The sequence below is a fragment of the Passer montanus genome, unplaced genomic scaffold (assembly GCF_014805655.1).
Source record: "Passer montanus isolate IOZ18808 unplaced genomic scaffold, ASM1480565v1 scaffold64, whole genome shotgun sequence".
NCBI lineage: Eukaryota > Metazoa > Chordata > Aves > Passeriformes > Passeridae > Passer > Passer montanus.
The window spans coordinates 1,158,127-1,230,215 of NW_024371482.1; positions in this window are offsets into that span (position 1 = coordinate 1,158,127).

Consider the following 72,089-nt stretch of genomic DNA (forward strand, 5'->3'; position numbering starts at 1 on the left):
TAAGAAAATAAAAGAATAATATCAGGAGCTGATGGAGCAGCTTACAGTACATTACTTGGCTCAGCTTTAGGGGATGTCCTGTTGTTGAACCTTTTGGCTTCAGATGAGTTGAAAACCTCCCTGCAGAGATGTTTTGCTGGACAGCACTACTGCCTGCAAGGCATGTGCAGAGGAACATTCTCCAAGCCACCTCTCAAGAGAAGCCTGCAACATTTCCAAGCTCTTTATCAGACACATCACCATATTGCTGGCAACGGTCAAAACTAACAGGACAATAAAACATTTGCAAGGCACACTTGAGCAGTGCATTTCAGAGGTTGTTCAATTTGGCGGCTGAGGGTGCTCTGGTTGTACACCATTTCTGCTGACTCTGCTCTTGGCATTACCAGGCGTTCTGAGAAGTTGTACCAGTTGTCATGTGACAGCTGCACCATTTAAAGTGTCTTGACTTCCCCAGGAGAGTTCATTCTTTGCTCTACAGAAAAAATGTTTCCAATAACACAGTATAAAGCTATTCCTCAGAATGGTATGACTTATTATATTTGCCTTACTTACATTGCAAAGTCATTGAGATAAAGAGTTAATTTTTGCAGGGTTATTTTTCCCTTTTTATTTTCTCCCCAGAGCACCCAGAAAAAAAGGCATCCACATTTTACATTTCACTCCACATTGTATGAGATCAACACAAACTGTGGGCAGGATTCAAAGACAGATGTCAGACCAGTTTTAGCTGCTTTTGAAGAAAACTCCACCTCGACTTGATATGTGGAAGGATTGACTAGACAGGGCTTACAAGAACTGCAGAGTCACTATTCCCCTTGTGATGCCGAGTCATCACAGGGTAACGAGAGAGCAAGGATGAGGCAACATGAGCCACTCATTCAGTGTTTAACTGTCCCCCTTTTTTCCCCTTTTTTCCAAGTTTCACATCTCTGTTCACTTGCTTCAGTTTTTCAGAAGTCACATGGAGGAACAGGCACGTTTCAGCTCTCACGTGTGTTTTTGCTTCCCAGACAACAGAGTCTCCAAAAACGTGGTACATTTGAAGTGTCTTGCCTGGAGGAGAAATAGATGGAAGTAATCATTGCTTTTATTAAACTAAGTATGTGGGCTTTTGGGAAGTGGGATAAGAGGAGTTAAAAGAATGGAGAATGTGGAGAAAACAAAATAAGTTTGATAAATCCCAGTGAACAGAACAAAGAATTCAAGGGCTATAGTGTTTAAGATTTTTGAAATCTTAGCAGTTTCCAGTGCATATTTCTGAGACCTGCAGGGGAACTTTGTTTTCAAAAAAGAGGTTTTAGTTTTCCAACTTTTCATTTAACAGAATGACAAATTGTTAAGTCTGTTCTGAAGGACTGGGTTATTTTTTTGTGCTTTACTTACTCCTAACAATATGGTTCAGTCTCTCCTGCCTGAAACTCACTTGAAAAATAGCAAATTTTATGTTTGTCTGCTGCTGTAGTGTACCATGAGTGTTCAAGGCAGATATTCTTCAGCATTCCTTAAGAAGAAAATAATTATGTAAATTATTAGATCACAAAGGCAGCAAAAGGTGAAAAAAGCCTAATACATCTTTACAAATAAATTGCTGAAGGGAATCACAATACAGACAATTAACAGAGGATGGAAAATGTGAGCATTTAACAATTTAAAGATCTGTCCCAGACTTTCCTTGGAAGGTTCCTGGATCTCTTTAGAAACCTGCAGAGAGTTTCATCTCACCTGACTCCAGAGAGCTCCAGTGTGGGCAATAGTGTGATCCAGTCATCCGTGATTCATTTATGGCTGAGTCAATGGAGAGAAGTAGGGATTTGTAAATCATGATTAATGACCAATTTTTGTCAAGCACATCAAGACAAATGTATTGTTCCTCAGAACTGTTAACTGCTCACCATAGTCTGTAGGAAAACTTACACAGCTGACTCATATGGAGGTGTTTAGACATTTCTACTTTATGTATATCTGCAGTGAAAGTTTGGAAAAAGTGAATCTCAACTTTTCCTAAATAACACAAAAATTAGAAAAGTCTGGGTATTTGTATCAGCACAGGTGACAGGAACATTTTTTTTTTCTTATCAAAAAAACACCTGAATGTTTAAGATTATAACAAGTTAGTAGCTAATTAGCATATCTTTCTTCTCTTCAGCAAAAAATAAGGAAGCAGAATCTGCTAGAGGCTTGTTCAACCACAGGTTAATCTGAAATCACATCTTACAAGGTGGGAAACATAAAGAAATGCTTTATTCACCAGCTTATTTTCTGCAGATTTTCTGAGTAGCCTGTAATTCAGCCTAACACTTTACCTTGTAAATGTAGAAGCACATGGCATGACCTTCTACTCCTAATGGCCTTCAAGAAGCTGAAGTTGGATTATTTGGGGTCATGGGTAGCAACTAAGAAGTCATAGGTCAAATTCAAAACCATATTACATCTCTAGAAAAAATAACCTTTCCAATAACTTTTGGCATGACCTCTAGCTCTGGAAAGTCTGTGAGGGGCTCTTGTCCTCCAGTCACACATTCATGTATTCAAAATCTCCTCCTGAAATACCAAGAAAAAGTTCTTTCACCTTGACTAGTATGGTAGAATGCTTCTTTTTTTCCTTTCCTTAAGGATAATTGTGGTTTTAGAAACATTATTTATATTAAATACTCTGCCAGGAAATCTGATTTTAATCATATGCATGAGTTCCACCAGTGCTGCTCTACAGAGTCCAATGGAAATATCATACGAGATCAAATAAGTAGATTTTCCCCTTTTGGGGACAGATACACTTTTAAGAGAGGCATTGATATCCAATAGGTGCCTTAATTTATGACATGTTTAATTTTGTGCATGACTACTACAGATGCCTTTGTAGAGGAGTGAAAATCCATGTTTTAATATTCTGTATTCACAGGCTTTGTTCATTGTTAGATTCTGGCATGTGCAGGCACAAAAATGTTCATGACTGCTCAGAGCAGCATCACCACAGTGAAAATTAATATTCAGTTATCATTGAGGGAGGCAGAAGGGCCAAAAGGTCTGGAGATACACTGGAACCCAATTTGTGTCTATCCATTTACTTACCCTGAAGCAAATTTCTCAGCAAACTAGAATTGTCTTCCCTGGGACAACATCCTCAAACAAACAATGGTGCAGTTTATCTCTGCCCAGTGGATCAGTCCTTTCAGGAAATAACATGACTTTGTTGTTCTGTACAGCACCACAAGCAGAGCTTGGCCAATGCCAACTGCATTTATATTTACAAACGCAACAAAAAGGATGGGCAAAATGAAAGTAGAAGAAGCTGGAACAAAAGTACTTAAAAATAAGTCTTAATATTGTCTAACCCTGTTACAGTGGCAAATATAGTTTGTCATGTCTCTGAAACACCAATATGTTTCCAGAGCAGTAATATAATCAGATATTAATATTTTAACAGGAGTTCAAAGGACAACTAAAAGATCTACCAGTGTTCGTGGATGTTACCTGTCAGAAAATAACTCATTTTACAACTTGAGATTCTCCTAGCTGAAGCTGGGAAGCTGATGGGAGAATTGTAATTATCAGTTGTGTGCAATACTTTGCATGTCTTCAGGAGACCACCAAGCAAAACTTGTGAATCTGTGTCTTGTGAAAGTTGAATTATTTTCAAAAGGAGTGTAAACACAGCATGTTTGAGGAAGTGATCCTCTATTTGCATCAAAGGCAAAGAATTTTTTATTTGAGAGGGAGAAATATGTAATTGTCTAATTTTTGGGTTTTTTGAGGTACATCTAAAAATGGTGCTAGGAGCTGCATCTGCTGAGGAAGCTTGACATCCAAGGGAATTTGTCTTCTGCACTCCTGGCTGGAGCTGAATTTCATCTTTCAGACTCATTGCTAAAGCATGTTGAAACATTTGTCTCTCCCATGAGTTAACAGAAGTCTATAAATTTGAGAACTTGGTGTATACCACACTGGATTCATTACTGAACCCTGTTAACTAGAATGCCTTGTGTAGGGACATCCATAAGATATATATTTCTGTATATATAGATGAAATATATCTACATTTCTCTTTTTAAGGTATTTTAACTTTCCATTTTATAGTCTTCAGCCTTCAAATGACATGCTAGAAGGAAAACTTACTGTTTGGAAAGCTGCAGCTTGTTTGTAAGGAGGTGTGTGCTGCAGCACGCGCTGCTAACATGGCTCACAGCTCTGCTCTTCCTCCTTTGCACTGATACCCCCTGCCCCCTGGTCTGGGCACTCAAAGCCTCAGTGTCAGCTGTTTTTGTGTTATGCTGATAAAACAAATCCACAGCTTTCTTGTATCCACAATAAGAAAAAAGGCAGGTTCCTTTTCTGGGCACGTTTTTCCACCAAGCTCTGCTAGTTTCCCTCTCAGTGGAAGAGCACAATCAGGAACTCCCTGGTGTTGTCCTGACTGAAGGGGACCTGCCTCTGCCTGTGCCTCAGAGCTGGGAAAGGATGTGGAAAGCACAGGTGGACAAGTCTGTGGTTCTGCTACAGTATTTAGGGGTAAGTGCAGACAGTTTTGGGAGGTGCATGATTTGGAAAAGTCATTCTGGACAGTGTTTTGCAGGAAATCCCAAGGCTACACCAAGATGAAGATGACTATGGCTTTTTACTGCCATTTTTGCATTCCAAGAATGAGGAACAGAGCCCTACTGGGAAAGAGGATGAAAAGTTCAAGTAAGAGACTTCACATGAGGCTGAAACTTTCATCATCACTGGTTAGCATTACGAAAAAGCAACCCTTGTGCTGGGTAATACCTTGTAACTGGAAGGGCTTATATGTCACGCCACATTGAAATACACAAACACTTTTCACCTCAGCTCAGTAAATTCTTGGCATCAATCACAACCGCCTCCTTCTTCACCTGAAGTGGTTTACACAAAACTGCCCATAATTCACTCTTTCTGAGGTTCACTGGCTCAATGAACCAAATCAAACCATCCCTGCAGGTTGCAGCAGGCTTGCTGCTCCTCTCCTCCCCCTCACGACGGGCAGCAGGAGGGGAGAAGAACAGCACTTGCAGTGCACCCCATCTGTGTGAACTGGCCTCACTCTTCATTTTGAATCTGAAATTCCAGATTTACCCTCTTCGCTTTGCCCATCAGCATCCCCCCTGGCTGGGTCGAAGCCATGCCAGATGTTGCTTTGTTTCTTTATAGCAATATTGCTGCTGCTTTCCGTGTGCAGATGTTGGGGTCAGAACTGCCAGCATCAAACTTCTTTCAACATTTTATTTTCTCCCCATACAGTGCCTCCTATCTCCCCCATCCAGTATGCAGTTACCCAAACCCATGCTGAGTCCTCAGGGTTGATGGATCAAAGAGAGTGTCATGAGTACAGATTGCTGTGCTAGCACAGGCTTCTGCAGAGTTCAGCTTCTTGCTGAAGTGGCCAGGCCCTCTTACTCTGGAAACTTCATCTTCCAGTTGCAAAAGACAGGATTTGGAAAGCTCCAGACCTTCCTTATCCATCATGTGGATGTGAAGGATAATGAGTGCTGTGAATATCTTTTGGTACCTTCTAGTGCTAGGCCAAGGATTTCTTAGAGCAAAGCATCAGAGCAGAGTGCTGAGCTGTAATGTGAGGGGGTATTGAGGAGCAAAAGATATTCTTCCTTCCTTCCTTCCTTCCTTCCTTCCTTCCTTCCTGGGGATTCCTGGCAGTTAAGCTGAGTTTAAAAACACAGAAAGATGAGGAAGCTATTTGAGTGGATGAGGCCTCTGGCACGTACACCTCAGTCTGGTGAGCATCTTGGTGAGTGCTTTGCAGTGTGGGAGGGAGGTTCCATGCTGAGATCAACAAGTCTTCCAGCCCTTAGTGCTATTCTGGCTCAAATGGAAGCCCCCATCTGTTATTATCCTCAGGAATCTCCCTTCATAGCAGGGTTATCCTTGGATGTGATACTACAGCTGATCAGATGTTACTGGCTCTTCTTCAGTAGGTGGAAAACAAGAGGCTTACAGAGTGTGGAAAACTCCTTCCTGAAAACTGCACCACTGTCTCAAGGGTGAGAAGCCAAAAATAAAAAAAAAGGCAAGGCAAAGAGCAAATAGATCAGTCTGTACTGCACCTAAAGACCAGCCTTGGTTTATAAGTGAAAATGAGATTTATGTTATCAGCCTGCTTCTTTAATGATCATTTGCTGACAGTGCAAACCCATCACTTAATGGAGTGTGACTGGCAATCCCCCCTGAAGAAAGAGCTCTGATTGGAAAAGCAGAGTTTGATTCAGGTCAGGCTTGAGGTATGCACCCAAAATACTGAAGGCTTTGAGAAGGGGATCAGCACAGAGAGAGGAACTTGCTGCAAGTAATTTAATCAATTAATTTAGCCTGTTTCTTTTTCTCCTTGCTTGCAAAATGTTCACAGGCTGATTACAATTTCTCCAAATTTATTTCTCATTCAAATTTACTCAATGGTATCTTTTGCACTTTTAAAAATAAATAATATTGACTGATTACAAACAATTCTCTGTGAGGACATGCTGTTCAGTATGCAAAATATGGTCTGATTTAGCTAATGACTTGGTCACATGGACCACACAGCATCATTTCTCCTCTGCAAGTGACAGCTATAGATCTTGCAAGTCAGGAAGAAAATCAGAATTTGTCAGTGGTACAGACACTAAGAGAATAGGATCTGATAAACAGGTTAAGGGAGTTAGAAATTTGGAGCATCCTAGAGGAAAATTTAGCCTTCCTGGGATTTGCTTGCTGTGTTTGGAGTTTATATTTAACTTTCTTTCCTTCCCTATCTCAGACAGTGGTCTACAGCAGGGAGAAATGCCCTTTAATCTTTTTATGTCCTAACTAGTTCCAAATCTTTCAAAATTGCAGAATGGAAACTCAGGGCAAGAGAAGAAATATACAGGATACAGCCAAATCTTAGATTTACCTTTTTGGTGTCCAACCAGCATGTTCTCAGCCACAGTGGAAAAGATTCTGCTTTGCTGTTGTTACAAGCCAACAGCAAAATTTCTACAGCCTGGTGGAAACAAAAACACACTCAAGAATTGTGGCTAAAGGAGACACTAAGTGTCATTCAGTGCTTGTTCTGAGCTGCGGGATTTTACACCAAAACCTTTCCCCCAGGTCCTTGAAGTTTGTCTCTAGTTCAAAAAGCTTGGACAAGTGGAGGTCACAGCAGGGACAGAGTTCCTTCTCTGCAGTGCGTGGGGAGGTGCAGCTGCAGGTTCCCCAGTGCCAGGACTGCTGTGGATGGGTTAAACCACCACTTTTCAGGAATGATATCCGCTCAATTAATGCCACTTTGTGGTAACCCATGGCCCAGACAATCTCCCAAGCTTTCTTCCTTTGTGACTGGTCACTACATAAGAAAAGAGATCCCCAAATCCTCCTTGCCCAGGTCCTGGCCAAAACCCAATTTATTCCAGTCTTCCTGAGACTCTTCCAAGAAGAGGATAACCCATGTGAATTTTGAATGCAGCCACTTGTAGTTCTATGTTTACCTGGCTTTGTGCAAGTGGAAGTCAATTACCTGAAATATTTGCATGGCACAGCACCAGGAAAAGGTGTGAGTGCTGATCATGCAAATCAAACTGATACCTGAGACAAGGCTGCAGTGTCATTTCATCTCAGGCAGCATCACCAGGGCTGGTCTGGCCTTATCTGAAATGCAGACTGGAATTAGATTGAGAAGTGGGCAAAGTGTGGAAGAGCAGCCCTGGGGAGCCCTGCAGAGCTGTGTGGGACAGGCAGCACAGCCCTGCCTGCACGGGGCAGCCTCTGGGGCTTTCTGCTCACTGCAGAGCTCCTCTCTAACTCCACGTGAAAGCCAAATTCAGCTACACAAACCTATGATGGTGTCATATGGCAAAAAGCTCAGAGCCTTTTGAATCCATAGTGTTATTGCCAGGACAGGGTATTTGGAAGCAGCTGTTAAGGTGTAGGAGTGTGTACACACACACAAAAATCCAAATGGAATTCTGAATGGTAAGAAACGTGCTTTTTCTTTTAAAAATGCACCTCCCAACCCCATTTTTTTTTTGCAGTTTCACCCTAATGTCACATTCCACTTCTTCGACTACTTTCACCTTCCAAAGAAAGCAAGCATGTCCCATTTCCAGCACAATGCTTATTCAGTGCCTGCTTCCCAGTGCTGATGGCTTTCTCAGATGGGAGATGTTGTGCTAGGCAGGAACCAAATGAAAAGAAAAAAACCAAAACAATTAATGGGCAGGATTCATTGTTTCATACATGCCTTAATATTTGACTTTCCAGATTGGCAGCAGGATGGGAAAATCAACACTTGGATAAAGAGCAGTGCATATAGTGAATATGGGGGACAAATTTTGAAGCTGTAATTCAGGTAAGTGAGAGCTGAGAGGGTTTTTTAATTCTTTTCTTCGTATCATATGGGGGACAAATTTTGAAGCTGTAATTCAGGTAAGTGAGAGCTGAGAGGGTTTTTTCATTCTTTTCTTCATATCTTTTTTCCTTTTATCTTCTTTTTTTTTTTCTTTTTTTTTTTTCTTTTTTTTTTCTTTTTTTTTCAGGCAGTGATTTTAGAGCACAGATCATCAATTGCATATGAAAGAGAATTTCTGGGCTAATGCTTTCCAGCCTCGACTCTCAGATTAGTAGCTGTTTTTTAAATAGTATTTTAAAATATCTTAGCTCTATAAGTACACAAGACCTCAACATTTCCCTTGTGGATTAAACTGAAACCTAGTGTGATTAAAAATATTTATTTTTATTTCAGTATTTCCAACTATATATTGGGAAAAGGAAAAAAATAACCAAAGTAAGCATCAATTCACCTTTTTGTCATTTACAATGACTCTTTTGCTATCTGATTAAATTTTCTTAATCTCTCTACATATTAGCTGTTCTTTATTAAAGGTAAGTTTGTAGAGGACTAAACCATACAATAGAACCATGTTAAATTGAATATCACAGTAAAATCTCAATAAGCACAAGTGTTTTCCTTTGTTTTAGAAATCAATGGATATTTAATTAACGTGGGGTAAGAACTCTTGCAGTTAGAAGAATCCCTTCAGATTAAATGAAATCATTATTACAGGTTAAATGAGAACCCAGACACTTATGAATAATTTCAAAGTTTTCTATCAACATGGATGAATTGAAATACTCTCTTCTCTTCCAACATGGTGCAAAAATTGTTGCTTTATCCCCAACATCCTCCCAGCCTGGGCACTCAGACATGCACTCAGTGAAAAGGCAGAGGACTGCTCAGAGGTTGAAGGAATGCACATTCATGCCATTTCCTGAAGAATTAGGCAATTCTTCCTGGCAGAGGCTGGTAGTTACCAGAGAATGTGTTTGCTGAAGGTGGGAACACCCATGTGAGTAAAAAGCACTCTTCCCATGAGCACCGAGTGAACTCTGACACACTAAAAATCCTTAAGAATTTTCCAAATTCTTACTCCTTCTGGGTTCTTAATTTGATTTTAGGTTGCCCAGCCTGTCTGTCCATCCAGCCCTTGATCCTGGGATGCCTGCTGGTGAAGACATGACCCTCCAGCATCCCCCTGCAAGAGGGACTGCTGGAGTCACCTAAAGGATGTCACACAAACAGATGTTCCATGGGAGCTTGGTGCCTACCACTGACACTTCGTTGATAAGCCTTGTTTTTAATTTCTCTGGTTTTCACCCCAAGGAAATCTAAGAATATTTTCACACATGTAGTGTTTCCAAGAAAATGTTAAGGCAGCATCAAATATTTGGGAGAGGAATTAAGGAAGGTTTGTACAAGACAAGCCAGTAGAAAGAATTACATAAAAAACAGTGCTAAAAAAGGGAATATTTCTGGGAATTCTGGAGATTCCCATTGTTGCTATCAGTGCATAGCCTACATTGTTAGACTTGTGTGTAAAATAAAGGCTGTGTGTTATATAAAGGCACTTTTCAGGTAAAAGTCACACATGCCCTTTGTTTTGGTACTCTGAATTCTTCAGCATAGCAGGGGTAGGTTTGCCCAGAGGAGTTGTGAGTACATCCTTCCTGAAAGTGCTCTAGCACAGGTTGGACAGGCCTTGGAGCAATCTAATTTAGTAGAAGATGTCCCTGCCCATGGCAGGGGTTTGGAAGGGTTTGGAATTACACGATCTTTAAGGTCCCTTTCAACCCAAACCATTCAATAATTCTATGATTTTTTGGAGGAAAGAAGATAATTCTTGCTCTAATAGGCTACAAAGAGAATTTATACCATATAAATAAATAAATAAATAAATAAACATAATACATATATTAAATATTGTTTTTATATATAATATAAATATAAATAAATATAATACTAAATAAATTTATTATTTAAAATTATTTTGATTTATTAATTATAAATGGTAAATATAGGGTGATGATGGTTTTGGGGAGGAAAAACACTCAAGTTCCTCTTTCTCCCCTGCTCCAAGCTGCTTGTGACAGCAGCATCTCCTCTCCCCATTGCTGTCAGGGAGGGGCTGGAGATCCAGCACCCTTAATCACTGCTGCGGAGGGGGATGGGGAGGAGGGGAACAGCAGAGGGACAGAGCAGAGCTGCCGGGGATGGATGGCATCGTTTGTGCCAGGACTGAGGGCTGCGCACGTCAATCCTGCCCTGACACTGCCACAGCAAACCCCCGGTTATGGATAGGCTGAGGAGCACAGTGCCTGGCTGTGGACTTTATCAGGGAGCCAGCTGCAGATTAACCCCCTGGCCCCTCAGCAGGACTCTGCTCCTGCACCATCTATCACCAGGGTGGGGTGGGGAGGAGGGGAGCTGGGTCAGTCTCACCCCACGCCGCTCCGTGTCCTGCTGGAAGTTTTGTTTTGCTTTCTTCACCGGCTTCTAGGGTAAGAATTCTTGGAGTCTTTATTTACTGCCAAGAGGAACCACTGTGTGACTGTGGAAATACCTGTCGCCTAATTAAATTGTCTACAGAGGAATTTTGGAAAGCGCTTCTAATTCAAGAGCTTAATTTAGGCTAGGCCTGTGCACTGCAGCTTTCTGTCTTATTATTAGATGGAATTTTAATCACTGCAGATCTCCCCCCACCCCCAGCATTTTTTTCCTCTCTCCCCATCTCCTAACAACCTGATTCTGGCACAATTCCCTTCCCCTTTAACCCTCCTGAGCTAAAAATAATATCCTCTTGGAACTAGCCAAAAAGAAAAAAAGGGGAAGTGGGGAAATAAAGGACCAAGCAAGCGCTGAACCAGAGGTGTTTAATTAGCAGGAGTGAACTGGAGATGGGTTCAGCAATCATTTTTCAGCAGCCTCTCCAGAGACAGACCAAACACTGTGAGACAAACCCAGCCCACAGGTCCCAGAGGAAGGAAGGTGCTGCTCACAGGGCACCTTAAGCCTGTATTAACTGGAAGATGCAGCACCCATGTGCCTGGATTAAAACAAGAAAAGGATCTAGTGGTGAGAGCAAGGATGCTTTAAACAAATGGCCTTAGGTAAATGTTTCAGTCTGGCCAATTTCAATCTATGCAGTCTTCCTGCAATTTCCTTAAATTGCAGCTTTCCATGTAAGTGCTCAAAGAAAGGAGACACTGGGCACAGGAGGGATGGGAAGAGCATGGTGTGGGAAGAGATGGTGCCCACACAGTCACAGATCTGTCAGATGTCTGAAACTGAGACCTCAAGTGTTTGCCTCAGAGCGGATCAAGCAGCATGAACACACCTTTAAAGTACATTTAAACACTGAGATGGGAAGCATTAAATAAGGTTAAAACGAGAAGTCAGGCTCTGCCAGGTAATGGCTGTATGAGTGTCCAGGCCCAAAGGTACCAGCCTCTGATCCTGACATCCATGCAATCCTCACAGGGAAAAACCCTGGAGTGGCTCCATGGCCAACAGAGCCTGGCACGGGCTGTGTGGGGAGGGAGAGTTTTACCAATTCCAGTGACCCTGCACCTACAGTGCTGCCACTGCCACCACGCACTGACCCTTCCCAGAATGCTCATTCTCCTTACTGTGGCCAGGTTTCAGGAGGATTACAGGAAAAGTCAGGAAATTTGTCTTGCTTAATCAAGCCTCTATGACATAACTGTAACACACAAATAGCTCTGCTCTAGCAGTAAGTTTTGGACCAGGCCTGTGTGTGGACGTGGTGTGGTGTAACTACACACCTGTGCATGGTGAAACTACTTTAAAGAAATTTTGCTCAAGTAGTTTGTGCTGCAGCATTTTCCCTGATTCTTGCATCAGCTTTGGGCACTGCCCCTGCTCCTGCAGGGACACAGCTCTGTGCTGCTGGGCCACAGGGCAGGAAAAGCTGTTCTATCCAAGGACCGAAATCTGAGATTCTCTGGACAAAGCTCAGAAACCTCTCTCTATCTCAGCAGTCGGATTTAGTCTGAATCATCTCCTAGGATTCTCTTCCTGCTACAGAGAGAATTTCTAATCCCACCTGGGATTAAATTTGTAGGCCAAGGCATCACAACATCAATATTGATTTTAAACCCAGTGAGAGCAATAGAAGCCACAGGAAACAGAACAGGATAATGCATTGATCTATCACCTTTTCAAGGCAGGAGCATCTGGAAATATATATATTTTTATATATATAAATATAAATATAAATATATATATTTCTATATATATCTATATGTGTCTATACTTATAGAGAAATATATCTATATTTAATACGCATAATACATAATATATATTGTGTTATATATAATATATAACTGGATTTATGCCTTCTTCACCTCTGCTTCTGCCCAAGGCACACTGGACAAGAGGTGAAATGACCAGCTGACACCTGACCCAGGCAGTGAAATCCTCCCAGTCCAGCCTGGCATCTGGAAACACATTTGCCAGCTTCAGCATATTATAGGTTACACCAGAATAACTGGGAGTATGAACTCTATCTGGTTGAAGAGGTTAATTTGCACCCCTAAACTGAAGAACTTTGAACTTGTAAAGTTGCAGTCTCATATACATATACACACACACACATACACAACCCACCTAGACTTTTGATGTAACTTTGAATTACCTTTTCCTGGTCAGCTGTATTTACCAGGCTGTACTTCCTGCCAGAACCATTAAGCATCAATCATTCATTGTTTCATTAGTGCTGAAATGACTTTCTAATTGACTTTGTAATTGTAGTTAAAAGCAACTTTTGCACAAGCTCCAAGAAGTCCTGTCTGTGTCCTGCCTTTCATCTGCTGTCACTGGAACTTCAGCAGAATGGTATCAGACAAATCACTTATTCACAGGATATTGCTTTATCTTGTATTTAGTTTGATTTTACTTTTTTATTCCAGGGTCTGATAATGACTTGATGTTTCTGCATTATGGGATATCTGTCTGATTATTATCTAGCCAGGAGCTGAAACATTACACAGCGACTCAAGAAATACACCGTGGGCAGCAGAGCTTCCAAAATGTTCTTGACACTTTCAAAGCCTGGGCAACGCTTTTTAAATGGCCTCTGGTTTGCAATAATTTTGCAAAGGCAGATTTTTTCCTAATTAAATCTCATGCACTTCCCCTGGGCCGATGCTTTGGTGTGCCCTTGGTGCCAAGGCCCTTGGGCTCAGCAGGGCAGGGCAGGCACTCAGGAGGAGAGGCACCGAGTGTGCTCCAGCTGAGCAACAGCACCAGCTCCTCCCATCATCCAGATGGAGCATCCGGGGAGCCCTGGCTGCACGGAGGGGCAGGAAAGGGAAGCACGAGGGAATGCTGCTTCCCCCAGCCAAAGATAGCAGGCAGAGTCCTCCCCTGCTTTTGGCTCAGGAACAGGAGGGGCATTTCCCCACCTACTTCCCCTTATGTTGGCTCTACCAGCATGGAAGGCAACAGGCTACAAAACCACAGAGGAAACAAATCTGCAATGAGAACAGCCAGGCTGCTAAAAATGCCAGAGGGAAGCAGTTCTGGCTGGGAGGCAACGCCTGGGGTGATGGGGGCCAGAGCTGATTTATTAAAAACCATGCTGAGGCCTTGTGGGGCTGTTTCATGGAGACTTCAGCAGCCAGTAATGAATCCTTTTAAAAGGATCCACGTCCCCATCACTGCCTTGGAGAGATCAGCATTCAGGGGACTGCTAACCCCAGTTAATCTCTAGTACTCAGAAGGGTCCCCTCACTGAGGTCATTGATGGTTTTATGAGATTACTGTAAAATAAATACACTTCATTGGTTTAAATGTGCCACATTCTCAGCTAGTCTTGACAAAAATTTCATTGCACTATGCTAAGGCCAGCTCCAATTCCCAAGTCATTAACTTGCCTTTACAAAAACTCTTGTTGAATACTGGAGCAGAAATTAGTCTGGGTGGTAGCACTAAAGATACCATTTTCTAACAGTATTATTTCTTATTTGTGGTGGATAGTTAGATCTCAAGAGCTGTTCCACGCAGGAGCAGCATTTCTAGAGCCAAGTTCTCCATGGACCTCACAGAGCTTCTCCTGATTTGCTCCAGGATGGGAGGAAGCAGATCCTGGCACACACAGTCCTGCTCCACAGCTCTGGAAGCTGAGCTGCTCAGCACAGGGTGTGCTCTGGAGCCCATCCCAGCTGCAGGTAATCCCAGCTGCAGGTAACAGCTTCTGTGCCCAGCCCAGGGGATGATTTTGCTTCTGTTTGTCCCACCAGCACCATCACAGTCCTGTACCTGTGGAAATCCTTCCATTAAGCCAAGCTCTGAGCAGCTCCACTCAGAGAACCCAGAGAGCAGTGGGTGCTCAAGGGGAGGCACAAAGGAGGGGCAGCCCAGGCACGAGGGACAGCTTCCTACCTGCCCCTGCCACTGAGCCTGAGGGGACACCAAAAATGTCTGGCTGATGACTCTAAAAGCCGAGGCAATAAAAAGAAAACAAGGCCTTTCTCCTCAGTAAAAAAATTGCTGATTTTTAGGCAATTCCACTTATCATTATGTGGTGTCTCCTGATTCTGATTAGCTGCCCTGGGGATCCTGCCTTGCACTCTTAATTAGCTATAACCACTGCAATAATGAATGGTGTGCTGGGGTTAGTGTGGGGCTCAGCTGGACTCCTTTTTGTGTCCTATTTTAGTGCCCAGGCTTGGTGACCTTTGCTGTCTGAGCTGTTGACCTGGCTGCTGCATGTTTTGCTTTTGAGCATGAACCCAAAAGTGCAGATCAGAGCAGAGGGGTTGGATAAACAATCTGATTTCTACTCAGAGCAGCAGAGCTGACTGGTCAGCATTCAGGTAAATCAAACCCTTTACACTGCTGGCCATGCCCTCTGCCAACCCCTGTGCTGGAGACAGGCTCAGGCACTACCTCAGTTCTCTGAGTAGTTTTAAAAAGGTGTTTTCTGCAAAGGGCTAACTCTCCCTGCCTGACTTACACAGCCCAGGTGTGATGTTTGAAAGCAATTTTTGGTTCTGATACGAAATTGTTCCTCTCCAAATCAAAAAAAAAAAAAAAATCCCTTGCAAAAGTCTGGTTTTGAGACCCATCCTTGTGCAGATCTGCTTAGGTGGATTTAAGGGCAAAAGGAAAAGGAATGACATAAATTATCTGATAGGTCAGTCTGGAGCTGCTCAGGTGGCTTCTTTGCCAGAGGTCAGGCCCCTTGACTTTCCAGGACAGGACTTGGTGCCAGTGTGGACTCAGAGCTGCAGCAGAAGCTCTCCTGTCACGTCATCACTTTGGCACTTCTGAGTTGCTTCTGAATATATTGGCAATTTGAACAGTGCCAGCTACAGTGGTTTTATTAGATATTTCCTGGAATTTGAAATTAATGTGAAGTCTTAAGTTCCTAAAAGTCAGGAGAGTCTAGATTTTCTCTGCCACTTCCATCAAATCAGACAAAAAATTGGACCCAAATATATCATGATCTTGAATAAACTCAAATGAACTAAAACTTATTGTATAAAAATCTTGGGTATATCAATTTATTGATGATCTTGGCAAAGCCTAATTTTGAATAGTTAAATCTGAATTTTCAGCCTACATGGACCTCTGATACCTACAGGTTTGATTCCATGACTTCAGGAAAGCAGAACAGATAAAAAATAGGGGAAAAATAGTCTCTCAAGCTCTGGTGAGCTGAGGAGAAGGAGAACTGACTGTCTGCTGGGGTCTTACTGACATCTGTGAGCATTCACGTGGGCTTGGGGATTGATCTCTGCTCACTCTGTGCAGGGCTGAGCCCAAGACAGACACTCTCATAACTGGCTGTTGCTGCCTCTCATCTCCTGTCACCACAAAAAACACAATGTGCATTCCAGATCAATGTAATATATAAAGCTGCAGCTTGATTTATGCAAATGCATTCGATTTTATGCAAATGTACAGCTGACCTTTCTTTGGTTGAAGTAGGTTGGCAGGTACAGGCATTCTGGAGTGCAGAAAAAATGAAAAGGTGTCTGCATTATGCAATGGAGTGTTCTTCAGAGAACAAATATCTCTGGTTACCTACAGCAAAGGCTACATGATGGAATATTTTGTGAACATTTCTTGAAGCGAAATCTCCAAATCCTTGCAGAGAAAAGCTGTTTGGACTTTTCAATAGAAGTTTATTTTCAGCCGAAATAAGATGTCGCAGCTGAAGGAAAATGTATTTGAAAAGAATCAGGTTTTAGACAGAAAAAGGCAGCAGGGGAAAGACAAATCTGAAAAATGTTCAGTGATGTGTTTTTGGTTTGAATTTCAGGAAAAGGCTTTTTTTGGTAAGCTGGTTATTTATTGAAAGTCAACTTCAAAAACACATTTACTTCCAGTGTCACTTATAGTTTTCTTTAAAACACTTGCAATCCTCTCTCTCCTCCTCTAAATTTTCTGTGAAATATACCAACAGTATATATTTTGATTAGGAGGAAACACGATTGAACTCAACAGCTGTTGGGAGTTCATATGAATGTTCAGAAACATTATTTTAGAAGAATCTGATGAAATCTGCTTTCTCAGCACCAATGATTTTTTCTGAGCTGATATATCCTTCTCTGATGTTGATAGTAACTGATTCTGAATTTTACTACACATTTTCAAAGTATTACTTGTGTAATAACAGCACAGCTTCCCTGTTAGCCATCACAGAATTCAGGCAGCTAAAACCCCTACACAGCTTTAAAAATACACCCTTGCTAAGCACACAGTCAGGAAACAAAAAAAAAAAAAAAAAAAAAAAAAAAAAAAAAAAAAAAAAAAACCAGCATGAAAAAAGAGGAAGGGAAAAAGGCAGCCTTGTGCCTGGGGCTCTGGAGTACAATCTAGGGTGGGCTGAACCCTGGGAAGGACAAATATACATCATGGGCAGAAGAAAACCAGCATGGAAATAGGAGGCAAAGGAAAAAGGCAGCCTTGTGCCTGGGGCTCTGGAGTACAATCTAGGGTGGGCTGAACCCTGGGAAGGACAAATATACATCATGGGGCAGAAGAAAACCAGCATTTCAGTCATCTTTTCTGTGTAAACAAAAAGCTGAAAGTGGATTTAATCAGTTTGTTTTCTTCTTTATTTTTTATATTTGGTGAAGAACTGAGCCAGGCTTAAACTCTAAATTGTAATTGGCCTAGGAAGGGATAGGTGCCATCAGAGCTGGACCCAGAGTCCTGCCAGGGTGGGATCAGCCCTTCATCAAGGTCAGTCTGGACCATGGCAGAGCCAGCCCCTTCATCAAAGGGTTCTGGAGCTGGCTGCTCCTCAGACTACACTGCCCAGGACTTGGTCAATGATACAGAACTTGTATGGAAGCTGGACTCAAATTTGAATCACAACCCACAGATAAAATATCACTTATTGTAGTGACCTGAAATGACAATAACACCATGGAAATAAATTCAGTCCTACAAATCAGAGGCAATCAAAGATTTGGTCATGTTTGGCACAGCTGAACTGGTTGTTCTGAGGGGAGCTAGACTCCTTTTAGGATTAAGCTGGGCATCAAAGAAAAGAGGGGCAATGGATTCCTTTTAGGATTAAGTTGGGCATCAAAGAAAAGAAAAACTCGAAGTCTGATGTGTGACATGAGCTGGAAACCAGGCCTAGTGAGATATTTGGTAATTTAACTCCTATTTGGCAGCCTAAGAGTTGATTTTAGAGCCCAAATTATTCCCTAGATCAGAATCTTGGTAGCCAGTGACAAAGAGATACCCCTAATAAAAACAGAGCTGACTTGGTTGTGTGTCTCTCTCTCGTGTTGACCAGGTTTCAGCTGCTCCCTTTCTCTTGCATGCTGGGTGTGCCACGAGGAGCTCTGGGGTTGCCTCACTGCTCTGGGCTGTGATGGGCGCTGTGCTGATGGCCTGGGCAGGAGCTGACCTTCCCACTCTGTGTTCAAACCCAGCGCAGTGTGTTTTGCAAAGCTTCAAAGTGCCACTTAACGGGACTTTCATTTTCCTTCCAGCTGAAGGGAAAGTGTTGTTAAACTCCCAGGCTGGCAAGCCGGAGTTTACACAGATGGAACAGTTAGTGCAGACCACAGAACAAATACCAGCGACCAACCAGTTTCACACTTCTAAAGAAAGAAAGAAAGGAATGGCAGAGGCAGGCCAAAGCAAACAGGCCTTGGAAAACTCGAGCCTGCTGGTTGGAATTTTCAGCTGTTACTTTTTTTTCACATTCAGGCTCTTTTGGAGATCTCTCGATTCAGCAAAGCAGTGAGTGCTTTTGCATTCATATGAAATGATTTAAAGCTCCGTGAGGAGTGCTGTGCTCAGTCCCAACAACCACAAAACATACATTGTTTGAAATTTTATAAATGTGGTTTTCACTGAGAGCCACATTTTAAATAAAAAAACTACACTTTCTTTCCAGCAAATAATACGTTGTTGAATATCCCACGTCTTGCCTAGCTGTGGCAGTGGGGTGTGTCCCTCTCTGCTTTTTTTTTTTTTTTTTTTTACATTTTTAAACCTGAGGGCAAGTCCTTTGCCCCCAGAAGGGCCCTGGGTCCCCTTTCCTTAACCTGGGCTGTCATCTGTCCCACTCCCCTCGGCGTTCCTGCCCAGCTGAGGAGGGCTGGGTGCCCCAGGGGCTCATCCACACTGCCCTGCAATCAGTCAGAAAGGTCACTGCTGAGTATTGCTGGCCAAAACCTCTGCAACACCCTGCACTGCTGCTGCTGAGCCTCGGAGCAAAGGACCAGGGCAGGAATTAAGCCAGGTCTCTCCCGTGGCAATGGAAGCATAACCTCTGGGACAACCCCAGAGGATTTTATTTTATTAAGACACCGGGGTCATGCCTCCTTTCATTCAGCCAGCCTTTAATTCCCATCCTCCAGTAACAAAGGAATTGCTAAAGAATTAAAAAACCTGTCTCCTGTGAACACACAGGCAGAGCCACTGAAGTGGCTCCACTTGGCACCTGAGGCCTGCTGGGTAAAATTGTTAGGAATGGGAAAATCGGTTTGGATAAAATTATTCTCTTCAATTCCCAGAGACCAGCATTCAAATGCAAACCTCACCGTGAAATGGAAACACTTCCTGCTGTGTAAACTGTGACTTGTGCTAACAACACCGAGGCAAGTTCTGCTCCTGCTGAAGCAGATGTTGGTTGGAGTGACTTCAGATCGCTCCATCAGCTGGCTGGGTGTCTGCAGGGCCCTTCTCTCCCTTGGGATTTATGGCTATGGAGCTCAAGCAGCATCTTGCTCTGAACTGTTTCATTCAGTACCTGTTTCTGCCTGGTTTTATTTCCATGTGCCAGAGGTCTGTGTTTTTGTCCTTGCTGTGTTAGCAATCGCTTCCTACCCCACCATGTACACTAAGACTACATAGTTCCTCACGTTGCTGACATCAGATTCTGCTAAATCAGCCCTGATACAAAACTACAAAAACCCAGCTTCATTTAGTGGAGAGAATTCCCTGTTTATCCTAGCTAAGCCAAGAGTGGATAAAGCCCTCAGTAACATGGTCTGATTGAAAAGGCCCTCCCAAGGTCCTCTCAAACCTGAATTATTCTGTCATTCTAAGGCAGGGACCTGCCTTGTAAAACTGAGGTAGATTTTCCTGGGACAAGGAGCTGAAGGGACTTGCAGGCAAGCAAGAGTTTTCACAGACAGCTACCTCCATGTCCCACCCCTCTCCTTCCTGGCAAGATGTTACCTGTTCAGAAATGGGATCATGAATCAAATGCAATGCAAAACCCTTCCCTGGTGAAACCACGGGAACACTGGCACACCATCAGGGACATTGCAGTAACTCAGTAGTATTTATAATATCATTTTTTCAGCTAATATTCATGTTTATACAATTATACTAAACTGGACCCATTGACTATCCCTGCTTATTGAGGGAGGTTGGACGAGACGACCTTTAAAGGTCCCTTCCAGCCCAAACTATTCTATAGTTTATTCTATATACCATCCCTGATTTGGCAGTACTTTTCCCTTATTTCAGTGCCAAGTGCGTGCAAGGAAGATAGTGTCTATAAAAGGGGGGGATAGATTGCAATCTTCCTTGTTGTTCTGCAGCTCCTGCTCACAGGAGCCCATCCCTCCCTTTCAAACAACCTTTGCTGACAGGATCCCAGGATGATCCATGGCAGGATGCACCAGAGGACCATGGCAGCCAGTGCAACGTGACGCATTTACTGCACTACAACGTCCTGTAGCTCAGTGCTAATGACGTCTGGGTATTGAAATAACCTCCACAGGGAGCAGCACTGCAACACCTGCTTCTTCTGCTGGATAACTCAGCCTTCAGCTCCTTGCTGCAATGGGAAAAAAGAAAAAAAAAAAAGAACAAAAAAAGACCTTCTCAGAGAGGCTGCTGAAGTGGAATGTCACGTTAGGGCATACTTGTTAATGACAAACCATTACAAGGTTGCCAAGTGTTCAAAAAGATGCTCCCAGGATTGCTAGTATTGGAATATTTTATGTAACATTTAATTATCTGAGGTTCAGATTACGTGCGGTAATATAAATAGAAAAAGCAAGAAACCCTTTCATTAAGTGGTGCTCAGTTATCATTAATCACATATTTATTATATGATAACATACCATAATAAGGTTTGGAGCACAGATCTGGTGGTTGAAGTGTCTCTGACATGGAGTGGAGCTAACGAGGACTGAGGGTCAAGTTCTGCCCTCAGTTAAATCAGCAAAGTGGTCGATTCTGTTGGTGCAGTCACAAACTGGACCTAGAGACTTCTCAGCATTCCCATTCCAACAGTGGGCAAAAGCCTTGCCCACAGGAGGATCATCTACTTTATGATTTTATGGTTTGAGATGGGATTACTGTGTCCAGCAAAGCACACCACCACTCCAGCAGGGACGCTCGGGTATCCTATTCCATGGAATTTGCATTCCTCTGGGGTTTTTTGCTGCTGGGAGCTCTCTACGAGGCTAAATGTATCCAGGGAAGCTGCGGGGAACTTCAAAGTGTGATATCTCTGAGGGATAATTTTCCTTCTGAATGTTTCCAGTGGGAATTTCTAACAAGTTGGCAGAGCAAATTGTGAGATCACCTTCTGACGTGTGTTGCTAAGAAGAAAAATGAGTTAATACTTGACTGAGATTAATACAAGATTTAGGTATTTACACCTTTCTTTGGGCTGTCTTCAAATCAGGCAGGCATAGATTATTTCATTCACAGTCACATAGTTTTCCAAAATGTTCCTCCTATAAAAGACATACTTAATATTTTACTTGTTTATTTATTTATTTCCTTATTTTTTATGAATATTTATATTCTGGGGGATGAAAGAGCATTTGGAGGCAGCACTGATAAACAAATTTACTATATTTATCCTAATTCAAGTCCTGCTCATAATCAATATGAGGTACTGCCAGGAGGATTTGCAGTTGAAAATAAAGATGACTATATGTAGCAGTATATACATCTCCTTTGTATTTCAGTAAATATTATGATTTGTGGACAAATGGTCAATGGTCAAAAGGACAGTGTTTACCCAGTTAGAAACTAATACCTGAGAGCAATTTATCTCTGCAATGACACTGCCAGCATCCAGAAAGATTCTATGATTTATTTTGAAAAAAATCTAGGCAAAATATAGTATTAATATAGTGGGTACATTCTTGAAAAAATAGAAATATCTCCTCAGTCCAGAATTTTTCGTTGATCTCTCTTTTATTTATTGACTTTATTGTTTTCATAAATAAAGTATTTAATTTTTCCTGTACATTTAACAACATCTACTGAAATATAACCATTCCTTTAGTTTTCTTAAGTATGTGAAGTACTACTTCCAGGTCTAATTTTTCCTCAATGAATGTAATAAATGCCCTGAGAAATGTCCCCATGGTTGTCAGAATGGATGTGAAAAGTTAAAAGTGCCTTTTTTTTCTGTATAGATTAAAGCCATTGGCAAATTTAATAATTTGTAGAGGAGAGGATCCCTGTTTGCAGAACAAAAATTTGCTCTTTGGTGCTTATACATAATTCCGGTTGACTTTACCAAAGGAGTGGAAATTCTCTTGCTGCTTGTGTGTGTCCTTTGCAATTTCAACAGCTCTTTGGGATTCTGTTCCACTGGTATGGAAAGCACATTGAATTTTCAGGGTGAACAATTGTTGTTGTGTTCGTTGGGTCCCAGGACAATGGAAGAGATGAATCTGACTCCATATTTCTTAGAAGGCTGACATTATATTATATTATATTATATTATATTATATTATATTATATTATATTATATTATATTATATTATATTAATTATGCTATACTAAAGCTGTACTAAACTATAGAGAGAAGAGAATGCATCAGAAGGCTAGGAAAGGAATGAATAATAAAAACTCATGACAGGCTCAGAGAGTCTGACACAGCTGGCTGTGATTGGTCAGTAAGTAAAAACAACTCACATGAGACACTCAAAGATGCACCTGTTGGTAAACAATCTCCAGACCACATTCCAAAGCAATCAGGTAGTTATGGTTTACATTTCTTTTCTGAGGCTTCTCAGCTTCTCAGGAGAAAAATCCTAGCGAAAGAATTTTTCATAAAAATATCATGGTGACAAACATCCTCAGAGACAGATTCCCACAGGACACCCCTGTGGAGAGCTGGCTGTGGCAAATGATGGTGTGTGGTTTGGCAGGCTGTTCCCTGTAGCCAGGGGGAGTTTTAGGGGTCTGGATATACCTGCAATGAGTGTCCTGCACCTTGAGGCCAGCTGGGACCTGGCAATGACCTCCCAGGCACTTCAGAACCAGCCCAGAGGAGGCTTAGACCCAAATAAATACCCCCTTTTGAACCCCTGCACAGTGATCACACACTCCAGCAGCCACTGCAGGCACCAGACTGGGCCCAGAGGTCACCTTGGACACCTCAAGGACTTTAAGCCAAAAGCAGAGCTGGTTGCTCTGATCACCTGCCTGGCATTCCTGGCTCAGTGTTCAGATTTGCCTCAGGCTGCACCCTCAGGAACAGCGCATTTGGTGGAGCACTGTGCAAGGGATCCCAGGCTACATCCAAATGGGCAAACCCTGACACAGATAATCCCTGTGCTGGACCTTCATTAGGAAGTTCTTTGCTTAGAGGGTGGTGAGGCCCTGGCACAGGGTGCCCAGAGATGTGTGGCTGCTCCATGCCTGGAACTGTTCCAGGCCGGGTTGGATTTGGCTTGGAGCAACCTGGATTAGTGGAAGGTGTCCCTGCCTGTGGCAGGGGTGCAATGAGGTGATGTTTATGATCCCTTCCAGCTCAAACCATTCTATGATTTTGTGACCTCTGGTGTCTCTCCACCACCCTTCAGAGTGCTGGAATGGCTGAGCCCTCCCTGCCCTCCCAGTGACACCGTTGCCAGTTTCTCCATGTTCCAGGGGAGCATTTGCTGCTGGTCCCATCTGAGGGCTCATGGGGAGCTGCCTGCTGTCAAACAGCCCCACATTTCATCCCAGCAGTGTCTGCATTTGCTGAAAGTGCTTCCCCTCCCGACATCGGAAAGCTCATTGGGATAACTTTGGAGGACAGATATTATTACTATATTTAATTTTTGAAACTCCACTGGAAAAGTTAAGCACTTAAAGAAATCCCTACACTTATTACATTCAACTTTTCCCCTTGTAAGAAATGACTGGAGAGTTTGTGCTTTTAATTATTATCATTCTCCCCTGAAATTATAGGCAGAGCACTCAGTGACATTCGAAACATAAATTACTGGCCTGCAGCCTTGTGCTACTGTTTCTCTATCTCTCTGCCAGGGCTTCCAATCAATTTCCTGCATTTCTTTCAGATTTTCTGAAGAAAATTGTGGAAAATAGCTGTTGGCACATGGCATTTTTCCACAATGGTTAGAACTGTTGAATGGAGCTGTAATGGGCTGCCTTGGAGAAACCAGCCCCATTAAAATGCCAGCCTCAGATGGATCAGAACATTCTCTCAATTGGAATTTCATAACTTTTCCACAGGAAGAGCAACATAATTTTCCTTGGTTTTTCCTGTAGTCCTGTAGCTTTGCTTAAAAATAAAATTAGCTGCCTCCTAATTTTAATCTCTCTTCTCTTCTCTTCTCTTCTCTTCTCTTCTCTTCTCTTCTCTTCTCTTCTCTTCTCTTCTCTTCTCTTCTCTTCTCTTCTCCTGTTCCCCCTGTTTGCTTTATTTTGCTGAAGTTCCAACCACATTGTCCACTAACTTTAGGCGATTTCTGAAGGATTTGAGTTGTTTCATTTTCTTTTACTCTGGTTTTGTCCAGGTTAATTCTTTATAAACTAACCTGGAAATTATTTTTTTTAAATTATTTTAGCAATCATTCTTTCAGTCAGTAAAATGCTTTTCCTCAAAAGCCTCTCTGGTATGTTTTCAGGTGTCACTGGCCATACAGAGCCATCGCTTTCAGGCTGGGAGCACCTTCAACTCTATCCTGGCTGCCCTGGGATTTAAATTTACAGCACTCACCAGCACTGAAGAGCTTTTCACCTTCAAGTTTGGCGGATTTTTTGGGTTTAGAGTAAAATCCCACAAAACCTATTAAGAGACAAAAACCAAAACAAAACAAACAAACCCAACCAAACAAAAAAACAAACCAAACAACAACAACAATAGCAACAAAACAAAAACAAAAACAAAAAACAAAACAGAAAAAACCCAAAAAAACCCCCAAAAAAACCCAACAAAAAAAACCCAACCAAAAATGAAGGTGCCTTTCAGTGTGTAAAGCAGTCCTTGAGCATTTGCAGTGGATTGTGTGGGATGAGTTGCTGGGAGGGAAGAAGAGCAAGGCTCCATGCAAGACAGCAGATTGCACAAGAGCTATGGCCCAGAAGAACCAGGGAAGCAAATTCTAGGATTTTCAAGGAAGAATTTTTTGTGGATCCCATTGTTCTGGTCAAATTGTAAATCTGGTTGAAGGGAAAAAAGGACAGTATTATGAAGCTATTTACAGACAAGTTAATTCAATATGGCAAAAGCTTAAAGAAATATGGTCATATCTCTGCTTCTCCCTGAAAACTGGTTCTTCCCACTGCCCTAGAGAGAGTCAGCTTTTGGCTTCTTGATTACATTTCATTGCAAGGAGGCGATGTAATGCCATACATGATAAAGGCAAGACCTGAGCTTGAGACAAGAGTGGTGAAAGTTTGCTGGATTACCCAGCTCTGGGTACTTTAGATACATCCAGCCATGATTTCAGATCATGTATTTGAGGTCAGAATATCCAGCTGCACCTGCTTTGCCAGGGCAGGAGGAACTGCTGCAATGTCCTTGTAAAAGAATCGTTTCAGAAGGGAAAATCGAGTCAACCTATGGGTGTTCCAGCTTGTGTGGAGTAATGAGTTGCTATCTTCGTTAACAGAATGAATGCCAAAGAGGCTAAATGAGTCAGAGCAGGCAGAGACACAATCCTTTAATGAGTTGAACAGGAGCTGGTTTGTAATGTGAGGTTATTGATAATCCCAGGGTTTATGTAACAGCATGATTCTGGGTCAGGGAGCAGCAAACACACGCTCCTGTGTACACACACTCGCTTGCTGTAAGGCGACACACTCCTCAGAACAGATGGCTCCAGCCCGGGCTAAGCACATGCACTCAGGGAAAATGACTTTTTTTCAGCAGGGTAAGTCCTCCTTCCTGCTTTTGCACCTCAGTGTGTAGGGCAGATATTGATTTTTTTAAGTGACCAGTTTTGCAAATGTTCACCTGGGCTACTATGACACCGGATCAGTTTAATTCACCCCAGAAACTCCATATCTAGAGTTTTAGGGGGTTTTTTTTTAGAAACCCTACAAATACCTTTTCTGCAGCTGGAGAAACAGTCTCTTCCTTTTCTTTATCCTCCATGTCTGCTGGGGAAGTTTGACACCTGGTCTGGTATCATGATGCTGGACCTGGAAGTGGGGGAACCACACTGAATGAAATAACTGTCACCTCTCACCTTTTATTTTTGCTCATTCTTGCTACTGTTGGGTTTGTATTCTTCAGGAAGGTGGTTTACTTTTCCAGAAAGGTAATACTAAGGTAAAGAATGGATCTAGCATCAAAAAAACCTTTTTAATAGTGAAGCAAATTTCCCTTTTACCTTAATAACCTGTTTAGTAACAGTATAACAGCAATGAAGGATAATTAATTTCCTTTAGCCATGCCAGCATGCCAGTGCAAAGGTGATGCTGGTTGTGAGTCTGGATCCTCACCTGGTTATGCTATCCCAATGTCAGTCGTTTTGCTGGATGCACTTTCTAGAAGCTCTCACACCTGGCAGGGTGTCAGCACTGCCACTGGCACACCTGCCAGCACTGTCTGACCTGATGTTTATGGTTCTATAAAAGTCAGTTTATGATATCAGGGGAAATTTGAAGCATTCTGGGTTCAATTGTGGCTTGAACAGCCTACCTTAAATTCCCTCCCAGAGCATTCCCTGAGAATCCTTAAAATCCCAGGCCTAATCTTCTTGTGGTCTCCATATGGACTAACCTATTACTGAATAAAATACATGAAACTAAAAAAACATCCAGAAAAATGCCCAGAGTGACACTTTTAATGATGTCTGTAAAAAGCTGAGTGTATATTTATCCTCTAAATTACCAGGCATTCTTTTTTAATATATACTTATTCAGGATGAGTTGGTTTTTATTCCCCAGATAACAAAAGTACTTCCAGATAAAGAGGACAGACATCAGCCTAAGCCCAGCTCTCAGACCTGTTGCTATCTCATTGCAGGTAGTGTTCATTGACTGCCAGGGAAGGAGCTACTGCTGGTGAAAAATTCCCACATTTCCACAGAGTTGGGAAGCCTGGTAGCAGCTCAGCAGAGCTGCAGTTTGGGTTGTTACCAGCCACATTCAAGAAAGCCACAACTGAAAAGCAGAACATCAAAGGCTCAAACTCCATTCTGCCCTCTGTCATTGCCACTCACAGCGGAGGGGCACAAAGTGGAAGGGAGGAAAGAAAACCTTTAGCAAGTGGAGCAGCCCTGCCGAGGGGTTTGGGAGGGCGGGTGGTGATGTCTGAGCACGCTGCAGGTGCTGAGCTGCTCCCAGGGGCAGCACAAGTGTTGGCACGCACAGGTGTCAGGAGCTGGAGCCCTGGGTGCCAACTGCAGCGTGCAGGAGCAGAGGCAGGAGCTGCAGGGCAGCCCAGATTGGATCTCTGCAGCACCCCCCGCATGAAGGAGGGCTGTGCTTCCTCGCTGGGAGCTGGCAGTGCGCTCCCTCAAGTCGTGAGTGTTGTTTCACTGCTTTGTCAAAAGTCTGCTCGGTGCAGGTGTAAAAAGCCAGCATGGGGTGTTGCAACAGGAGGATTCTGCCCCTTCCCTCGTGCTCCTCATCCGTGGTGGTGGTGCTGTGAAATGGTTCCTAGAAAGCTCAGGACTGAGCCAAAAGTGCAGCTGAGCTGGTGTCCTGTTGCATTGGCAAGCACAGTGACTGCATGTCATCGAACTCCCAGCATTCACAGCACTGAAAATAGCAGGAATTTTCCCTTCTTGCACAAAATGATATATTCCTCCCTAAGCTACGGAAAAGAAACAATGAGGAAAGGAGATCAAATTTGCCAAGAGCAGCGCATCCCTTTCATTTCAGTGTTCTCTCTGACATGTAAAAAATGCATAATAATTACAGAAAGGAAGTAGCAAGCACTTCACAGTTTGGAAATAAAGTCAAAATATTTCTGACAAAATATTTTTCCACCAGAGAGAACCCAACCTGTGTTTTGCTGAAAACAGAAATGAATCAGTGGCAGTTATTTTGGACAGATTATTCAGGCTAAAGAAACAAGAAAAATACTAGGAAAGGTCTCTATCAAGCTCCAGAGGTCAGGAGTTCTTCTGATGCCTTTCCAGTAATTTTAACAGAGTATCTAGGTTCATTTCTAAGTGCCATGAGGAGTTCTGTAATGATGAGAGTTAGAAACAGGCTTCAGAACAGAGGGATAAAAACTACAGTGGGAAAAGAAACTATGTAAAGTCCCTAAAGCCCTTTCCATGGAGTCCTACAAGGCTGGAGACAGCCCTGCTGCCCCAATTTGAATTTTCCTCTTCCCTCTGCTGCATGAATGCACCACTCACATGTTTGCTGTGTCTCATTTAGTTGCACAAAAGTGAGTGGGTGAAATAGTTTAGATGAAAGAGAGTGTGTGGCAAGAGATCAAGAAAATAATTACTGCTGTGATCCACTGTCAGAGCTAAAAAATCTCAATTAAGGGAGAGGATGAGCAGGAAAATCTGTTGGAAGGAAAGGAAAGAGATGTATATGTATGTGTACACACACACACACTCACACACACACTCTCTCTCTCGGTCTTGTGTTTTCAAAGAATACTCTTGAAAACAGTCCAGCAACTCCTTTGGCTACAATCCCCTCCCCACCCTGGAGTTAGTTTGGTTTCTCAGAAACTTTAGAAGTTGGCTCAGGTCTTGCTTTGCACCGAGGTTGGACAGCATCCTCCAGGATGGTCATTCATGTTGCAGCAGGCAGTTGAGTGAGTTGATCTAATGCAAACCTGTGGAGACTTCACAATGAGCAGCATTCCTTCTTTTTCAAGCATCATATTGAGCAGCAAGAAGCCTTTCTCACTGAGGGGGATTCAGGGAGCTGTGTGGCTGAGGATGAAATTCCCTTTGCTGAGACGGCTTCCTGCCTCATTCCTGGGGCAGCTGGTGACCACAGCTCTGCCTAAGACAGAACAGGCCTTTGGGGCAATATCTGATGGCAGTTGTTGTTATCTCAGAAGTCCTAATGCTACAATGATGGGGGCTTTGGGGGTGGGTTGTGCCCGGGGCATGTCATGTGGGGTTTGGTAGGGATGGGGACTACAGGCAGTGGGAGTTTCATGTCCCACCTCAGTAAAAATGAGGCTGATGTGCTGCAGATGAGGCTGTGAATGTGAGCACTCTGGGGACATCAGTGAGCCAGGTGTGGATGGGTGTGAGCCAGGGCACAGAGCTGCTCCACACAGAGTTTGTGAGCTGTATTTACACAGGGTTTATCTCTCAGAGCAATGGCACACAAATCTGTCACCTGCATGGTATCAGAGCCTGCCTGGCTGAGAACAGCCATATATTCTGCAGCAGAGATCACACCTGCTCTCCAACTGTGCTTTTGGAACACTAGCACAGATACGTGTGCGTGTGTGAGCTGGGGAATTACATCTCTTCCCCTCTGCTTCTGCTTGGCAAATGAATCCCATTTCACTTGTTGTGCAGTGACACCTCCTGTGCATTCTCAGCAGCCCCAGAGGTCAGGCACAGGGTGACAGTGGCAGGGAGCACAGGGGGTGCCAGGGACCCACCTTCCACTGGGCAGGTGTGGCAGCACCTGTGCTCACACCCACTTCATGCAGACTCAATGATGGCTCACAAAGTGAATATTTTTGAAGGCAGACAATGAGGAGCAGTTGGTTTGCCCCATCATTTGCCCACACAAAATGCATGGAGAGGATTTTACATACAAATAAATACCTGCAAATTTTCCCCCTGAGCAGAAAATCCAACCTTCCTGGGTATTGAAATTGTGCTTTGATGTTACAGGGCAATGTGGTCACCAGCACCTGCTGGCGTGTGCAAGCTGTGAGTGCCAGGCCTTCTGCTAAGGAGCCTCAAGGAAGCATACTGATGGAAAATAAATAAATAAAAAATAAATAAATGAACCCAAGCTGCAATTAAATATGTATTGCGAGTGTCTCCCATTTCTGAGCATGAAAATCTCTGAACTCAAAACTCTAGAAGACAAAAGCCTAAAAGTCTCTCTGTGGGTGTGTGTACCCTGGTGCTGGTGCCAGCATGAAAACAGCAAGAAGGCTGCACTAATGCAGCCTTAAATGCATCTATGTAAAAAATACAGGTTTAGGGTAAGCGTGGAGAATTGGTCCTTGGAAAAATGGGACATTACAGAAGCTGTAACTTGTGTCCTTTCTTCTTCTTGCAGGTAGAAGTTTGTCACAGTCCCTGCCTAGGTATTAAAAATCCCTGCCTTTAAAGTCTTCATTTAATGTCCACAGCAGTAATGGCAGAAAATGTCAAAACTACAACAGAAAACACAGTGTTGCAAGCTCTCTAACTAGGTTCAGTCAGATTTTTTGTCTTAATTTTTTTTCTCAATTTTTTTTTTCTCCTGGGAAACTCCTGTCTCTACAGGGATCTCACATCTGCTGAGGCTGTTTTGATATACCTGTGGGTGGTTCAAGGTGTGGAGCCATGTCACCATTCCAGTTAGAACATGCTGGTCACGATGTCGTATCAAAGAGAGCCGCTTGCAAAATGACTGTCAGATGAACTCTGTGCAAGGGAGCAAAATGGGTTGTGTGTGCCTGTATCCACTGAATATCCCCATGGCAGTCTGCATTCCCCTACCTGTCTGCTGAAAGGGAGGGACCCTCACTGGATGACACTGCCTCATTCCAGCCCATGTGGAGGGAAAAATGTATTTTAGCTTCTACACTGATGTAGAACTATCCCCTGTAGAATTGCCAGGGAGGATCCCCAGTGCTCCCTGTGTTTATCCTGCACGCAGTGCCCCACAGCTCTCTCATGAGCACAGCCAGAGAGGAGCAACTCCTGCCAGCCAGGCTCCAACCCACAGTGGCACATCTTTTTGTTAATACCAAAAGAAGTAGGATGACTCTAAGTTTTACCACGGAGTGTTGCCACCTGAAAAGAACCTTCTCCACTCCTGTAGTCACCTATGCTGCTGGCAGGAGTGGCAGTGTGGGATAGCTTCCCTGGGCAGTAAACGTGAGCGGAAATGTTTGCCTGCTCAACATGCCCTGTGCCATAAATCTCCACACGGGCTCTTAAGGAAGCACATGGCATGAGATCTCTGACATTTCCCTCTTGTCTTCCTGTGCGGGAGAGGAGCCCTGATGTTAATTCTAAGTTCACAGATCCCCTGTGTGGCTGCAAAGGCTCTGCCTGTGCTGCAGCTGGAGAAGGGCAGCGTTGCCTGGCCACCAGCAGCCAGCCCTGGGGCAATTGCTGTGAGAGGAGCAGGGCTGTGTCACCCCAGGAGCCCTCAGCACTCTGTCTGGCATTCCACAGCTCACTCCCATGGGCCAGTTCAAGTGCCATCACAGTTCCTACACCTTTTGGTACCCCTCCTAGAGCAGTGGCTGTTGCCTTTTCCGATCCTCAGGCTCTCCCAGGTGTTTTCCAAAGAAGCTCCTGCCTCTGAACTGCTTTTCTTGGTTATTTGAGCAGGTGTTTCAGGTCTAGGCCAAGGATCTAGAGAGGTTTACAAATCCTGCATGGTTTTAGAGATACTGTAGGAAGTCTCATCCTTAGTTTCCCATGGACCTAGTTCATCAAACTCCAGCTGGGGATCAGCACTATTAACTTCTATTCAAACAATAACCATGCAATGCTATATGGAGAGAGGCAACAATTGATAAACTATCACATGACTCCAATATTCTTAATAAATCTAAATTCTTAATAAACCTGTGAGATGCTGACCAAATTTATCTAGCATTCACATCCACGGGAATCAGAAATTCCTTGCACCTCTCAGCACTTTGCAGTGTCAGGACCTTCTAACATCTGAACAATGGGCTATGGCTTTCTGCCTTTAAACTTTCCTGAAACAGATATTCTGTGCCACATATTTTCAATTACTACAGAGGATTAAAAATCTAGGTCTGGGATGTGAGTCATGGAGTTCAAAGTAGGTCCAGGGCTAAAATTTCTTTAGCACTTAGGAGCATTTTGGCTCGATCTCATCAGGCCTGAAATTCCATTACTTTAGTCTCATGTGCAAATAATCACTGCAATAGTTTCAGTCACTGCTAACACAGATATTACTTGAATAAAATGGTTCATTTGTTTTAAAGACCTAAATCAACACTCAATCCATATATTTTAAAAACTATAAAAAATATTGAAAGACATGTTACATGGCGTGAAATCTATTTCAGGGAGGTCTTTGCTCCAGAGGCTTTTTGAAGTCACCAGAACCCTTTGGCTGAGTTACCCCTGTGTGAATCATGCAGGCACCTCTCCCTCCTCTCTCCCCCCTCACCTGTGCAGACAGCTCTGCCCTCTGCAGCAGGTGACAGAGCAATCCTGTGCACCAAACACTGACAGCATGGCTGGGAGGGCACTTTCACTAGGGTGAAACAACCACAGGGATATAAACGGTGCTTTACATCCCCAATCCCTAAATCATGTTTCCATCATGTGAGTATATACACCAATCATTCTCATGGTGTGTGTGGGGGGTTTAGTATGAAATCAGAACTCTGGGAGCAGTTTTAATGAAGGTTCATGTGAGGTAAAGCAGTAAGCTAAAGGCCACATGTTGGTTTTATTGCAATTTTCCCCCTTGCTTGGAGCCCAGCAGCTCCCTGGGAGCCCTTCATGCCTGCACACAGACACACCAGGCAGGAGAGGCTTCCCTGCCTATTCCCTTTAATTTCTGTCTGTGCTGGCATGCTCTTGTCTTGCTTCATAAAACCTGTTGAAAGCCAGTCAATTCATTAATCTTTTGCCAAGAGGCATTAAATGCCAAGCAGGGAAAGACGATAATGACTTGACAGTTCATAAGAAAGGGCCTGATCCTGCAAGGTGCTGGCAGTGGGAGCCAGTGGGGAGGGGAGGGGGCTTGGCCTTCTGCAGGATGGGTCCCTTGCACATTTCCTGCTCTCCCTCTGCCCTGGTTTGCTGCATGGTTTTTGAAGGGAAGCCAGGAAGGTGCAAGGGTGTGATGAAGCCACGACCACGGTGCTGTCCTGTGAGCTGTCTGCATCATGAGCAGTCTGGCACGTCCCCCAGCAGTCTCCATGGGGTGGGTTAGCAGGGATGATGTTTCAAAGTGCACAGGGGACATCTCAGCATGCTGCTAATGGGAAGCTGGCTGTACTCTGCTCCTGAGGCTCACCAAGAGAGTCCTGGCAGTGGGGAAAGCAAACCATCTGCAGTCAGCACCTGCACTGCCTGCTCCAGCTTTAAGCTGCCTGATCCAGGGCTGCAGGCAGTGCTGGGAGCAGGGCAACTCAGCCTCTGCACCCATCTCCCCTTCCACACGTCTCCCCTCAGCATCCAAGAGCCCACAGGAGCACTGGGAAGGGAGCAGGAAGGAGAACTGCCAGCTCCAGGCAATTGGGCAGCCTGAGTCAGGCTACAAAAAGGCAATGGGCTTCGCTGCAAGCACGTGGGTAGAGAGAATCATAATTTTCAAAGCTGTTTTTAATTTGATTTTTAGGTCCTGAGATTTTAGAGCTCAGGCTTTTGTGCCTTTTTCAGTGTCATGATGGAGGTTATAAATGTTTAAAGAAACAAGGAGAAAAAGAGCTCTTCACAGGGTTTAATGATTCAATGAGCTGGAGCTTTACTAATGAAACTGCAATTATCACTGGACTTGCATTAAGCTAATCTTGAGTGGGGATTGCTGAGGTCAACCAGAGTTTCCAAAAGGTCCCACAGGTTCCAGGGCAGTTAGTGATGCTGAAGTGATACAGTGAAAATCAAGCACACTTGGCCTCCTTGGTGTACAGTAGAGGTGGATCAATACTGAATTAGAGGTGGATAAACTGCATTTAACTATATTTAACAATACCACTGATAGCACTTAAACTTATTAGGTACCAATTATACCTCAGTTTCACGGCAGCTTGCCTCCCTCTCATATCTGCAGCATGTGACTGCTCCAGCCAGAGTCTGCAGCAGAGCTGACAGGATTTTGTCCCTCAGCTGATGAAATCAGAGTCCAGGTTTGCAGAAACTTTTTTCCTGAGTCATTCATCAGTTTTAAAGTCCTAAAAATGAAGTCAAGCTGTGGTGTACCATTCTTTCTGATTTAAAGTACCCTTCTCAACTTAGGCACACTTCCCATTTTGAAGACAGAAGAAAAATCTTAATAGAAAAACTGGTTTGGTGTTTTTATTAACTGGTACTGGCAAGAGGCTTCAGGAGGAAAATACAGTCCTTTGTAGTGGGGTCTATGAACAGAGCTCCTTCACACTTCTGCCAGATGATTCCTAGAACATATGATGTACAAAGCACCCCATGGCCTATATTTTTCAGTTTAGCCAGTCTCCACTGCAAAAAAAGATGGGTCTTTGCTGGTTTTGTCATATGCCTCTAAACTGATTGAATATTTTCAATTGGATGTCCTTTCTCTCCTCACTGAAGGCAACCCAGTTTAGTTAACAAACACCTCTTCTTGTGCATCCCTCAGTCAGAGGTTATCTACACTGAGCCTTGCAAGCTCCCTAATGCTCATGGCTTTCCATAAAGCAGGTGAGTTCTGATGGCAGGACAGGATAACCCCAATTTCAAAAAGTGCCTTGATATCAATGGGACCACCCCCAGGGCCTCTACTGCTTCCCACAGCTGGTGTGCTAGGTGGCAGAGGGTGGCTGATGGCATTGCTGAAGCTCCTGGCATGTCCTGGCTGCCTGCAGCTCCCTTTAGCAGGAGAGGGTGCCTAGAGCAGCCTGTCCTTGTTGGCCTCTAATCCATGCAAACCCTAATGAGATCTGAGCCACAGTGGACAGCTGCAGCCACATCTGGGCTGTGTGCAAGGTGCCAGCAGCTCTGGCAGGGGCTGTTCAGGTGCAAGGTGGGATTAGGTGCAGCCCTGCCCAGCCTCCCCTCCCTGAAGGAGCTGAACCAGCCCTGAGGGGTGGCTGCTGCCCAGGGAGGACTGGGGTGGAGAGTGGCACTGCTGGGGTCTTCTCATCTTCATTGCTTGGGCACATGAGCTGTGCAAGTCTTTCCATGGAAAAGCAGGAGACCAACTTGAACATGCCAGAGAAGAAGGAGAAGAAGATGGGTGACATCTTTTTCTGGCTCTACCTGCTCTCACTGGTAGAAGCAGGCAGGGGTCCAGTGCTCAGACATCTAGAGATCATGATTCTTCTCAAAAATTACTTGATTTACAGTGTGTATCTCAGGAGCCAGGGACTCAGGGAGTTCCCAATGACCCAGAGACAGGACATCTCCTTGACTTGTATGCAAAGAGCCCACTGCTTCTCTGGCGGGTGCTCTGCCAGCCCAGGTCTCTTCCACTGTCTCCCCTTGCAGGAAGGGCTTTCCTTCCTGGTTCCAGTCCCCAGGAGTGGAAGAGAGGCTTTGTGGCAGAAGGCAGGTGGTGCTTCTGGAACCCAGTGCTGAGAAAGGCAGAAATAATCTCAGGTTGTACCGAAGAGAACAGGGTTTTTGCTGTTCTTTCAATCTTTCTCCTGAATTTTGAGCACAGCTGGGGTCTGTCCCCACCATCCCCAGGGTTCAACCAGCGAAGGGTTCACCTTCAGCCAGGGTTTTGGTCAAGGCAGTGATTCCCCTCTCCCCTACTGATCATGTTCTCATGCTCAAATGCATTGAAGCCACAAAGCAGAAGGATTCCCCTGCCCAGCTCTGCACGGTGTCTTTTGCCCTGCATTATTGGCAGGCGTGGTGTGGGGAGGGCTGGCTGTGGGGGATGCACTGGGCTGCTGCCAGGAGGGATGTACCAGCACGGAGCAGCCCGGGTTTCCTGGATACACCCTGTCTTGCAGCTATCTGCAGCTCTGGAGTGTTTGGTTCAGCCTCTCCCGAGCGCTGCAGCCTCAGCCCGGCCTCTTTCTGGCAGACTTGTTTATCTGGGTGTTACATTGCTGCAGGCCAAGGCTTAGTTTCTGTTGTACTTGTGCCAGGGTACACAGCCCTGGCAGCCCTCGGCACATGGGAGGAGTGTCGTCTTATCCCAGGTCTCCCTCAGGAATTGATAACTGTTTAACAGAGCATCAGGGGGAGAGGATGGAGTGACTGGAAGAGTCCCAGCACAGGGAGGGGAAATGTACCCTGGGAGCAAGAAGAAAAGGCTGGACTTAAAGTACATGAATAAAAAACTTGGGTGCTTCAAATCTTTATTTTTATGATTCGGTGGTGGTGGTAGTGGTGGTTGCCTCCAAACTAGGATTAATGAATCCCCTGTAGCTATTCTGCTTTGACTAGATCTGGCAAAGATTATGTTAGAGAGAAAGGGAGTGGGGAGATGGAGGAAGAGAAAGCACCACTTATCAGCATGCTTATACAGATAGGAGCTAAAAGGTGTAACCTGATAAGACATCTTTCATTTCAGGCAATGCAAGCCCTGTACAGTCCCTCTGGGTCTCTTAAAGAGAGGCTCTTTGGAGCCTCCCAAAAGCACACTGAGCTATGGGAAGTGTCAGGAGCTAATTATGCAGCAGGCTGAAGGAGCCAGGGCACCCAGCTGAAACCAAGGATAAGTTCTGTCCCCAGAGCAGCTCTGGAAGCTTTGCACAGCAGGATGCAAACTCCCCAGGTGTCCTCTGGCCCAGCCCTGAGCCTGCACATCCACGGTGCCACACAGGTAATTCTGGGCTTGGGCAGCCTCAGGGGGACACAGGTCTCAGGACATTTTTGAGTGCTCCTCAGTGCAGCAGAGTCACACCATCTGTGCAAGTGGCAGATCAGCTGTGACAGGATCATTTGCAAAACTTTATGTGGAAAATTATGGCCGTTTCAAATCCCCCAGTACTGAAACCCTGCCTTTGCTGATTGGGATCCAGGCTTTTTGCAGAGCACTTTTGGTTGCAACGTGCAATTTTCAAATATGACCAAAGCAGCAAGACACAGGGTGAAAACAAGGAAACAAATATTTTTAGTGTTCAGTGTTGGTGGTGGCAGTAAAAGGTGGAAGAAATTCAGGGAAACCTACAGATTCCTCTGCACCCAGTTCACATCTGTTCACAATTCACTGCAACCTGCCAAACAATTAAAAACAACAACCTGTTTTATTAGCTGTCACATCCCATAAAATATTTCAGGGCCCTTCATCTGCAGCTGACACCCTGTCAATAATAGCTCTCTGGGTTAAAAAAATGTTCACAATGTTATTTCAATGTCTGGCTCTCAGAGGTTTATCTCCAGTGCCCATCACAAGAGTACTCAAGCACTAAATGCAAGGTTAACAACTTTACAATTAAGGATGTGAAAGATATATAGATGCTATTTTCATCCCACCCTGAATTTGAGAAATGCAGGTCTTGGAGGCTGAATTGCTCCATGGCTGGTCCTTCAAGGAGAGGTGCATGGGCTGAGCTGTGGGCAGGCAGATGGTTGGCCTTGACTAGGTACAGCTGCAAGAGAATTCCTGCATTATGAGTATGAGCCCTGGCTTTGCTTAGCCTGGTACCAGTCTGAAGATCTAACCGCTCATTTAAAGAAGGTTTGATGGGAAAAATATGCTCATGATACTCAGATGCTGCCCCTGCCCTTTCTTGTGGCACTTCTGGCACAAGAAGTAATGAACTTACTGGACATTGCCCTGTCCTTGTTGAGCCCTGGCAGTCCCTATCCTGCTGCCAGCAACTGCAAAATGTGTAAGGCATCCAATCTGAAACAGATTAATCCCTTCAGCACAATCCTAAGTCTGCCAAGGCTGCCAAATTCTCCCTTTTTCACTTCCCACAGGAATAGGAGACTTCCCACAAAGTTTCCTTTATAAAATGTGATTTTCAGAGTTTTAAAAAACTGAATGTACCTACATTTGAGAATATGTTGTCCAAGGCTGAAATAAAGGCAGTCAATATGGAAATAAACATTTTGAAAACATCAAGATTTACCAGATCTGGATTTTATATCTGAAGATGTGACTGTGTTCTGAAAATTATTTTGTACTTTTTCATGCAAAATGAATAGGTTACACTCCTATTTTTAAATTCAAAGCCAGATGCAATTTAAAACCAAATACTTTCTGTGCTCTGCATACTATACAGCCAGAGTAACACACCCTGTCCCCTGAAGTTCACAGTTTAAGGAAACCAAAGAGAGATGAAAGATCATGTCCAAGGTCAAACATGAACTTGGTGGCCCAGCCTGTGACTGCAGCCCAGGCCCTTTGATTCAGAACTGCTGGTCCAATCCTTCCATCCTCTCCTGTCTTGTTCTCTGATTTTCCATCGAGGTTGTATTTTTAGGGAGGTAACTTCAGACTCAGTGCTGTTGTTTCATGTGCAGGTACTTCCTATCTGGCAAAAGATAATCTATGATTATATCAGCTGGGATCAAACAAAGCAAAATGAGGAGGAAATCAGATACTAAAATCCTGTTAAACACCTCCTCATCACCAGGAGGGGATGGCTGCAGCCCTCATCTCACAGGGCTTGCAGTGAGTCCGTGAGCCACTGCAACTGCCCATGAGCCATGAGTGACCTGTGGCATCATACACACTTCAGGATGAAAACTGGCTGATTTGCTTGAGATGATCTCAGTTTCATAAACCTGTTTTCAGAGATATTTTCAGCATTGGTACAGCATGGTTGCCTGGTGTGGGGAAATCTGTGTGTCCCATTCTGCCCAGTGCTGCCAGCACAGTCAGCACTGCCATCAGGTGCACCAGCATGGCCATAACCAAAGGCAGATTTTAGACCTGAATGGCTTGTATTAGCTTTGTTCTACATGGATTTTTGTCCAGGTTTTAGATTATATTATTCCTGGCATTACCCCAAGTGAAATATGGTGTTGTGAACCCATTTTCTCCTCCCAGGGATCATGACTTGCTCTCAGTGAATGGCAGTGTCTTGGTCATTTCCCAACATGAGTCTGTTTTCTTCCAGAGAAGCTTCTGGACTTCAGAAAGCAATTTCCATGCCAGGAATGCCAGAGCCTGTTTGACACAGCAGTGAGTGGCTCAATGCTCAGATCTCTGTGACTTCATCCTGTTCCAAACCTCCCCATACACCTGCAGATGCAGCTTATGAATCTGTGCCCATAGTCACCCTCAGGGTGGCCCAGCATGTGGGACACAGTGCTTTAATAGCAGAATGGAGGTGGAATGACACTGTTTTCCCCTCTGTAGCATGAGTACATAATTTAAAAAGAGTACAATTTTCTGCTGGTGCACATTCATGGGCTTGCAGTTGCATGCACTTACTCACGGGCCTGGAAAGAGCCACAGTAACAGGCTGTGGTGGGAAAAAGACAGATGTAAACAAAAGAAATTCATGGTATTGGTGTGGTTCTTCAGGGAAAAAAATAATAAAAAAGAGCAATAAAAGACAAAAACCAGACCTACAGCTTTGGCTGTAGGTGTTTGCAAAATCCTTCATCAAATGATCACGAAGACTTGGCATACCCTCAGTGATCCTAGAGGAGCTCATGTGGTATTGACCCTCCAGTCCTGCAGGCAAATTCAAAAGAGCCTCAAGGAATCTTCAATGGGATGTGAAAATTTTTCCTTTGGAAATCACAGCATGGATGGTAAATTCTCTGTTGCACGGGGCTCAGCCTCAGCATTTCTATTTAAAAAACATTCAACTGTGGGAATAGCATGGGTAAACCTTGGGCAACTCTTTGAAACTCTAGGCCCTTGGTGATCTTAGCAGGTGAGCTGGGATAAATAGAGCAGGTCTGAGGGGCTCGGGGTGCTCACTCTTTAGGCAGCACTCGGGGCTGCTGGGGCAGAGGTGGGAGGCAGGGAATGAGCTTTGATATAATGATATAACGTCCCCTCTCAAACCTCAGGGAGCCCCCTCTCCTAATATTATTCTTTCTTCATTCTCAATTCAAACCAAAAGTGAAAACAGAAAGAAAATAACTCTCTTTTCTCTCCTCGCTTGCCTCTCCCCCCCTCTCCCCTCCTGCTGCTGCTCCAGCAATGGGAGGGAAGGGAAAAGGGACGAGAGCCACTTAGATCAGTTTCATGCACAGGAGAAGCAAGACAGGAATTATTTTTCTTGTTAGCCTTTTTGTAAGAAGACAGACAACCCTTTCAGACCAAATACAATATTGTAATTGCTCATATTCAACTGACAGAGGTTCCCAGATGAGCTCCACTGAGGCGTCATTTACTAATCTGTCATGTTCTATAGCAGCCGGCACAGAGCGCTGTAAAAGTGTCTTCTTCTCTTTAAGTTATTTATATAGTTGGCTGAAAGCGCTTTGCTTGTACAAACTAGAAACTATTAGATTAGACCAGCGGAGACAGCCAGAGGCAATCTTTTTAACAAAGTGAGTGGGATTCAAAGTAGGGTTGGAAAGCAAATATTATTTCACTGGAAGTCTATTAGAGGTAGTTCCCTGGATAACAAATAAGTGCTTTGTTAGCTTAGCTTGAAGAAATGCACCGGTCAGGTTGGCAGCAGCTGGGTCTAATGGTAAGCTGTGTGATAGCAGATGATAATTCTGTGATCAGAGCAACACGTACGCCAGTTTTGCTCTCCCTTCCTTCACAGCCTGCCACATCCCTGGGTTTACTTGTTTAAAGTGCATGTCAGAACTTAGCAGCTGGGGATAACTCCGTTTGTTTTAAAACTTCTCATCATGACACGCGTGCACACACTGAAAGAAAAAGTATGGAAATCCAGCCTATCAGAAAGCAAATATTGGTCTCACCAGGGAATGCTGAAAGGTTGTGCCTGTTAGAGTGCTTTAATAAAAGTGGAATCTGGGCTCAAACCAAGTTTTAGACACGAAGCTCATCACGACAAACAGAAAACCAGACTCCAAGTATTAGATGAGATTGAAGCATATTCATAAAAATATGTAAAACTAGTCATAATCACTATTAGCTGCTAATTCTGGAAAATATCAGTTTCATTCAGCCCCTGAGACAGCTGCTTTCAGTGATGGATAATGTGATTTTTCTTTGGTAGAGCATAAAATGTCCCTATGCTGTAAATCTGTATGAGAGTGATTCTTAAAAGCAGAAACATGTCTGTATAACACCTTGGGATCTATTTCTTTCTTTGAGAGGTGCTCCATACATGTAAGAGGTTGTTTTTATTTATTATTAATAACCACTTGCAATTCCTATTTGTAGCTTCCAGTCTGAGGGTTCAAAACTCCAAAATTATACAGTTTCCTATGTAGAAGGTGGATAAAAGTCAGACCATCCAAGGGATAGCTAAAATGCAAATGGGCAGATTTTTCACAAAGCAAAAGCCTGGTTGTTCCTGACTGTGGTCTGGATTGCTAGAGACACCAGAGGGCTTCCCAAAAGGTCATTACTCAGCTCCACTCCTTGTATTCACATGCAAGACTGTCTCCAGGCTGGAAGCAGCAGGAATGCTGGGCTACCCAAAAGAGCAGCAGAGAAACCATGACCCAGTGTCCTGCTCAGCTGCACCTGGAAAAACTGGACCTCCTCCTGGGCTCCATCCTGGACATAGTTAGAGGGGTAGCAGGGTCTGCTCCTGGATCAACTGGCCATGGCAGAGGGCACTGCACTGTGTCCCTTTTCTAGAGAACAGGGCTACCCAGGATTTTCTACCCAGCATGGTCTTCAGCCAACAATTTTATTTTCAAAATCCGACCAGCATCAATGGGTCTGTCCCAGGGGCAGGTTCATCCCTGGGATGAAGGTGAACCCCCTGCCTGGCCCCTCTCCAACCCCACCCAGCCTTCCCCATCCCAGTGGGCTGTAGCAGCACTAAACAACCCTTGTTTGCTCCGCAGCTTCCCTTTGGCTTCTTCTGGGCTCCCTGTGTCTGATTCTTGGGACTGACTACACAAATCTGTGCTGGAAATGTGTAAGTTGCCAACTCTACAGTAGAAGAGCAGGTAATATGAATGTGTTGAAGTTTAGGCTTCAAGTTCGTGCAGGCAAGCTCTTTAACAGATAAATCTCCATTCAGCTTGCCTTAAAAAGCCAGATGAAAAATGGGCTTTTACCAACACCCTCCAGTGCCTCACTAAAGCTGTTTGCTCACCCTCCAAAACTCCTGCAAGTTGATAAGTAGCTGGACCCTGTCCCAAGGCAGCCACACTTACTCAGAGGAGAAAGTGCAGAACTTGCCCAGTCTGCTCCCACTCCAGCCTCTTTTTTTTGAGAATCATTTTACTTTCCTAGCTCTGCTTTAAAACTTCGAGGAAACTTGCCCTTTTGCCCTCCTGCCTCTGTTCACTTCTAAAGCCAGAGGGGAAAAAGAATATGACAGAACTCTTGAAGAGGACATTTGTTTTTTGTGTTCTGGGGAAGGGGACATAAGGAGCAGGAGTGAGGGGTTTTGTAGAGGTGAAATGCAGTGGGAAGTCCAAGAGTTACCTATGAGCTGTGCAGGTGAAAACCACCATCCACTCATTATTCCTCCTAAGTGGGTTAAAAACCTAGGGATTCCCAGGGACACACCTGGGTTCTACCTTGCCAAAGGAGTGGGAAGAAACAAGGTCCCCTCCCAAGGCCAAAGCACTCCTACGCGGTGGCGGAGCCCCAGTTCCCGTGTGTGCCAGAGATGCCGATGTGCTTCCCTTCCATTGACATTCACCTCTAACAGCGCTGCTCCCCGCTAATGACGGGTTGGCCTTTCTGTTGCTGGCAGCAGGCAGCCAAACTACACTTGCCTTTGATCATCCCTCCCCACTCTGCCCTCAGGGCCATATTTTCCTAAGGGAGAAGGGGGCGAGGGTGCAGCCATGTCACCAACTCCCTCTGGAACAAGTCAGGCAAGTCTTTTATCTGCAGGGAGGTTTCGCTCTACTTAGGGGAATTAAGGCTCCCCAAGTTTGACTCGCAGCCCTGCTGATAAAAACACCTTTCAATGGCTCAGCACACCTGGCTCAATGCACTGCAGGGAGATGTTTAAGTGTATCCCTGTTAAAAGGATCCAGTGGGTGCTGGCAACCCATAGCAAATGGAAGTGACTTGGGAGAGCATGGGGACACATGGCTGAAAGTTCCTCTTTCTTTTTCTCCTCTATTTACGGAGATTTTTTTCCTTCACAAAGTGTCAAATTCCGTCTTTTACTTCCATAGGAAGGGGACAATGTCAGCAAATTTCTTAACAGACAATGAAAGATCAGGGGCCAGAAAAGGCTTGTTCTTAAACTGTCTGCAGTGATAAGGAGTCACTGTGTGTGACTGGGTTTTTGCAATCACTTTTGCTCCTGCTTTGGCTCCTTTACAGGTTATCGGTGGATCTGCTATACAGGAAAAGCTCCAGACAATGCAGGTGATCTGCAGGGACCTGGAAAGAAGAAAATGCCCAGGGGACAAACATGTGTCCTGGAAAACTAAATACCTGCTGAGCCAATGCTCAGCTGTACTTCCACAGCAGTAAATGTAGGCAGATTCAGACTGGTGGGATTTACTCCTCTACCTACTTTTTTGCAGTTCAGAATGCAGTAAAAATTTCTTTTTTCTGGCTATGCATTGGGGATCAATCCCAGACTCCCTGATCAGTGACAGAATGAGAATTCGGAGGCATTTGTCTGGGCTGGCAAAAGAAATTTTGTCATGCTGAACTTTTTTAAAAAAATTCATTAGTTAGTTTGGTTTTGTTCCTATATCAGCTGCTCTTTGCCTTCCTAGAGCTGTCTTTCTCTCTTTAGATCAGTCACAGGCAGTCTGTAATGGTCTTAATGCAGCTCTGATCTATACAAGCCAGCAGCTGAGTCTGTGATATATTGCAATCTTTATTGCCCTGTTACTACCATTGTCTCAAGTGCTTCTCCAGATCGATGGTGAAATTCCTCTGCTTTAGTGGCCATAAGCTGGGAGGTCACTCACTCACCAGATGTGTCATGAGCTGAACTGCCACAGGTTGGGCTTAGGGATGCTCAGCCTACAAAACACCACACAAAACCACCCTGCAAAACTCCCAGCAAGAGAAGAGTGAAATGAATTCTTGCTAATATCACAATTCCCACATTCATGGACTACATCAGGAATTATTTCATCTAAGTGGATCAGGACCCACTCCCCACATTCAGGTTGTTGCAGTTACAATCTGATAAAATTATGGAACAAAAGTAATTCAGATGTACAGCCAGAGCTAAGCCTGTTTGGGGGAATGAAGACTTCAGCGAGAAGCAGCAAGGATATTCACAGAAAAATGAGTTTGGATGTTAGACTTCAGGATATTTGTGTAAAGACTCTGAGATCAAGGAGTCTAAACAATCCCACTGTGCCATTTAGTGTGAGACTTCATGCCTGGAATCCTGTTAAGTGCTCTTGCATCTAATTTGTCCTCCATACAAATACATCTCTCTCTAGCTCTTCCTCTCCAAACTCCAAATCTGAGTTCTCTCATTTCCTTTCTTACCCTCTCACCTATGCAGGGAATTCTAATGCAAATCCGGTCCAGCCATTGCTTGGCTTTGTTACACCATATCCTTAGTTCAGTCTCATTCCCTGCTGTCTCCTGAACTGCCTTACACCTCTTCCCAAACTTGAAACATTTGCAATAGGAGCTGCTTTATCATCCTAAATTCAGGGACGAGAACAATTAGGGACATTATCTCCTCACCCCTAACGAGCATTGCCAGTGCAAGGCTGCAAGGGGAGTGAGGAGAGAAGACATTGATCCAATATCCCTAGAAGAGAAAGGACACAGAGCATCAGCTGCTCTTCCTTCCCTTCAGCCTGCAGGAAAAATATCATCTAGGCACTTGAGGGGATCCTTCTCCTGAAAAATATAGTGAAACAGAATCTCAATTTTCATTGAGAAATATTCAACAGTAAAAAAAAAAAAACCAAACAAAAAAAAAACCCCAACAACAACAACAACAACAACAACAAAACCAAGACAACCAAAACAAAAAACACCAACAAAACAAAACAAAAAAAAATCCCAAAATAACCCAACAAAAAACCAACCAAACAAACAAACAAAAAAACCCAAAAAACCCTGTAATGCCAGCATCTACAGCCATACCTATTCAAGAGTGCATGTATTGAGGATCTATCAAGTTTTAGCATGGCCTGTGTATTGCTCATCCTTTAAAAATGTATTTCTGCTCTGGAACCAATTCTGGCTCAGATTCCCAGCATAGAAAACAGCATTCCAGAATCCAGCTAAGGCAGCAACTGCTCAGCAAAGGGATGCCAAAGAGAGTTTGGACAGCCTAAAGTGTAAAAAGCAGGAAATTAGTAAATAATAATGTAAAATTATTAATTAAAAATATAATTTTTTTTCCAAAGGAATGAATTCTAATTTCAAAGGAAGAAACTGAGGGCACAAACCTCAAACAAATGCAAGGCATTTCTCTGTTCAACAGAAATATGAGGATGCCAGGCCTGTCAAGATAGGTCCCACGCAAGACCTGGAATAGACACCCTTAGGAATGATTAAAAAAAAGTGCTGATTTTATGTTATTTCCTTCTTTAAAGCTGTGGTCCCTGTGCACCAGGGGGTACCAGGAGGAGCAGGCCTGAGAGGTTATTAGAAAGATGCAGAAGAGACTGATGGACTGGAAAAAGAGTCTCCTGTAGGACCAGTGTAAGTGCCAGGGTATATGAGAGACCACAGTGGATTGAATGACGTTGTGTGTGTTGGGAGAGCTTCAATTACTTAATTAAGGAAACGATGATACCGAGAGCAGTTTGAAGAGAAAAGCTCTCTCATTTGGATTCATTTCACTTTATGTCTTTTTGGTGAAAGATGGAAATAAAAACGGAAGCAGACATGAAATTTAATAATGTTATTGCTAGAAACTCAAATGGAAAAAATACTGGGGATGAATTGAAGCTGAGGCATAAAATGCTAAAGAAGGAAAGAGAGAAATGGTCAGGCAGAATGTAAATAATTCATTTATTTCCAGCAGTAGAAGTGTATTAAAAAACAAGGTACAGTGATTACAGCAGGCAACTGGGAGCTGGGACTCCTGAATTTTATTTCTTTTCCTTAACATACGTCACTCCATAAATCAGTCCTTCCATGCTCCAGTGTCCCCAGTACTTCTTCAATGCCAGTGATGTAGTTGGACTTAATTTGCTGATGCCCTGCAGGTGTAAATTGTTATGAATTGGCAGAAATCACTTGAGATTTAAGGATGAAGTTATCTTTCCATTAGGAGCTTGGCTACCAAAACAAACTCTCCTTTGAACTCCCCCAAAGAAAACGCAGCTCCCACTGAAATTTCCCATTTCTTGTCTCACTCCAGGTATAATTTTCCCCTGTGAAGTGATACTTCTAATTGAATATCTCCTTCCAACTCCCCAGCGTGAGTGTAGCTGCTGGGTAAGGAGTGTGAATTGCCTCTCTCATGCTCATAAAGTTGAATCAAAGCTTCAGTTAAGTCAATTATTGTTATACTTTCCCTTGCAGGCCTCAATATCATCTCACATCCAAGGACTGGGGGCAATCTCGGAGGTGCTGATGAGATGTGCTCTCTACTCAGCCCTTCCATACACACCTGCTACTGATTCCTGACTCTTGGACAAAGGGGATTTGCTGCTTTGCTGCTTTGCTGGGCAACTCTGGCACCTGCCAGAAGGTGCTGATGGTTGTCTACACCCAATCCCTCCTCTAGTGAGTGTCTTGTCTTGGAGAAGCAAGTGCTGCATCTAGGTGAGCCTAGAGAGCTACAATTCTTTAAAACATTGCATTTGCCATTGCTCTATGAATTGCTATCCTATGGGCATTTTTGGAAGATGCTCATTGACCCTCTGGCAGGTTTAATTTTTAGGAGAGTTGTCCTTTTCCAGCAGAGAATTTGTGTCAATAAAACCTATAAAAGCCCACTCAGCTACATGTTGAAGTCAGTCTTGCTAGATATGCAAGTAAAATACTCCAGAGCAAAGGCTTCCAGATTATTTATATCCCCTGTAGACTGTCATGGCAGTGATGTTGTTCCTGCAGATCAGAGAAACCAGATGAGTGTTTGGTTGTCCATGCTTGTGTAGATAATCAGTTACCAAAAACAACAGCGCATTCACATAGAGAGAAGTGGTCTGTGGCTCCTCTGTTTTGACAAGCTCAGTTGCTGCATCTGGATTTGAATTGCTAAAATCAGCACAAATGTTATTGTTGAAAGCCACAGACCATGGTTCATGTCAATGACAGAGAAACCTCAGAAAGTTTGGAGGTTTCCCGTCAGCACCCAAAAGTTTGGGTATTTCTCCAGCTTTAGCCAAACAATTGAAATACTGCTCTTTGAAAAAGTTCAAGTAGTAAATTCTGAGGCACAAGTTGTTTCCCAAGATTTCTGAAATGTGTGGTTTCAGTCTGAGGCTGCAAGATCACCCCTTTGCTTGCTATCTCTTTGTTACCTCCATTAATTACTTTCATGACTATTATTGCATCATCTAATTCCGTGATGTTAATGAGGGTTCACTCTGGCAGGTTCCATCCAATCCTACAAAGCTCTCAAGAAGGGGTTCCAATCTAGATGAATACATCTTAAAAGGCAGGAAATGAAGTAACATCACTCCAGTCCCATGGGGAGATGACAGAACTTGTCTAAGATCGTGACTGAGATTTGTGACAGAGCCAGGAACTGCAGCAGTTCTTCTGAGATGCCAGCCAGCACGTTATTGATAAAACTCCTAATTTCCTCTTTCTGCTAATGAAGAAGCATCAGTATGGATGCTGAGCGTCAGTTACCAGAAGAAATAATTGTTTGAGAGGTTCTAAAACTACAAAACAAATCCCTTTTTAGTTTTGAACAATAGGTTAAGGTAATTTCCAGATCGGTATCGGGTTTGATTCAGAATAGCAAACATCAGCAAACATCAGCAATTAACCAAATTGTTAACAACTGCTCTGCTGGGGAGAGTCTGGGGCAACTGTGCAGGCAGGGGAAGAAGGTGGTTCACTGTAAATTTTACTGAACATTTCAGTGCTGAGCCTGATAAATGGTTTCTGAAGGGTTTTTGTGAAGTATCTGGGACTCTGAGGAGAGAAAACATTTCTCAGGCCAGATGCTGTGAGCCAGAATATCCTACCTGCAACAACAGATGTTGAAGCAGAAAGACAGAGGGGAGTTGTGGTTCTAAGGGAGAAATACAAAATCCAGCCTTGCTGGAATGGTCTCTGAAAGGATTATTTTTCAAATATTAAGATGGGAATAAAGTACTTCAATTTCTGACTGTGTGAGGAGGAAAGAAGAGTCTCAGGCACCCATTTTTAAACACTAAGGGTGGAAATCAAAAGGTCTGTGGCTGCAGATCATTATCCAAATCAGCACTGAAGTCTTAGCTCCTGTATACAGAACATGGGTACTCTGAATGTTCAACTGAGCACCTGCCTGAAAATACATCTTAAATATCTATGTGGACTGTTGGATGAATTTTGGGGAATTTGAAATAAACAAATAAACTTCTTTAATTAAAAAAAAGTTAAAATATGCATCCTTTCAGTCCATATAGACTCCAATGCTGTCGCATACAATTTTCTTTTTGTGCCCTTCTCTAAGCCCTTTCTTTTTAGTCAGTCTGCTCTCAAACTGATGAAACTTAGCAATAGCAGGAATCTGAATCTGTGGATTTAAAACACTCTTATTCCTTGTATTTTCTTATGAATCTTTTACTTTTGCATGAACTCTTTTTTTCTGGTTTAAATAAGTCAAATTAATTAAAAAAAATTCTGAAATAAAGATGGCACTTGAATAGCCATATGGAGAGCTCACAGGTATAGCAGGAGTTTAATTTTACAATTATAGATTATAATTTTTCATTAGTAAGGATATAAACCACACACTGACATCTCTCCATAGTGATCAGAGAAAACCCCAGCTACTTATACATTAAAAAAATCAACAAAACCCCCACCTCTTTCTAATATTTCAGTAGAAAGTGGACTACAAAGTGGTGCTTTTTTCCTACGTAAAGTGAGGCTTTTTGTCAAGCCCCAGTTTAACTGCAAATGTTGGAATCAAATTCTGCAGATAATTGCTGACAATTTATCTTACTTCTTACACTCATTTTCTGTGGCCCCAAATACACAGAAAAAGTCTCAGGACCTTGCATTTGTTTTTCACTTGACTTGATTAAATTTGCTAATCTGGATTTAGAACAGTTTAGGCACACTTTGCTCTACTTCAGTAATAATTATTAAAAGAATAAATTGCCTTGCCTGATGGCTACGTGTGTGTGTGTACATAAATATATGAGTGTAATTATGAAGAATTATTCATGTTTCTTTGCATTTGCTATATACTTTAACTTCAGGTAAGTGTTTATGGCCCATTAAAATGGAGCAATTCCAAAATTTCCTAAGCATGATGAGCGGTACCATAAATATGTGTATGCCGTTGCCAATTACTACATGAATAACAATATCCTGAATGCCATATGCCTTCATTAAAAGGTGAGCTTGGGAATATTCTCAGTTTCTGCTTTCTCTGCGTTTCTTGAGCAGACTCCAGCCTCATGGTAGTCAGCAGCAGCAAGCAGTGGGGAGCTGCAGTTTTAATAACAAATTGTGACTGGTTGCTCCTGGCTGCAAAGCAGCTCCCAGTGCAGCACAGTGCCCTGGAGGTTGTGAGAGAACACAAGGATTCCATTTAATAACTGGCCTTTGGAGGGAAATGCATCAAAGCCTAAGCAGACCCTTTGCTGTGGGAGATACTACCCTCAGCTGAAACTGGGGATAGGATTCTCTCATTCTCTCATTTGCTCAGACCTATCCATTTACAGCAGACAATATCTTCATTAGCAGCTGAGAGTGGGAGGAGGGCAAGGAGGCAAAAAAAAAAAATCACTGTTAAGATTTTAAAGTGCATTAGAACTATTTGTTTCTCAGAGTTGAACTTGCTATAGAATAACAAAATAGTTTGGGTTGGTAGGTACCTTAAAGACCATCCAGTCCCACCCCCTGCCATGGGCAGAGACACCTTCCACTGTCCCAGGTTGCTCCAAGCCCTGTCCAGCCTGGCCTTGGACCCTTCCAGAGATGGAGCAGCCACAGCTTCTCTGGGCACCCTATGCCAGGCCCTCAGCACCCTCACAGGGAAGGATTTCTTCCTCAAATTTAATCTCATCCTATTCCCTTTCAGCCTGAAGACATTCCCCCTTGTCCTGGCACTGCAATTCCTGGTGTAGACACAGCTCAGGTTCAATGACAGAGGTTTTACAGCCTTTACTGATAATCACATACACTTGGTTATTATGTCAATGTAAATCAGCATCATATATTATTTATACAAGAAGAGATTTTCCAAAGTGCCAAGGACACCCAAGCACCCAGCTCCCTTCAAAAGCCAGTGTGGGAATGAGGTTCATGGATCTCTCTATACCTGCAGTACCCCACAAACACCTTGGTGCATCTCATGGGCTTTGTGTGCTTATTGAATTATCTGTAAGATTTATCTGTAAGATGCTTTGATTTTCAGAATCTGAGTCCCAAACAAATTCTCTATTCAGTTCAACCAGGCACTCCAACATATTTTGTTTGCATTAGCTCCACTCTGTTGCATTAGTAATGTCCCATCATATCATATTAGCAGTCTGCTTTGCTAATACAGGAGAAGTCGTTCACACAGCACAAAGTCTACTTGTGTTAGCCCTTGTTTTCCCTGTGTTTCATTATAGACACAGCTCTGGGGGCAGGAGGGGAGGGGTAATTTCTTCAATATCTCGTGTTAGCTCTAATGGGAAAATAGGAGGATGTTTTGTTTCACTTAAATATGGACAGGAAAGATATCAGCGCTTTGTTTCTTCCTTTTGTGTTTCCAAACACAAAGATATTGTCAAATTGATTTTATTTAACGGAAAGGATTTCAGCTGGCTGAGGTTTTTGAATGTGGGCATTTCAACTACTTTTGCTTTTGGGAAAAAAAAAAAGAAAAGGAGAAACAATGATTGTAGGACACCAAAAGGCTTTTTTTCTTCTCCTTATCCCAACATCATTCCCACCCTGTTCACTGCTGAGTGCACATAAGTGCGACTGACTGCAGTGAGAGGAAGACTCCCTGCTCCTTTGGAAATAAAGCCACCATTTTTTGTATGTTTACAGAAAATTGAATCCAGCGTAAATCAACATAGAGACTGAGCTTCAAACTGCTTTTTTTGCACCAGTTCTCATGTGGGGTCTAAGGATTCTCTTTTGTTGTGTATGCCCAACAAGGTCCAGAACAAAACTGAGTTTATTTTGTTCTTTACTCTCTGAACCACTGGGACAATTGGACAGGCCTGTGAAGCAAGACTTAAAGCATTTTAGTGCTATTGACTTATTCTGCTACAGAACACCAAGTGAGAAAATAGTTATTTACCTATTACACATATTATATTAAGTTAATCATTTTAATTAAGGCCAATTCAGCATCACTGAGCTCTTACATACACTAAAACCCAAGGTAGGAGGAAGAGAAAATTGGTTTATATGCTGTGACAAAAGGGAGAATAGTCTCATCTGGGGAACTATGTCTCACATGTTACTCAAAGAGCAGGATCAGGACCCTTCCTCCTTGTCCATGACTACAAACAATATTCCTGCTAGCCCCAGGGAATGTTAAAAAGCCTGGTACTTGATGAAGTTTAATATCTTATGGTTTAGACACTTGTGTCTTCCAGAGCAAATCTTCTTGGCAGGTAAAGACTCCTTCGGTACACAATGCAGGTTTTTTATTTGTTGTTTTTTTGTTTTTGGTTTTTTTTTTTGGTTTTTTTTTTTTTTTTTTTTTTTTTTTTGTTTTTTTTTTTTTTGTTTTTTTAATATTTTAACAGACTGGTGGGGGTGAGAGGAGCTGCAGGCCCGCTGCTGTGGCACATGTGACGTGTGCTGTGTGCCAGCCTGTGCTCACAGAGAGGCTTCTCCCTCTTTGCAGGGCAAAGACATCCCAAATGGTGGGATTTCACAACTCCAAACCTGTCGTAGGTGTGTCGTGATAAGAAGTGTTTGAGTAAATGTTTCAGGAGTTATTAGAGCTCTCAGAACCCACTCTGTATCTCTCCTGCCCCGTTTTAGTGCCTCAGGAGATACGTACAGCTGCTAATGATCAGTGTTATTTACTGCATGATACTGCCTGAAATAAAGCTGTGAATCAGTGCTTGACAGAGTAACACAGAGCAGAAATGTGGCACCTGTCCAAGGGTGTCCACAGCCATGAGCAGCTCAAGAGAGTCAAACACTGTGCACTGAGCTCTCCTGAAAATCTGGCCATTAAAATTGACCAGGCTTGGAAAAAATGAACACTTTAAATCCTGGCCCTACTACCAAATATGCACTAACCAGAGGGGAAAACGGTAACAAAAACATTTTACAAATCTTTGTTTTCTGGAAAGGTTTTTAGGGAATTCACCAATTTGATGACTCATAAATTGCCAAGACTAGAAATGTATTAAAATGTTTAGAGGGAGTGATTTACCAGCTCTCTAATGGAACAAAACATTTAGGATGTGAGACTTTTCAAATCCAGCTCAGATCTGGCACAGAAGTGAACATTACCCAGCTCACACCAAGACAGAAAACTTCAGAGCATCCATCTCACAAGAAAAATATTGAGGACATTAGTAAAAGGATTTTTAAAGGAAGCTTTATGATATCTACTGCTGTCTATCCTAAAGCCAGACTAGAAAATCTTAGCTGAAAACATAGCTGTTCTGAAAAGTACAATTTTTCCCCATAACAGTTTTGTAAGAACTATATCTTACAGTATTATCTCTCTTTCACCCAGATATTCAGTATAAGGGTTTTCTTTTTTTTTTTTTTTTGAATGCACACTAGAGAAGATGTTTCACTTGCTATAAATTATCCCTCAAATATTTGACTTTACATTCCCACACATGGCCTCAATTAACAGTGACAGCTACAGCAGACCCCTTCCTTGAGACCCCCTGTTGGAAAATCCATGGTGGTGGAGTCTCATTTGGATCTCAGCACCCAGATAAGACATTGCACAGAGGGGTGGGAGGCAAAAGCTGCAATCTGTCCCTCACCTGTTTGGTTCTGCCTCCTGCTATTCTCCTCAAAGCTGCTGCCTATTCTCATTTTCATCCAATTTCTGACTTGTAAAGTCAATCAAGACAAAGTAAAAATGATTCAAAAATAAATCCCTATACCAAAATGTGGTTTATGAACTCGATAATTCTCTAACTCTGAAGCCAATAAGAAGGAAACCGATGGAATTATTAATGTTAAAATTAAAATTAGTGAAAGCAAATCTCCATTGACTTCTAGGATTGAAATGTTACCTTTCAGAATATTATACAACCATCTAACCAAGCCATTTAGTGCCAGGCATGCAACAGCTCTCTGGATCTTGATGTGTGATGAACACTAAGACATGAAGAATTCTGATAAAGTGATTCTAAAATGTTTCAATATGTCAGCCTAATATCACTGACCTTGTGAAGGAGGCACAAGGATAAAAAGGGGGCTCTGTGTGGTGCTGGAGAGGCTCTGGTTTGCCTGGTGCCTCTATTTGCTGATGTCAGAGAGCCTTCAGTGTGATATAGCATTAATATTGTCTCATGTCAGGCAATGCAAATACAGAAAATTACAAGTAGTGTGAGCATGTACTGAAGATGAGCTCTGTGACATTCATTATGTAGAAGCAGAATTGTCTTACCTCATGAAAGATGGCAGCTTGGAAGGCTAAATTTAATGACTGGGATTCTGATCTCGTACTGGGTTAAACCAAAAGAGACTCCTTGTCAGGTAATGGAAATGCAGGACTGCTGAGCAAAAGAGGGTCAGGTTTACTGCTGCATCCAGCCTCGCTTCTCTAAGAGTTGTCAGCCACTAAATGTGGCTGTTCTTTCATGTCTCAGTTTTGCAGTCATCATGGTTGTTATTAGAAATCCTCCAGCAACAGCAAGTTGAGCTATAAATTAAAAATAAGCCAGCGGTACCTTTAAATGTGCCACGAGCTTTGTTTTTGGCACAGGAGCCTCTGAGGGAGGCTTGCAGCTCAATTCAGACAGTTAGCAGGGTGCTGACAGCAACATGTTGGTACAAGACTCTACTTCTCTCTTTGGTTTTGTTTTAATTAAAGCCGCATTTATTTTTTAAAGCAGGTCATAAAGCTAACCTACTCTGACAACACTGAATTACATTATAAAATCATTCCTTATAATAATTATAAATCTCTGCTAAAGCAAATTGAAATGAAATTAAAGTACCAGCATACGTTGCCTTTCTTCCTGATAGGAGGAATTCATCTGATCAAAATCACCACTGACTGCTCAGGGTTTGCAGCGAGGACAGATCCAGAAATTAATCTCAGTCTGCAGCTTCCTGCTGCTCGGAGCCAGTTAAAAAGTGTCAGTTTATCTCCAAAAGATGCCATCAGAGCACCTCACAATCACTTGGCTGTACCACACCACATGCCACAACTACAACAGCTTTCAGTGGCACTTTTTTCACCAGCTTCACATGAATCCTGTCCCTTCACACTTCCAGAAGAAATGGGAAATGTTGGTGCCACAAGTGTCACAATTTAATTTTAAGCCAGGCAGTTTAAAGCAGAAGGGGAAATAAGATTATATATCTGTATATATATTTTTTAAAAAAAAGCCAGAAGTATTGAATGCAGCAGGCTGATTTCAGGTTTATAGTCTGGGGTGACATTACTTATATAACACGTATGGAAACTATGGGGTGGAATTTCCCTGAAAACAGTCCTTCCCACAAGATTTCTGGCACCTTGGATTCTCTACACAGCTCGAAATCCTGCGAGGACAATCTGTCTCATTGTACTTGAGTCCTCCTTGGTTGAGTTGGAAACCAGGGGCCAGATCCTGAATTATGTAAACAGGAAGAATTCTGTTGAAAGAAATAGAGAAGAATCAAGGGATATTCTCAGTCCAAAATATAATAGTGAGAAAAGCTTCTAAATCCTTCAGGACCTCAAAAAGTACAGACCAAATTCCTTCACAGAAGTGAGTGGGATGAGAAGAAGAAGTGTTTTTACTTTGCCTCTCCTGATGGCCTGCCCAGAAAAACAGACATTTTTCTATTAAGAAATTTGCAGTCAGGGGAACCCTCTGTGTTTGCTGCAGTGAGGTACCTCTGCCCTTCATTTCTCAGCACCCCTCAGCACTGGGAACCTGGTTCAGCTGCCAGCTTCAGCATGCACTGAGTGCAGAGCTCCAGGATGAGAGGGAACACAGTGTCCTGGAGTCTGTCTGTAAGATGCATATTTGTGAGTCACGGGTTATAGGGAATGTTAAGGGATGTCATGGCATGAAAAGCCTGGAGAATGTGTCGAGGTGTGCAGACACTGAGGTGGTTCCAGAAATGCACTGACCATTCAAGGGACAAAATATTTTATAAGGTGGAGTTTAACCTCAAGTACTTGAAGTGAAATAATCACTACACTGATTAGCTGCCAGCAGTTTAGTCAGTAGGAAGCTGAGAATCCTACTTGCTCTGGGTGCATAGATGGTGTGTAGGAAGGTGGTGGTGGTGATGGCAGAGGCAAATGAGTCCCATGGAAGGTTTTCCAAGGCTTCTTCTGTCTGTCCCTTCCACTCTACAGCACCTGAAGGATTTCTTCAGGTTGAAGCACATGTTTGCAACCCAGGAAGTGTCACCTGTTAGTGGCAGCCCAGGGGTACAATTTATTTTCCCCAGGACTCTGGACTGCAACTGTGTCAAGCTGGTTCTGTGCAGATTTCCAGAAAGAAACTTTAGCAAACTGCAAGGCACGTTGCTAGAATAACCTAGCAGGGACCTTCTGGGACCATTCATTAATTGCTGCATTGCTTGGCAGGCTGGACTGGTTACCGGTTTGTTTCCTGTTGCAATGAAATCCAAATTCCCAGTTTGGATGTTCCTAAACGAAGCCCAGCATGCATGGTTTGGATGCTGCAGCTCCTTTCATCTCTGCAGATGCTGAGATCAACTGCAATCTTGCATCTGAGTGATCTGAACTCTGTGTGTGTGGGTGGGGTTGGCGTGTACCTTTGTGAGGGAAGGCGTTTCCTAATCAGGACCTTCAGCTTAAGCAACACCTTGCTTTCCCTAATGATTTGGCAAAGTTAATCTGTATTGCCCTTCAAAGCATACAGCAAGGCGGCTATCCACTCAGATTCCTCCTGAGAAATCTGCCTTGGGAAGTGGAAGCCTCCAGTGAGGATGGGGATGGGTGAGAAGGAACTCATAGTTATTCATATCTGATATGGGGTGATGTTACTGACTGATTTGCAAATGCTCTCGAGTGTCATGATAGAGACAGAGAGAAAAAATATGCAGATACATCAAAATAATTTCCAGGACATGGAGTAACTCTTGCTACAATTTTCCAAATGTGTGATTTCTTCACAAGGGATGTAGCAGGAAGTCGAGAGATACTAAGAAAATCAATCCTAAAATTGTGATTGATAAACAACAGTAGGTGGCATCTAGGAACTCTGTGGTCTATGAGTGATCACAGGAGCTTCTGCTTCTAATTCCACTGACTTCCACTTTGCTGTGGTTTTTATCTGAGACAGATAAACCAGCAGAACAGGCAGAAGGAGACTTCAAAAGTATTCCTGATATTGAGCAAGTCACTTCACTACCCTCTTTTGCTACTTTTTGTCTGTCATACTGTTCTTAAGCCTGAAATCTTCTTGCTTTCAAGATCTCTGTCTAAACCTTTCAGGGCAAGAGCAGTGTCGACTTGCTTGTCCATACAAGTGCAAGCACAGCAGGTCCCAGTCTTAGTTATAGCCTGCAAGTGCTATTACAGAATACCTGGTAATAATGGGGAAAAAGGTGAAGTCATCCCAAGCTCTTGTCCCATTTACTCACCACCCATGGAAGTTTCTGTATTTCCATCTCTGAGGACACAGCAGATTTTCTGGGTCCCTCTGGACGCAATTTTGGAAAGCTTTGCCCCCCCACCTCTGTTGTCTTTGATAAAGAAAAAACCAGATTCCTGCCAAATCTATCAGAGGAATATTTCTCCTCTGTGTTCTGCAAGTGCCCAGGAAGTTGGGCATGATATTCAAAGCCAAGGAACAGAGCAGAGTTTGGGATACCAGACTTTAGTAACCAAAGTTACTCTCAAATCCAAAACCTGCAAAAATAACCCCAAAAATACACAGAGTCTGGTGCACATGTGTGTCCAGAGTATCTATGTTTAACTTGACTACTTAGTGGTTTTGCGGCATCCGTGAATACACAGAAGTGGTTCTTGTCCCAGAACTCAGACAATGGTTATTTCCTGAGCAGTGATTATATAGCTGCTGCTGCAGCCCTCAGAAGGGGGGCTCTAAAGCACGGCAAAGAGTGCTCTGTGAGCCAGCACTGAAGGAAATCCCCTTATGAAAAAGAAGTGATCCTTTGAGGGCTGCTGCAGTGCAGTGAGATCGGACGGGACTGAGCTTTGGGTTTGTATTAATAAGAGCCTGCGGTAAACTCTTAGCCATTGCATTAAAGAGGTACCTGAGGATGAAGATGGCTATTGATTATTGAAACGGGCTGGGCCTGGAGGATCACATTTTCATGAAGGTGTTCATGTGGATACACACGTGCATTGGTCACACTGCTGCTGTAGAAGTGCTTTCCCCATCTCAGCACTCACACATTTATTTCCTATTACTGCATGGGCAGCTGTGTCCCTCTGTGAACATGGCAATTTAGAAACTTCAGCATCTAAACATCTTGAAGTTCCATTAACCAAAGACTTCACCTTCATGAACCAACTCCCAATCAGCACTTGCCCAACATGGCCTATTTTTTAGACATCAACTCATTTGAGAAACAAGAGGAGCTGAAACTCATTTAGCAGTTGAAGCAAAGATAACTCATAAGTAGGGATTTCTTCACAGCCATGAGTGTATAGAAATGGTCCTTTCAAGGTTTTATCCTCACACAAGAAATGTTTAGAAGATGACTCACTGCAATAGTTCAGCTTCTTAATTCTCCAATGCAAACTTTTAATGTGTTGGATTGAGAAGTTACTGAGGTTAAAGGGTGCAGTAACATTGTGAGGGCCTTGACCAGAAAGGAAACTGATTGAAAAGCACAGATTTTTCTTTAGCCTCTAACACTTGAGGGAAAAGTGCCTTTATTTTTATTATTGATTAACTCTTTTAGTATATATTAAAAGCTGTAGTTTCATTCTATAGATTACACTGAGAACTCTATCTCATGGATTACTTATCTATTTCTACATTTTTGGTCCCTGAAAATATGTTTGTTTATATGATTGCTACCACTGAAACAATAATTCTAATGGCAGTAGTAGCAATAAATACATTCAGGAAGAATCCTTCAGTCTAAAGAGATTGCTTTATTCTCTTTCCTGATCTGCTCTGCTTTACACATGTATACAGAAATATCTGTGCATAAATATGCCCACATATATATTAACACAAATCCAGCCACCAGCTCCATTTTCCAGTTACTTCCCACAATTATTTTATTTAGGAAGCTCTGATGAAACACTTCTTTTGAAAACGCAGCTCCATTGCTTTTAGCATTTTAGCTGCAAAGCAATTTTTCAGCCTGTCAGGGTAATCATCATAAATATTGCTGTCCACGGTTTTCCACAAGCCAGTAGTAACTGGTTGGGTCAGTTCAGCTCAATTCAATGACCTTCCAAGAAAGAGTTGCATTTGTATTCCATTCCCAAACTACAGAGCAGAGTGCATGTTAAAATGGGCCATTGTTAAGGCATTGACCTCTTTCCCATGATTTCTGAGTCATAACTGACACCAGCAAATCTGAGTTCTGCATCCCATATATTTGCAGGTGTATTCACTCTTTTTTTCCTGCGGAAGCTTGAAGCATGTGAGTTACTTCACAGTTTCAGGGATCTGTCTGGAAAACAGGTACAGAAGCATGTGCTTCAACAATCCAGACCCATTCATACTCACCCTGGATATTTTGCATGTATGACTTAAATATTCTGTAATCAACCTCCACCCACATCCCACTGATCAGTAAACTGAGGCCCAGGACAGTGATGCTGCAAGATCAATCAGGGACTTCATGGTGGAAACCAGAATAAAACTCCAGAGTCAGCTGCTAACCACATAAGCCATTCCTGCTGCTGGCCTGCAAAGTAAAAATAATGGTTTGGAGTCCTCCAGTTTTCATTATTAGCTTTTTGGATGAGTTTTGCCTAAGGGGAATGAGTTATTCTCCACTGTTGTACGAGTGTGTTTCACTTCAGCTGAATTATGTGTCACTTTGTGGTAGGGTTGTCTTCATTTTTTTTCTTGGCTGTGCTCGGGGACATCTTTGTGAACATCTTGTTTGACAAATTCTGCACCACCCACATAACCACTCTGGGGCAGACTTAGCAGAGCCAGACACTCAGCTGGGCCCACTTATCTTTGGTGGATCTCGTGTCCTTGTTGCTAATTGGGATCTGCCAGGCCTGGTGGCCAGAGCAGAGCGTGGGGTTTGGATCTCAGTGCTCGGTGCTTTGCTTTGCTGTTTTGTTCTTGTGGCTTTGGGCAAGTCACTGAACTTGATTGAGAACGTGTTCATTTATGTACTTGTTAGATCCTGACAAAAATTTCAGCCAATGCAAAAGGTATTTGCAGTATTTATGCCTTATTTTTGCAGGGAGGAGATGTTACATTATAAAAAACCAGGGATTTATCCAAACAAAAATATTTCTTTTCTCTTTTCTTCTTTTTTTTCTTTCCCCAGTTTCCTGAAATCTGGAAAATAAATCATGCCAAAATCCAAACTGCAGTTTCTCAAAGAAAATGGAAAAAAAGAAATTTCTCTTTCAGCAGCTTCTTTTCCTTTTTTTTTTTTTTTTTTTTTTTCTTTTAGGAAACCTTTTTTTTTTCATAAAAAAGAAATTTCTCTTTCAGCAGCTACTTTTCCTTTTTTTTTTTTTTTTTTTTTAGGAAACTTTTTTTTCATGGAAGTTTTCAAGCAATAGCAAAAGGGTAGAGAAATGCCTGGTAACCTGCCCTGTCTTGGTCCAGCTGCTTCAGTCTCAAATGTCAACAAATAATGGTGACTTTCAAAAATCTGTAGGTTGTGTTTTGGATGATATTTAGTTAAGCGATATTTCTCATGTATAGAATAGCCTTGATTACATTATCTAGCAGAATAAAACCAGATGGCAATGAAGTAACTATTTATCTTCCTGGTGAATTTTAATACATGGGGAAGTGAGGGCACAAGAAGCTTGGTAGAAAGTTGGCATAATGTGGTCACTGGGAGCTGTGAAGGCTTTCCTCAATCAGCTCTGCTCCTGCACCTGATCTTGACCTGAAGGCATTGCTCCTGCTCTAACCATCTCCTCCTTGACCTAAACCATCCAATTTCTATTTCCTCTTCTCAGTGTGCTCCCGATTTGTTTCCTCGGCCCCAGCAGAGCATAGTTGCACACCATCTAGTGAGCTGGCACTGCAGCACAGGGCAGGAAGCACAGGTACATCCTCGATGGTGCAACAAGACCAGACTGACAAGAATGAGCCAGGCCAAAGGCAGAAAATTACAGACCAGCTCCCTGCAGTCAATAACTGAAGTGCTGCCAAATGGTGAGAAGTTTACCAGTGCTCCCTGCAGTGGGCAGAATGTGGATGTGCTCCTGATGGAAGTCCAGCCCATCCCTATTTTGGATGTTCAATGTTTTCTGTGATTATGGCACAGTCATTTCTGGTAACAGGTAACACTCTTCCACTCTGTGTTCAATGACCAAGAACTGCTGCTTGTGTTTGTACTATTTGTGGTCATACAGAGGAACTGCTCATCCCCAAAAAGTGACTGCCAGGACCTGGGCTGTGCATCAGAAGCTGCTTTTGGAGGTAGAAAGGGACAGTTTGGCAGGACAAAACTTAGCAGCCTGGGTGGATGCTGGATTTCATTACCTCCAAATTGCTGCAGATTTGTTCAAAGGAGCCTTCCCTTGTTGGTAGGGCCACACGACAAGAACCAGCACGCTTGGGTCTGACAGTGACGTTCACTCCCTTCAGAGCACCAGAAACCAGCCAAGCAGGGCTGTGTGCCAGCCTCTGAGATAGGCCAGCCCCACTGCTCCTGCAGCACCTGCCAACCATGAGCCATCCCCTTCTGCCCCCCTCCAGGTGAAACTCTGATTCAGCATCTTAAACAAAACCACAAAACCTGCTCGTCAGTCTGGGAGCTCTCCCGTCTCTCCCTTCCCTCCACCACAAGACTCTACTTGCAGCCGTGCTGCTGCCCAGGGGCTGCAGGCAGGAGCAGGGTACGTTCAGCAACAGCCTCACACTGCCTGCTCTTGGAGAAACTGCTGGGCTCTGGCTTGCTCAGGGAGTGCAGTTGTTGCTCCCCAGGCTTGGCAAAGCTGTCTGGACTTGTACTCCCAAGGAGCACTTTCCAGCACGTCCTGGGCTCTGTCACCCTGACACGACTGCATTGGGGGAGTTTGAAGCTTTTCAGAAGCAGAATTCTGGTGATTTGCTTCAACCCAGGCATTTTTCCTTGTGTAATTTAATTTTATTTTATTTTTTCTTGGTGGCTTGAAGTGTCAGTGAAGTAGAAACACAGTAAAAGGATAATCCTGGACACGGTTATTGCTCCAAGCAGAGATGCTGGAGCCTTCCCAAGCCCAGGTTTGCTTTGGCCCCCAAGCAGCCTCTCTTCAGGCAAGGAGGAGGGCTGAGGGACAATTTTTTAGCTGACTGGAGTTGGCCAGATTTCTTCTTCAACCTGATACAGCCTTTGCTGTCATTCTTCTACTTGCCTGAGTCATCCTAGTCCTTAATGCAATCCCCTCTTTCTGAGTCCTTGTTTTTTATGTTTGATGAGGCTTACATATTACAGACAGGTTTATTTACTCCCTGGAACCTTTTGGATTTCTTTCTGCATTTTTACTGATTTTCTACAGCACAGAGTCTGAGTGGGGAACTAGCACAGCCTTCATTCTTAGAATTCAGCTGCCCTTTTTATCCTCTTCTTCTCTGACAAGTCCTTTTATTTCCTATTGTAACCCAATCTTTTTTGTCCTGTTCTCTGTAGTTAGTCAAATAGATCCATCCAAACTATTAAAAGCAGCCTTTTCAGAGTAGAAGTATTCAAGTTTTTATCTGTTTCCTTAACATGAGTGCAGTCATATAGACTTGAGTGAGAAGGGCAAATACATTAGCTTTAGATATCAAAAGAAAGGCAGAATGAACTGTCATCCTACCTAATAAAATGAAAAATCCTGGGAAACACTGTATTTAGAAAGTGGAGGTGATGAAACACCTCCCCTTCCTCTTGCTATCTAAAGCAGCCCCAGAATAAGCATTAACCACAACCTGGAACTGGAATCCTCTCCTTGTCTGGGTGGCTGAAGTGGTTGGGAAAAAAACCCATGCCAACATCTCAGATTTTTCAATTTGATCTGAACTGTGCTGTTGCTGCCTCTCTCCCCCCATCATTAGGCTACATCTAAAGGCATGAATTTTGCACTTAAAGAATTGTAAACCTGATTTTTGCCCTGTAGTATGCACATTTTGTTAAGGCCCCAAGATTATTCCTTTAAATGAGAAGAAATGTCATCGATGTGTCATTAAATCTGGAAAGAGAAGTTGATAGCAGAGTAACAAGAAGGTAGTGGTTATATTTAGAAAGCTTTTCATTAGGTTGAACAGAAGAAATTAGTTCTCAGTCTAGATAATGTAATGTTTGTAGAGGTCTGCAAGAACTATACTGTGGTTTTCAGAGGTTTGAAGTGCTGTGGAAGAAAAATTCCAGGCTTTGAACAGTCAGTGGATGTGAGATTAATAGAGGAAGAAAGGACTGTTACCCTGAGAAAGCAGAGATGGAGATTAATAAAGCAACTCCAATCTAACAAGACAATTTGCATTAAACCCAAATACTCTACAGACCTGGGATGTGTCAATACCAGGACCTGAAAACTTGGTTCCCTCAGTGGTTTGGGACAGTCACAAATTTTTAGACAACTGCTTCTGGATCTTTTCCTCAAGCACAGCTCCAAAGTCATCCCAGAGCTGGGTGGCTCTTTTCCTGACCTCCATCTAAACAGATTCTTGAGCCTGCAGGTGGTAGAATTTGCTCACCAGTGTTTGAAGATACAAAGGGGGAAAGGCAACAGGCCCATTTTGTATCCAGACTCCAGCTAGAAGCTCAAAGCTAGAAATCTGAGCTCAAACATGTATCAGGCTCAAGATAGAAACTCTTGAGTTTTGAGCAGCCTTGGAAGTAGATGCCTTTCCTACCCTTCATTCTTTACAGTTTTATAGCAGCTGTCATATTCATGCTTAGCTGAATATAGAAATTGGGAATCCCCTTACATGTTGTGTCACTCCACACACAGGAATGGTGGTGAGTGACCACAGAGTCCCCTTGGAGACAGGCAAAGCTTCATCACTGCTGTATCATCTCAGGTGGACTGACAGAAATCTTGGTAGGATTTCCTGGAGAAGTTAAATCTAAATTTAATCCTAAATTAAATTATAATTAAGTACATAATGCTGTCAAAGTTCTTGTTTCAGGCTCTTGGCAGATGTGGTGACCTGCTTCATGCTCTGATCAGAAACTTGCAAGGAAGGTGAGATACTTTTTTTTTCTTCAAACAAATGAAACTCTATAATCCAGTTAACATATATCCTTCTCAGAGCATCCTTGGGTATGGCCTGTAGTGCTTTTGCTTAAATCTCTCCCTCTAAAGAGTCTCTGCCTCTACAGGGAATTTTCTCTGTTTTGATTTCTCTCTAGGATTTGTACCTTGTCTAGCAGTTTTCTAGTTCAAGCCCAGGATATTTTTTCTCATAAAGGATCCCATGAAGCTTCCACCATAAACAAAATGCAAAAAAAAAATAAATTATAAAGTTTCTGGTGCTTCAGTACTCAAAACTGCACCTAGAATCCTTGGTTTGGCCGGGGACATGAGTGTTAAATCTCCGCCTAAAAATAATGCACTCAAGAGCTCAGCTGGAATATCCCTTCATGAGCCCATCTGTCATAGCTGGGCTCGGAGCAGTTTGGGCCATGGCTGATCTGGCTCAGCGTGCTGTTGTTTTTGTCTCCCCACTGGTGAGCCGCATTCTTCTCGTTCTCTTAATTTGCTTCTCTCAGAGTGTTTTTATTCAGCAGTTGTCACCAAGTCAGTGTGACAGGGAGCAGGAGGGAGGAGAAGGATGCGTTGTGCCTGCCCCGTTCAGTGTCTGCAGTGCTGGGACTGCCCAGGGTGGCTGTGCCCATCCTGTGCTCATCCTGTGCCCATCCTGTGCCCATCCTGCTGCTGGTTCTGCACTCCCACTGCAGCCCCTGCTGTCTACCTGCTTGGAGAGGAATAAAATCCTGACAGTGGCTGGAAATCTGCTCCCTTTTCCATTGCTGGTGACTACTGGAGCCCTTCCAGCCCTGTTAGTGAGGAGTTTGATCCAGGGGGTTGCGTTTTCCCAAAGCCCTGCTGATCCTTGCACAGCCCTCACTGCTGGCATGGAGCTGCTTAGAATGGGTTGGATATAAACACACATTTCAGCACCTCTGCATTCACCACTCCATTCTTCCTTCCAAATCCTCCTGTCCTTTCCCCCTCCCTCCTCTGCTCCCTGTATGTCTGGTTATACCTTGTTTCTACATGCCTAAGTCATGCTTTAAATAACAGCTGTCTGATTCTTTGCTGCTTCTCATACCCAGCTAATTATTTTCAATTTATTGATTTTCCACATGGAGATTAATGGGTTATTCAGCTCTCAAAGCCTGTATCCACACAGCTGTGAGCTAATGCATGGCTATGGGAAGGGGTAGAGGGGTATGTGTTTATGTGGCTGATCACCTTTCTGATGAACTCGTGTAGCAAACCAAAGGGATTTTTCTCTTCCTTACTCATTATAAGAAGCTTCGAAATCTTACCAATGAATAATCACGTTTCACAGGGAGTAAAAAGTAGTAAATAAAAACCTGACAAGTCTGCAGTAAGAAAATTGTTAACATGTGTTTTTCCTGTGTCTTTAATTGCACTGGCTAATGTATTCTGGGTGTGAAAGAGCCAGGCACAGCGGCAAAGTACCACAGCCTAGATGTGGGGTGAGAAGCTCCCCCAGGACCCCTCCTCTGGTCCCACCCCTCTGCAACAGCTATTTCTGCTTCTTTGTGCAGCTGCATCAGCCTGTGGGGTGCAAACAGCCGACCCTTTTCTTGTTTTTTTCTAACCAAAATAATGTCAGTGGCCCAGTGTGCAGCACAGCAGCTGCACCATGCACTCAGGGTAGGCACAGGCAGCAGTGCAAAAGTATCATGGAAGCTTAAATTCTGTGTATGGAACACTGACTCTGACCTTACTGGTTTATCTGACCAGTGAAAACCCATGGTATTATGCTAATATAAGGCTTTGGATTTGAGCTTCATATATAATTAATTAGTAATTTGAGGGGTGGGAGCTTTTAAATGTTTTGTTAACTCCTCTATTAGCAATTTTCACACCATCTTATGTTGTCAAGTCAGGTGTGAGTGTGACCAGGCTCGATTTTTAAGACAGTAATTACCAAGGGACTTGGGGAAAAGTGGCAATAAATGGCTAAGAAAGGTTATCAGCAGTTAAAGGAAAAATAAACAGAAACATTGGCAAAGTGATTATTATTTAGCAAGTCTGGGCTCAATATTTCCTGCTTTCCTGGAGCCTATCAAAATGGTAGCCCAGATTCTCTGCCTCATTAGGATCCTTGGCTTGTTGGGCCCTTAGCTGCACATTTATAGTTGATAGCTGAAAGTTGCAGATTTCACTATTTTCAGGACATGTTCAGAACTCTTCAAAAATCAACTCACTTATGTATGGTTTGAGACGTTCAGCTTAAAAAAAAAGTTTGCCTCAGCGAAGTCCTTTTTAAATCTGACCTTCACTTTTATTCTTATTCCAGTAACAAGAAGGCAAAAAATACTTCTGGACCTGACCTTCCTCTTGCAAAGACTGGATTGATTCAGTTGGGTTCTGGGCAAAGAATTCCTCCCTAATCTACTGCAGCTTTCTTGTGACCACTGCTCTGAGAGGCCTATGTGTATTAAAATTGGCATGTTAGAACCACTGGTACGAATTGACTGGAATAAGCCAGAAACAGGGATAAGAATGATGGTTTAAAGCCAAGCTTTAGGAATGAGGGGATTAAACACAGGAGATTTGAGGCAGGGCACAGAGCAGTTCTGACCAGACAAACATGGCTGAAAAGCAAGACAGAACTAGACACGGGCATTTTCTTTTATATTAACCAGATCAAAAAGAGGATGGTGGGACAGCTGAAATGTGTCAAAACAATATTAATTTTTTCCCAGTGTTAATTCCCAACTCAAATTAACCTCAGTCATTTTCCTCTTCCCTCTTAGACACATGCTATTTGTCAAGCCATGTTGCCCTAGCACTTCCCAACCATCTGGGATAAATTTAGCCTGCCCAAGAAAAAGAAGTGCAACATGGCTGCCCTTGGATGGAGGAGCAGGCACTTCTCTTGCTGACTGCAGCCACTTGTAGGTCATTGCAGCACACGTGTGTCCCTCTCCTCTCATGACTTCTGTTGAAAATGGCTCAAGGTACAAAAAGCTGAAGTTTCCTGTTGGGCTAGGAACGGATCAGTGTGGGTAAGGTAGCGTGGGCAGGCAGGCATGCGAGCATCTGGTTTGAATAGCTCCACACGCGTAAGATCAGCCAACTTTCTGTAGGTTTCACGGGTTTTGGGTTTTCATCCCAGGGCTCTGGAGCAGTGGTGGACCCCACCCTTCCCTGCACCTCCCAGGAAGGCTGTGGGGAGCACATGGAGAGGAGGTCACCCGCTTCAATTACAGCAGCCACTGAAGGTTGAAATAAACCCAAAAAGCTGGGACGTGCTCCGGAAGGTCAAGTGTCTCCTGTGACACTTGGGAGGCAGGAGGACCTGGTGCCTTGATGTGCTTCTGATGGGAAAGCAACATGTGAGAAGACAGGCGACCGAGCGGGCTGCAGGATACACATTCCTAAATGTCACTTAGCCATACAACCTGCGAGGGCGGAAGCGTGGGCAGATGGAGAAATAATATTTTCATTGAAAATTCTCTACCTCTAAAATATTTCCTGTCAGGTTCCTTCCAAGGAGGGCTGGAGCAAGGAAGGAGGGGGGCTGAGGTGGGATGTGTGGCAGTGGATACAAGTTTGTGATTCCTCAGGCCTCTCCATTTTGAGAGCATTTAACTCAATCCCCTTTCTTCTCCCCCTCCCTGAGAAAAGGATCATGCTAAGCATTGCTGGAGCCGGAGGCAGTTTGGGAAGTGAAATAAACACCTGACTGTTAAATGCTAAATGTTTACTCAACCAAAATAAAAATAGTTCTGGTTTCCTCCACGACACTCTAGAATTACGTTCACCAGCACACATGAGATGGAGGTTTGCACAGGAGGAGTCTTGAAAAGTTGAAACTCTTTGGAGGGGAGAAATTTGGACAGGCCTCCCTCTGTCCTGTGAGAGCTCTTCTGCCATGGAGAAAATGCTGCAGCTGTTTGCCTGGTGCAACTTAAAAATAAACTCCCTCCTCCTTTCCTAGCTGCTCGTATCAGTTTCACGGGTTCCAACCCAAACCCAAGATGTCAAGTGCAGAGGGTCAGAGTCCAAGGGTGGGCACATCCCCTCTGGGGGATCTGAAGAGCAGGAGGGGGATGTGCCTTGACACCTCAGAGGAAATGTCCAGAAGTTTGGAGCTGCAGCCACAGCAGCCTCTGTGTGTTCAGGAACTGCAAGTGGTGCAAATGGCAAACCCTTCAGCTGGACAGTGGATGTGCCTGTGTGGAGATGGTCCCAGCAGAGCAGAAGTTATGGTGTAGACACTGACATTCGGAATTCTCACTGGAGTGTTCTTTGCTGTAGATCTCCCCATCGAGTTGCAGACATCGTGTTGCAATGAGTGCAGAATTATTCTGCTTATGCTTCACCTCCAAATCCTCCATGCAGGATGGAAAATGTTATGTATTACCAGAGATATTTATTTGGCTTGATTAGATATGACACATACATTTGCAATATGTTTCCTTCAGTCAGGTCATCCATAGATGGACTAGGAAGTAGCATTTAACACACATGAAACAGAGCAGATTCCTTCCCTGAACGATGACTACTTGCTGATTCCCAAAGCCTGCCAACTTGTAAAGTAGCCCAGAAGGGCTCTATATGAACTAAACCATCCTTCAGTAGCTACTGCACTGTCTTATGCAGACAATCTCCTTCAGGTAGCAAAATTGATTATAACAACTGGAGAAAAAGACACCCACTTCACACATGTTCAGATGGGTGATCAATGGGAGTCCAAACCAACACCTCTATTCAAGCCAGCTAACACCGACTGCTTGCTGAAAGAAGTCCCCACCTCTCCCCTTTTTAAATGAGAAGCAAATCCATGGGATCCTAAATGATTTAGGACTCCGTGATAGGTAAGCTGAGTTGGAATTACAAGACTCCCAAACTTGAATTTGCTCCTGAGAACTGGGAAGCCCAGACAGCAAAACACCCAACTTGAGCTGAGGTAAGAGCAAAGGTGGATTAGCATAGAATTGCTCTCCCTAAAATGAAATTTGCTATAGTTAACCAGAAAGTGTTATGATAAAAAATTATAGAACAATTTGGGCAAAGCAAAACTAGAGCCACCTGTTTAAAGTTAGCCTTTAACCTATTCCCTCTGCCTTCCCTTTTGCTTTCTTTCTCTTTCAAATTTTCCCAGTATCTCCTCTTTCCATAGAAGCAAATCTTCCCCAGGGAAAGTCAATTCTGAAGGCAATTTTCCAAAAACCATTTGGCAGAATTGGCCGGTGCTTCAACTGCAAACATGAAAAGGCATTTATTCCACTAACTCAAATGTAGTTTGGAAGAGACATTACTGAACTTGTTTTAGGAATATACTTTGACTGCATCAGTTTTATTGCTTCTTGTATAAATGTCAAATTCAATTTGCCTTAAAGCAGAAGAAAAGTACATGGTAATATATATATTACATACAAAAACTGTGTGTGTGTGTGGGGGGGGGAACGGGTTGTCTCCATGGTAAATTCAGGCCTATTCCATGTTAATTGTGCTCATCAGACACACTCAGTATTTCACCAGCGGTGAGAAGAAGGAGTAGCTGTGACCCTGGTATTGAAGACAGCATGTGTAGTATTGTTGTAAGCTGGCCAGCTAATAAAGGATCCTGAATTTCTATTAACTCTTATATTTAGGTTTCCTAATTTTGTGACCTAAAACTTTCTTGTTCATCCCTTAAAAAGGCTGCTTTCTTGTTGTGTAAAGAGCTTGTGATAACCTGTCCTTTGTGCACCATCAGCAGCATTTGGGCTTGCACTGTTAGCACATCAGCTAACACACATCACATTTGAGATCCAGGACACCCAGCAGCAAAGGATTTTTTTTCTTGGAAAGAGAGGAAGAAAAGAGCAAGTTTTCCAAATTCCTATTTCAATCAGTACTCGTTGCCAAATTTTCTAGTGAGAAGTGAATTGGCTATTTCAAAACACTTTGTCTCAGCAAAACTATAGCTGGAATTTCTTGGGGGCTAAGGAAAAAAACCCACATCTTTAATCCAAGAGTTGTCCCCCTGCTGAATTTCAAAGACTTGCTGCAGACAGTGTGGGATATAGAGCTTCCAGGACAAAAAGATTGGACTTTCTTCTGTAGTAAACAAAAAGTATTAAACCACCTAAACAATCTACTTTCTGCCCTTTTATTGTACAACATAATTTGCAGTAATTTTAGGTATTAGAATGGGCTACATATTAGCTGCTGACATTCTTAAAATATTACAGGGAACACTTGGGAGTTTTTCAGTGTTTTCATTTGCATTTTAAGGTCTGATCTTGCAAAACCATAACTTCTTCACATGAGGAGCTGCCGTGGCATCAGCAGCGCTTCTTATCTACATAAACTTAATGTCTTGCACAATTATTGGCAGGATAAGGACATAAGGCTAAAAATGCAATTACTTTGTGAGTTACAAAAAAGAAAATGCTCTTTGGAATGGTAGGTGAGATTCTCAGCTGGAGTAAATGATAAAGGACCCGTTGAATTCAATGGAGCTATCCTGATTCACACCCGCTGCTATGGCCCATTAATTTTAGTGTATGAAAATGAATCTCTGCTCTAAAAATACCAATTAGTAATAAGCTTTGAGAATGGAGAAAAAAATCAATTTAAATTCATTTTGTGTAATGCACATTTTCTGATGCTATTTTAGTTAAATTATTATTATGCATAATAATGGCAGGGCAATAGGTGCTGTCACCTTAGAAATTTGCAGCTGTGATGGGTAGTATAAAAGTTAGTGATAGGGAAATTTCAGGAAAGCCTATCAATTGAATACAATTGTCATCATTATGATTTGGATTAGGGTAGTGTGAACACATAAAAAGACATTGCACCAGCTCAAAATAATTTACAGTCTAACCAGAAAAACAGAGCAGAGAGGAAGGAGGGAAACTGAGGCGAGAGAGCTTCCATGAGTGACTGAGCTTGGAGTCAACTCCTGCCTCCTGCCTGATGGCCAGGTGTGCTATTCAGCACACCAGGCTGAACCTCAGGAAGGTTTTCTTTTTCATTTGTTTTTGTTTTTTTGATTTTTTTTGGTTTTTTTGCAGGGCATGTGCAAAAGTGAATATGTACTTTGGCACTGAGCCAGTATCAGCATTCAAATTCCCTGGAGATAGGCATGCGAGCAGGATCCTGTGTGAACACCCAGCTCTGCAGGCATTGAAACACCAGTTGGTGCATGGGGTGATTTGCATGCTCATTTTGCTTCTATTCAGCACTCATCCCACATGCATTTGTGCAAAGAAGATCACACTCCTGCGCCGGAAAGTTAAGTGTTGTCTCTGTGCATTGCCATTCAGCGTTGGTTTTTCATGAACAATAAAAGCCTTTTGGGATAAGTGGCTCTCAAAAGAGGATTCAAGACTGGTTTCCTCATATTCCAAGCAATCTTGCCATACTAATGAATCGTAGTCATAGCTGGATTACTCACTGTTACTCATAACATAAGAGTTGAAATTAAAGGGGAAAAAAGTTTTTCATGCAGTGGATTATTGAGGGATGAAACTCATGTCCAAAACTACCAGTTGGTTTAGAAAGTGATTTAAATCCCAGATGACAAACACAGCAGTGAATATTGAACATTATTGTTGCTAGCTGCAGATGAGTAGGAGTGGGGAGGATGTGCTGAGGGGACCAACACTCCCAGGTTCCCTAGTTCATGCTGACTTTCCCCTGCCATGTGCAAGCCAGCATTGGGCACAGGACCACCACTTCACCTGGTGCAGCTGAACAAGGGGCACAGGTTGGAGTTTGCCCCAGTCCCTGTGGTTATGACAGCCAAACCCCAGTGCCTGCCACAGCAGTTCAGGAAATTTGAAGCTGTAAGTGCTCTAATATTGAGGGGCATTTTTATTAGTAAGGCAATAAGAGCAAGTCATAGGAGTGTATCAGCTCTGCATTCTCATGGAGCTTTTCCAGGGGCTGCACTGGAAACCCACTGCTCTCACATAAGTCCGTGAGTGTATTGACTTTGCAGAGTTAAATCCATTTAGCACTTCTTGGGGTGACATTAAAGTCATATTACAACAACCAAGAGTTTAGGGTCCAAAGCACAGTAAGCTGCTTTGTACAACCTGGAGGTGCTCAGACCCTCCAGATACGGACCCTAAGATGTGGAAAATTTTTATTCCATGTGACCTTCAGCAGCTGTGAGCTCAACAACAGTAGTTCACAGAGGCAAGTCATCCTCAGGACAAGAACTCCCTTCCTTCACTCCCACCAGCCCCTGTTACTAGTTTCACCTTGTTCTGCAGTTATGAAGTTGTTTCTCAATGGCAGAGAAAGAAAAAAAATACCCTCAACATTTCTTCCTCTAAGAAACCTATTGACAGGCAGATCCTGTGGATTCCTCCTAGAACAGCTATCTTTGAACTGAGGACTTCTTAGTGAAGTTGGAAAGTTTCCTGGGGTTTCACTGTTTTTTTCCTAAATTGATTGTGGAATTTTTAAACAAGGTTGGTGCCTCTGATCTTTTTCTCAGCAGCTGCAGAATCTGTTTCTCCCCCCACAACTTGTTCCACAGAAACCAGGTATTGGAAAAATAAAAGGGGGAAGGACAGCAGCACTATTTGCAGAGCAAACTCAATTGAAGCAGGGATCATACCTATTGCTTTGTGAACAATCAAATATCCAAAAGAGCTTTGATGAAGTTTTGGGCTTATAATATTTGTAATTAAGGACAACTGCAAAAGTTGACTCTAGATTTTGATTTGAATATTGGACACTCCTACAGATCATTAATCCCCACTGTTTTGTTCAGGTCTCCACAGTGAAATACAGATTTCTTGTTAT